The following is a 69,209-nucleotide window of genomic DNA, read 5'->3' on the forward strand; positions in this document are numbered from 1 at the left end:
AGCCGTTTGCCTGTTTCATGCCCTTTGCTAACACAACTGCAATGGGAATTAAACCTGTAGGGATATTACCATACATATGTGTAATTAGATGATTCTACAGATTTCAATACACTTCACAGGATTTTGACTGCTTCTGGATCCAATTCAGAAACTGATGTTTTATTGGTGTTTGTCATGCTTAACTTTTGTGCCTTTGCTTTTCTTAAATCCTCCATGCATTTAACATTTATCAGATGTGCATTTGTAATATATACAATTTAACATATGGTAAAAAGTTAAAATAATTGCACCGACATGTAAAGGAGATACTGGATGGTTTTGCTAGGGACCATTCAAGGTAGCTATATTGCTTTTTCCACTATCCAATCTCATAGGAAACATCAAAATCCAACAGAAAAATGTTGAGGTCAATATTATTGCATTTAGCTAATAGAATGAATATAATGCTAAAGAGCTACTGACATTGACCTATTGCTAAAGCAGAAATATTCCTGACATGGATAAGATTGGTATGCATATTGGAATACATCGTTATTTGCATTAGTTTTACATTGGAACATAAAGCTATGTTTATAAAAAGCGCTTCCAATATTTCAAAGCTGATAGATTTGTACATAGGCAAATAGCTCATGAAAAGTGAAGGTCTTGAGAGGAAAATAAAAGAAAAGAGAGGGAAAGAAAACAGACCAAAAGCTGCACTAGTAGCACTTTTACTTTCATTGAGGATACGTCTGAATCAAATGGACATTTTTTCTAGAGAAAGTTTGCAATAGCATTATTGTCGACTGGCAAGCTGATATGCAACTTAAAATTGGTTTGACTGGTTCAAATCCATTCATTGAATTTAAAGTATATGGTTCTTAACAACAACTAAAAATCTTAACACTTTCGTGTAGAACTTGCAAAACACTTTTGTCAAGCATAATGGCAATCACTTTTAATTATGTAGTTGCTCAAATTTAAGGCCACTACACAGTATCAGCCTACTTATTAAGACACAGAGAGAGAGAGATAACCCCAAAAAACTTCAAATGGATAATCAAACAAGCAATCTATCTCAATATTAAAAGACCCCTGCAACCGTACTCAAGGAATCTACAACAACTTCAAGGCATGCAACTGCTGTATCCTCAAAGAATAAAAAAAAATCGATTGGATAACGAAATTCCAAATTGAAGTAGCTTACAATGTAGTAGCTAACATTGCACTAATACGAAAAAGGAAAACAAAATTGAAAAACATTCAACAATCATCTTCACTGAAAGAAGAAAAGGAGAGGAACATAAAGGAAACAAAACCCAGAAGCCCACCATTGATCTTTCGCATGCTTAAAAGGTACGTTTAATCGAAACCCCAAACCAAAGAAACACTCAAATAAGTGTAAACACTTAGAACTACACGATCCATCATTAGTAACACCGGAAATATAAATAGAAATAGAAAGAAGGAAAGAACCTCATCTTTAGAAGCAGGCACAGCCTTGAAGCTCTTAAGAACGTGATCTTCAAGAACAAAGTATCGTTTCCTGGAATACTGTAACCCAATCCGATTAGAACGAATAAGATACAACCACCCTTCCATAATTTCATTATCTTGGGATACATCCATCTCTTAAAAAGCAAAAATCTCCAATTCTGAAGAAACCCAATTCTCAGTTGCGTCCAAGATAGTGTAACTACTTGTCTGTGTATATAAATGACTTATATAAAAGGATTCAAGAAAGAAAGAAAGAAAGGCGTGTGATAATGATCCTCTGATCCCCGTGAAGGGATGCAGAGGATGAAATGGGAGAATTTGAAAGGGGCAAAGAGATCAAATCCCAGGAATTGAAATTGGAGAAGCAATCATAGAAAATGAAAATGAATTGAACTTTTTTTACAAATTTCTCTTGTTTTTGCTTTTGGTTTTGGCTCTCTCCCTCTTTCTGTGTCGCTCTGGTTTCTGTACTTTGTTTTTGTTTAGTATTTGGTTCTCTCTGTTAAAGTAACTGAAATTGAATTGGTGGTGCGTAGAATGAGACAAAGATTGACAGGGGCGAATATTATTGGTGTAAATTTACCTTGTTGCCCTTCTAGGTTTCTTGTAATATTGTCTTTTGGTAATTTTTTAAAATAATTTATAATTTAATCCAAATTGAATTATTAATCTAATTTAGGGTAAAATTAGATGGGACTAGGGATTGGGGGTAGCTGGGTAAGGTTGGATTGGGAAGTGAGGGTGACATCATTCAAATTGCGCAAAATTATAATCATGCCAATTGGCTTTACTTGCAAGTTTAAAAAAGACCATTCTTTTTTAAATCTATTTTAATAGGATAATATATGAAAATCATGTTTTTAAATTTTTTTATATATATTATACAATAAATTATTAATTTTATGTATATTTTAGTAATAAATAAATTATATAATATGTATATATTTTTATATATCTTTTTATATAAAAATAATAATAATAATTAAATAGAATTTATTAAATATTTTAATTACGATTAATAATCAGCTATTGTTTATAATTATGAGTTATCAAATTGTGTTTAACTGTTAAATCAAAGTGTATCTTATCTAAATCAATTATTTTCTAAAAGGTGGCACGCAACTGATTTTTTTTTCTTAGCTCTTATTTGAGATTTCTTTGACCTAATTTTTTCCCCTCAATTTACAGTAAATTGTACAGTCTAATGGGATGACATGTATGTATCTGTAGTAATATATGAAATCAAAATATTCTTTAATATTTAAATTTTATTATAAATTGGATTTTTTTTTAAAAAAAAATGAGCTATAATTCGTTATACTTAACCTAATCCTGAAAATAAACTCAAATTTCATTAATTTTGCATGCAAATCATTTACGTAAAGCAGTATGCAGTACAAATCAGATTTATTCTTTTGGAATATCACGAATTATGAGACATAAAATTTACTTAAATTTTCTTGTTTTAAAGAAAAACATAAAATTTTTCATTTACATGTATAATAATAATAATAATAATAATAATAATAAATGGTTTAATTTTATCCTTATATTTAATTTTTTAAAAAACTAGAATAAAGATAGAAATTGAATAATTAAATGACCATTAAAATTAGAACCCATCAATAGATAGCACCACTGCGCCAGACTTGCACGTGATTCTCAACTAAGTGTAACAGCTTCAACGATAAGCCAATGGTATAACATAAAAAAATGTAGAATAGGGGTAATTTAGTAAAATCACTCGCTCAAGAGGAAGACCTGATAATCGACGACAGAGAAGTTTGAGTTGGAAATATTAAAACAATAAAAATACATTTTTAAAACTTTTAATACAATTATTTAATAAAAGAAAATAAATAAAAATGTATTAGAATTAACGTTGTTTTGAATTTTATTTGAGAAAGTGTTTAGCAGGTGCAAAACAACACCAGCTGGTCAAACATGTAATTATAAATTTTTAATGATATAATTTAAAAATTAATTTATGGAAAACCTAATAGTATTTAAAAAATAAATAAAAAAAATAAGGTCAGATATTAAAAGCACTCCGAAACTTAGAAAGTGCATCCTGATAGACTTGAGAGGTATAAGGTTCCACTCCCCCAACCCCTTATTAAAAAAAAAAAAAATCAGACATTAAAGAAAAAAGAAAAACAACATCCATAGGTTTTATGAGATGAGCTGTGCTAATATAATTGATAAAAAAAATAAAATTAAAAAATATTTATTATTTGGGGTTGAGGACAAAATGAGCTGTTTCCATAACCAGGAAAAGCAACGGGAAGAGAGTCCCTAACTTTCGGCTCAAAACCGTCCACGTGGGCGGCGACACTCGCCAAATCCTGCAATGTTCATCAAACTCAAAATTTCAAGGCAAAATTATTATACACTAATTTACGTCAAAATTAATATATATACGAATTTTTATTTTAAAAATTGGATATATTTTTATTAAAATAATATATTCTTAGTTTGATAAAGTTTAAACTTATTTTTGAAAATTAAAAATAAGAGTTAATTTTAATAATTTAAGGATTATATATTATAAGTATTTTAAATATAATTTATAAAAAAATACATGAAAAGACAGGGTTAAAATATAAAATATTTAATTACAAAAATTATAAGAATATTTCAGATTTTTTCTATATAAGTTATTAAATAAATATTTAGATTTTTTAGAAGAATATTTAAATATTACTAAATGAAAAAAGGGATTTTGAAATCATTTCATTAACAGTCATATACTATATTATATTATTAATTAAATTAAAAAAAAAAGAAAGAAAGATAAATGGTCATTTTTGGAAAACAAAACTCACCCATCCCATCATATTCTCAAACACTCAAATCATTGTTTAAATTCTTTTTCAGGCTTGTAATTTGATGAAAAAATTTCCATTAAGGAAGCCAATCATTGTAAGTTTCATATATATGAAGAATTCTTTCAAAAGAAAAAAAAACTACGATTATTTTAAAAAAAAATAATTCACATACAAAAAATAAAATTCTCAAAATAAATCTCATTTTTTTCAAATAAAATGTTTTAACAATTTAAAAAATAAAGAATATTTCATCTATGATTTTATTTTTGTTGGGTAATGGTTATAAAGGGAAATTATATTAACACAAAATATTTGAAAGATTTTCCCCCCAAATTTATGGGTTTTTCCTTTCTGGGTTTTGCCAATGAATATCAATGTTTTTTTCCTAATATGTATATATTTAAAAATTTACTATTCAATAATTTTATCATATTTTAGAAATAAAACTATTTAATCTTTCAATTTTACTTAGGTCTCATATCATTCTGTCCATTTTGTTTATTAATTTTAAAATTAAATTATTATTTAATTCTTAAATTATATTTTTAAATTTTAAAATCACTTACAATTTCATTCTTCATATTTATATTTTTATCTTTTTTTGCTTTCTTTTAATATTTTTTCTATATCTCTTTTTTTTTAAGAGAAGAAAGATATAAAATTATGAATAATAAGAATTATATAGTATTTTAATTCTGAAATTAATTGAAAAATAAATGAAACGGTTTAAAATACATAATAAAAATAAAATAGAGAAATTGAATAATATAATTTTTAAAATATAAAAATTAAACCGTTATTATTATTTTCGTATCATAATTTTTATCTATTTTATCTCTTCACACATATTACTAATTATATTTATTTTAAAAATATTAAATTTTATTAAATATTAAAAAATATTTTAAAAAACTTTTTAAAAATAAAATAAAATAGAATAGAATTATAATAGTCAATGCATATATTACTATAATATAAAAAAAAGAATAATAATTTTATAATAACTAAAAAAATATAAATAAAAATGATGAGAGAAAAAGAGAAATAAAATTCAGGGATTAAACTTTAATTTTTCTATATTTTTTCTCTTCACCTTGTGATTGTCAATCGACATTATGTATTAAATAAAGATGAATTATTGCAGCTAAAATTAGGCATGGAATGCAAAGTCAAAGCCGAAGCTGATGATGCTTTTTATTTTGGTTGTTAAAGATGCTGTGAGCTGGGAAATAACATCAGAAGGCATGCTTTCTGGCTATTATTTTTTCAATTTACCCACTCTCACAAAAATATAAATGAACGTTGTCAAAAAAATATAAATGAACGTTGTCAAAAAAAATTCTTTAAATTTTAATTTTTTTTATCATACATACGGTATTTAAATTTTTATTCATAAAATATATATATATATATATGTATCTTTGAATTATATATATATATATATATATAAGTGTACAAAGAAGTTATTCTATATAAATATATATTTGATAATCATTAAATTTAATATTCGTATTTAAATAAATAAATAAATATATATATATATATATATTATTTATATATTATTAATTATGTATAAATATTTACTATTTTTGAAACTAATATAAATATTTAATTTAATTATTATAAAATTTGCTTTTGTAAACACCAAATTAACTTATATTTTCAAATCATGCATGGTAAAGCGTGGATAGGGTGAGTAGTATTCGGTTCAAATCGAAAAAATTGATCGAATCGAATTGATTTAAAAATTTGATTCGATTTTTTATATATTTCGGTTCGGTTTGGTTTTTAATTTCAAAAATTTTAGTGATTTCGGTTCGGTTCGATTTTGATCAGAAAAAAACTGAAAAAACCGAACCGAACCGATTAGTAATAATAATATGTTTTTTCAATAATATAAAGAAATTAAATCACATTAAAATTAAAATATTTTAATTAAATTTTAAAATACTAAAAATAAAGTGTAAAAAATAAAAAAATTATTAAAATTCGAAACTGATCAAATCGAATCAGATCGGTTCGGTTTTTGACCAAAATTGATTCGGTTCGATTTTTATAAACACTAAAATTTCGGTTTTTGATTTATTCGGTTCGGTTTGATTTTGAACCGAACCGACTGAATGCTCACCCCTACGCGTGGATCGAAATAATTGAAAAAGTTAGGTGGGTGGATTATTGCATCCATTAATTGTTGAGTTTCAATCGTTAACCTCGATGAAAATTGAAAAGTAATTACTAATTTTTTAGAATTACGGTCTGATTCAGTTAATCGGTTCAAATTAAATCAAGATGAGTCAATTTTTTTCTTAAAAGAAAAAAAATCTTTCATTTCAACTGTACCATGAAAAGGTGTCCAGATACATCAAAAGTTATTTTTTAATTAATTTAAATTGTGTTTTATTAAATAAAATATTTAATCATGATTACTTTTTATTTAACAATATTTTACCAACCAACTAATTATAATAATAGACTTAACATATTTTTCAAAAAATTTATAATATATAACTATTATTTATTTAGGCAATTAAATTTTTTATTGAATCTCAATTAAACTTTTAATTTTTGATTTGTTTAATTTAATAATGAAATTTTTTAGTAGGAAATCAGAGAGTTGAACCTAAAATTTTCAAACGAATAATATACATTGAGCCACTAGATTAAGTTATTATGTCCTACAATTAATCAATTTATTAATTGCCTGTTAATAGAATCTAATTTTATTATTAATTTAATTAATTAAGGCATCATTCTCGATTAATATTGTAATAATAATGATAATAAGTATCTTGTACAAAAAGTAAAGTCATTTTCATAAATATCACCAAAGTATTCTTACGTAATCAATGAGTTCTCTGCTGTTTAGGAATCTCACTGGCTGCAATGTGACAAAAAATCAACAAATACTTCTAAAAATCAATTCAAGCAAAATATTGAGTGCAACCTCCAAGCTTACCTACCAATGACTAATTAATATTTGTTAAATCTTGTGAATTGCAACTTAGGATATATATATAAATTTCTAAAATTAGAAATTTTTATGCATTAACCTGAAAACCAAGGGTAAAGTAGATAAGTAATATTTAATTTAAATTAAAATAATTGATTTAATTGAATTAATTAAAAAATTTTAATTTAACTTTATAATTTTTTATTTTGATTTAATTTTAAATTTTAAAACTTTTAGTTATTTAATACAGTATTGATTTTAATTAGAAAAAATTTAACCAAATCAAATCGAATTGATTTGTTAAAATACTATATCATTTTGATAATATGGAAAATTTGGATCCAGTAAAATGTTTTAATTAAAATTTAAAATATTAAAAATTAAATATAAAAAATAAAAAATCTATTAAAAATTTTAACCAATCAAATCAAATTGAATTGAATTAATTTAATTTCAATTAATTTCTTTTAATTTAATTTAATTTTTATAAAAATTTAAATTTTCATAAAAACTTAAATTTTAATTTTTAATTTATTCAGTCATCGAATACCCACCCTTAGCTAATGCCATTTATAAAGGACTAGACTTGGATTATGTTTGTGTATTAATTGTTGACTTTTCTAACTCGTTATTTGATATGATTTATTTTAAAATATAATTTAAAAGAATTTTAATTATAAATAGATTTTAATTTTTTTAAAATGAAATATTTTTAAATTAAAGAATTAAATTCTTTCTTTTTAAATAAAATAATTATTAAAAAATAAATGGATTAAATTAATTTTTTTATAAAATTTGTGATTTTAAACTGAGGATCAAAGAAAATTATAACCAAATTTCTTGTGCATGGTAAACATAGAAACTTCAAAAGTCATAGCTTCTGCAATTCAATCCCTTGAAAGGAATAGAGGAATTGATTAGCTATGAGCATATGTCATCTATGTTTGATGAAATTTGTGATTTTTAAAACACAGGTAATGTTTGGAAGAACTCATTTTGCAAAGTTTTCCAGTGAGTTTTTATATTTTGACTTTATGTTATTTAATAAATTTATAAAATTTTAATTAATTTAAGAATATAAAAATTTTATTTAATTTCTGTTTATTTTAAAAAATCATTTAAAAAAATATTTTAAACATTTTATGATATTTAGAATACAAAAAAATGTTAAAGAAAAATATTTTATTAGTAAAATAAAACTCATTTTTAAGAAAAATAATCTTTTATTTTGAAAAAAAATTATTTTTTACAATTTAAAAATTTTATTTATACCATTATATATAAATTTACTAATTTTTTATTTTTAAGTTAAAACTAAATAATAAAAAATAAGTTACTTTATTAAAAATATTTTTCATTTTATAATTTCTAAATACAAGGTATTTTTCATAAATAAAAGGAGGATTAGTGGAAAAAATATAAAAAGAAAATTATTAACAATGAAATAAAAATATTAACCCACTAGATTCCTTAGTGCACAAATTAATTATTTTACTGTGAATGATAATGTCATTTATTTTTACTTTCTCATTTTTCTCTCTTAATAATTATTAAATATTAACTTATTAATTCTAAATTTATTTGATAATCTTAATTTACATATCATTTAAAAATTGTAATTAAGTTAAATTTCTCTCAAATAATATATAATGTGAAAATTTTTAATGTAAAATAAAATTTAAAATTTCAGTATTATCTTACCTAAAAATTTAATTCCTATATTTTGAATGTAAAACTGTAACACTAAGGCATGTTAGCTTGGCTTTTGGGCTTTGCCAAACATCGCTTGTTAAAGCTCAACTATTGCTTTCTTTTAATTATTTACCATCTCCTTTCTAGTCTCAATTATTGAATTGAAAATTAAATATTAAAGTGAAATTTTTGCACAAAAAATTCATGAATATAAATATTTAATTTATTGAGTAGTTTTATCCTTAAAATTTTGCATAAATATTATAGTAACTATTTAATCTAATTAAAAGTGTTAATATGAGGATGAATTTGTAATTAATAGTTGCATGAGAAAAAAAAATTTTTAATGAATAGGAAAATAAAAGTAGAAAGATGGGTTATTGAAAGAATGAAAATCATTTAATTACAACCAGCAAAATGTCTTTAGACCAAACAAAAACTTGATACATAGAACCTTTGCATAACAAAAAAAAAAAAAAAAAGCCTATATATTCTTTACTTAAACAAGAGATTTCTTTGCTTCATGGCTTTCTTTGTCTTGCACTGCTATGAGTGGTGTGCTATCCTTCTCCTTCATCTGAAACAAGATTTTCCAAATTTTCATTTCACAGAAAGATTAAGTGGGTGATTTTAATATGTGATTTGAATTTTGAATATATTTTTTTATGAATTGAATTATGACTCGATTTGAAAAAATTGTGTATTGCAATTCAAATTGTAAAAAAAAAATGGAATATCTGACTTTTGTTCATAATATATGTGAGATCTTGAAAGACACGTTGGAGTAATGGGTCTATTTCAACTGTTATCTTTTCTATGTGAGGGAGAGGAGTATACCTGAGGTCCCAATGAAAGGTCAACAGACTGTTTCTTCTTGTTCTCTTGGGTGCAGAAATAAGAGTACAAGCCCATACCAAAGATGGCAACAAGAATTCCAATGATATTTCTGACAGTGAAAGGATCATGCAAAAGTGTATAGCCAAAAGCAAGAACAAGGCAAGTCTTGAGGTGGCCAAGAACTTGATATGTAACTGGTGATGTCTTCCCTATCACCATGAATGTGCTGAAGTTCACAGCCACTGATATAAGGCATGAGAGGATGATGAAAGCCTGCAATTCAATATTATGAAGATGAAATTATTCATGTGTGTATAAATTGAGCAAGAAAGTGTGGGAGAGAGGGAGAGAGATATACCAAGACTATTGAAGAGTATTTGTAAGCAAAAACATTCTTTTTGGTGAGGAATTGATCAACCAAAGGGCCTGAGACAAAAAGAACAGCAGCCTGAAATGGAGCAGACTGATAAAGCAGCTGAGTTGAAGACACATTGAGCCTCTTTTGAATTGTATTTGTCAGCTGAATTTAGCATTTGAGTTAAGAATTAATGAACTTCTCTTATTTTGATTTCATCCATAAAAGAGAAAAAGGATACAATTTGGCCAACACATGTTGTTACAATTGCTAGCATAGAGAGAATTGTCCCAACAAAATTGAGTTGGAGATCTGTCACTGAGGCAATGCCAACTCCAACAAGCAAAAGGAAGAGAGAAAATTTAATCTTCTGGCTGCAAGAATTTAACCAAAAAACAAAAAAGAATTATAACAAGATTTTAGAAATTTTTATTAACTTCAATTTGGACAACCTAAGAAATTTGTGCTAACCTAAATTGTTTTTTCAGGAAAAGTGTTTCCAGTAGAACAGTGAAGGGTATGATTGCAAGTTTGGTCATCTGTAAAAATATATATAAAAAGCATCCAAAGAAAATTAATTATATATACAACACAAATAAAAAAATTTCAAATGAGTTAAAAAGATAACTGTGACTATGATACTGCTATACAAACCCTAAAATGTAGTTGCGAGATCACATACCTGATAGAATCCAATGGAATTGAATCCCAGGCTGAGGTTGAGCAGTCCAATAGAAACACCATTGAGAATGCCAAAGAGTATCACAGTCTTCATGTCAATGGACTTGGACTCAAACATGTTGAAACGATGAGCACAGTGAAGTGAGAAGAAAGTTACCATGAGGTGCCAACTAGTGAGAGTTGTAGCTGAAGAGCCCAAAAAAAAAAAAAAAAAACATTTTTAAAATTTACCAAAATAAAAGGAAATCTTCAAAGAGTGCAAGTAGTTGGTGAAAAAAAAAGGGAATAATTTTAAATCAAGTAGTTAATTTAATTACCAAAAGGAAAGCCAAGATTGCTCATCAAAGCTTTGTTGCATATGACAATGGAAACAGATGACGCCACTGAAAGAAACAGTGCACCAATAACACCCAACTGGAAGCTTGACATTTCTCCCATCTTCCACCAAAATTATACCAGCAAATAACTAAACAAAGAAAGAAAGAAAAAAAAAGAATGTTAGAAAGAAACCATGCATTTTTAGCTAGTACAAAGATAAAGTAAAATTTATTTAAATTTGAAAGGTTGCTTGAAAGTTTAGCTTTATGAAATTGTAAACATATTTATCTTATTGAAATATAAGATTGATAAGCTAAGGGTGGATTATTGGATTATGCTTCATTTATTATTATTATTATTATTATTATTTTATTTCCTGGGTCCATCTGCTATTTGTGAATTAGACCGTGTTTGGGGTAGGCTTTTTTTGAGGAAGAAAAAAATTAGATGGTTGAATAGATAAAAATTAATGATAACCATTGTAAACATTTTTTATGCTGAGGTGTGTAGCAACATGTGAACTAACTCTCTTTGGTTTTTGGATTATATTGAATTTTTTTATTTCCATTTTTTTTGGCAAGAATCCATTATGTAAAAAAAAAAATTAAATAAATAAATTTTTCTAAGATCATATATATAATTTTATTATTGTTTAAAATGAAATATTCTTAAGTTATTTAAAAATTTTTTTATGAAATACTTATTTAAAGAGAGTGAGTGTGCATTTATAAAATGGAAATAAAAATAAAGAAAACACAAACCTATACCTTCAAAGCTTCAAAGGGAGAAAATTAAGGATTCTTGGAGTTGGAAGGAGCCCTGATGAAAACAAAACCAAAGTGGTTTGTTTTACTTCTTTTTATATGTTTCTCAAAAAATATGCATACTCAAAGCTAGAGAGAGCTTTAGAATATACCTTTAGAAATTAATGGGCTATGCAAGGTGAAGGTAGGGCTCCTACAACTCCATGCAAAAACTAGAAACTGGCGAGGCAAGGCGAGCTAGCTAGCGTTGGTGGGTATATTCAAAATGAAAGTTTGAGCTTAAGACACAAAGGGGAAGGAGAGAGATGAAGTGATCGTGGCTTGTGAGAGAATGAAACTTTAGAAGCCTTATATGTTAATGGAAGGAGTGGGGGGGGGGGGGGGGGGGGAGTTTGGTGCCTAACTCTGATACATTAGTTTTTTGTTTGATTTTATATATGTCATAGTACATATGTGTATTTCTCACTTCCAGAAGGAAGTTGGTTGAGGCAACATTACAGTCAAAGTGGGTAAATAGTTTTCTATCAAATTATGAAACCTTCCATCATTTTCTTATAAACAATTGTGGTGTTTATTCATCAGTAACTTATCAAAAACCTCATTAGATTTTGACTCAACGTTCACATAGTCAATATCTCTACATACATACGTATATACGACGTAACAAATAAAAGTTAAAAATTTTTTTATATATAGTTGGGTGTGTGTATATACATATTATCAATCAATATGTAAAGTGGGGTTATTAATTTTTTATAATTAATCACCTTTTGTCATAATTTTCACTTTTTCTAATAATATTTGCAATATTTATAAAGATAGAAAGTTTAACAGCATGATTTTTTTTTTAAAAAAAAAGTAAATGTTTTAGTCTAATAAATACTTCATAATGATTTTTGCTATTAAAATTTTTACCAGCTTACCTATATCTATTTAGCGCTGTAAAGAGATGTCAAATGAGGCTTAGCACACAAGACAGGAAGGTGAGATTTAAATTTCTTTAAGTGTGGAGAGTGAGGTATCTGACAATGCAAGCAAAAAGCTTTGCCATTCTCAAACTCAATTAGTGTTTGGTGATAAGAAAACTTCAAAATCACTCCAATGCCTCTCTTTGTGGAACATCACAATCACCAACAAGCCAAATATTCATCTTCCTTGATTTTGACCTTTAATATGTTGCACCAAAACCATAGTGCAAGGCAATTTATATAATTTAAGCAATAATCATAATATTCAGGTGAGTCTATATAATCAATGTATCTAGGGAATTCATCAACATTGTATAAGTTAATTTGTATTATAGAAAGAAAAAGTTAATTTTTCCGACTTTCTCCAGTAAATGCACTAACTCCAAAGTAGAGCATTGGATCTTAGCGGTGATAAACGGAGGATATTTTGACAGTATATATTTTGATGGTATATGTTAAGATTATGATAAGATATGTGTATACAGAATTTAAAAGAATTGTATAAATTTTTTTATATGATCCGATCAAATAGTAAAAAGTGTAATCTACAAATTATAAAGATCATAATAACACCTCTGACCCTTTTAAAGTACATAATGGACAAGCAAACTTTTTTAAGACTCGATATTAAATGCAAGTTCAACCGATTATAAGTAATTAGGGAGACTCACCTCAATATATATTGGTGAACCGAACACGACGACCTGATGAGATTAAAATAGAATGTTGAATTCTTATACATTGATCGTCTCCTTAATACATTGTCGGATCATAAACTTGCAAGATAATATTTTTATCCAGTTTGATGGGACATGATACAAAGAATATCAATGGTATATATACCATTAATTTATCTTAAAAAAGAGGTTCTTTTGGATTCTCCAACTCTCTCTCACACACAATCACACCTATTTTAAGATGCATTCTTTTTTTTTTTTCTTTTCAAAATTTCATCTCTCACTTCTGTTCTCTATTTTCATTTTTCTTTGCATCTTTTTATATTAAAGCATCTCTAAAAATTGTATAACTTAACGTCGGAGGATATCTACCATGACATCTCAATAAACTCATGATCATTTTCTCATATTTTATCGGTCCCTTTAGATCGAGTATGAAGTGATCCATATGAAATTTCAAAATATTCACTTCTCATCTCATCAAATCAATCATAGATCATTAACTTATTCATTGAATCAAATCACAATACATGTGTCCACATTTAGTAAATATACTCTATCTCAGTTCATTATTATTATTATTATTATTATTATTATTTCACCTTTAATAAGGTATTCCACATTTGAGGAAAATATACCTCACTAGTTTCCAATAAAGAGATTCTCTTGTTTTCTAGCATTTCTTTTTTATTTGGGAGTACACCTCCTTTTGTGCTACCATTCATCCGCTTTTCTCTACCCCATTCAAATAGAAGGAAGCTTTCACTTCCTTCTACCTAGAGAATGGATTTCCCTCCTCCACCTGTTTTCTTTTCTTTTGTATTTCATAATAAATTTGGTGGAAGATATTGAGTTTTTTTTTTTTTGGAAATTTACTGTTCTTTTGTTATTTATTCTATTTTCTTTGATATTTTAATCTGCATGCAAGTGGTGAAGGGCTTCAATGTTTGATCTTATTCTTTTGTATTTCATAATAAATTTGGTGGAAGATATTGAGTTTTTTTTTTTGAAATTTACTGTTCTTTTGTTATTTATTCTATTTTCTTTGATATTTTAATCTGCATGCAAGTGGTGAAGGGCTTCAATGTTTGATCTTATTCTCTAGGAGCCACCTGAATGCAATGGAAAGATTTAGTTGGTTTTCTTACGTTAATTTGGTGCAGAATAGGGCTCTCGATGCTCCCTCTCTACCGATTGCTGCCAGTAGTTGGAATATCGAATTCTGCATTATTGGGGAATATAATTCTTGGAGATGTTTTCGGTATTTCTTTTTTAGACCACTTAGTTTGTTAAAGATCAACAGTCAAAGAACCCTGCTCACCACCCATAACTCCATTGGCTCAAACCCTCTAACCCGTATGAGGTGCTTTTTCACTTTTTTTTTTGGCTCTCCCCAGATGATTGATGCTGATGTTGAGAAACACTTTAGGCTTGATATCTGGTAACATCGGAATTGTTGCAAGAAAGAGATGCCGGGTTGCCTGGTCATGGATTACATCCTGTTGGGTCCCCTGGAATGCTAAGGTTTCTTAGAAAGAATTATAATTTTACAGAGTTAGGCTTGCTAGTTTCGAGTTTTTAGATTTTATTTCTTTGAGTTAAATGGATTAAGGTACGCTTATTTTCTAAGGTTTTGGTATAGATGTAATCTTTTATTCAATAAATAACCATCATTTTTTGTAAAAATAAAAAATTCTACATCTATTTCTAAAAGTTCATAATTATAGCCTCCCAACAATATACTTTATAGCACAAATGCGTAGATCTCGATTTTTTTATGCGGATCTCATCATATATTTATGTCTTAAATTTATAATATACATAATTTTAATAAAAATTGACTGGAATTTAATATCTATTTTGTTTGAAAATTTTATTAATCTTACTTATCTTTATAATTTAATACATGGAATTTAAAGAGTTGTAGTCTTATTTAAATGGAATAGTGCATTTAAAATCATTATTGTTGGTGTCTTTTTATTCTTTGGGACTACAAATATGATGTATTAAAAATATGTATATTTGCTAATGGAGAAACGTTAGCGACGGTTACTTAAAAGAGGTAACTGTTATTAGCATTTCTCTTGCTAATCAACTTTAGTACGGTCACTTAAAAGAGGTGACTATTATTTGTTAAGTGACTGTTATCCGTACACAAAAACATTGAAGGTGATACTGGCGTGGAAACAGAGTTCGCCCCTTCCATCTTGGCTCTTTCCAAGATTTCCCGAACATAACTTTGTTGAGAAAGAAACAATCTTGTAGAGGATCTATTAACTTTCACATCCAGAAAATAGTGTAAGTCCTCCAAATCTTTAATAGAAAACCTTGTGCTAAGTTTATCAATAAACTATTCCACTTCTTTAGAATCTTTTCCATGACAATAAAATCATCGACATAAACCACAACATAAATAAGAGTACTACCGATTGTGAGTGAACAAAACCAACAGATACAAGTAAAGTTCTCAGCTCATACCAGACATGTTGTGCCTGCTTAAGACTACAGGGTGACTTGTCCAAACGACAAACATAATTAGGAATTCTGTCATCAATAAAACTAGAAGATTGTTCCATAAACACTGATTCAGTTAGTTTCCTATGCAGAAACGCATAATTCACATCAACCTGTCTCATTTTCCATTCATGAGTCACAACAATAGACAAAATACTTCGAATTGTAGAGTGTTTAGCCACAGGAAAGAAAAGTTTGATCAAAATCCAAACCTGGTCTTTGAGTAAAACCCTGATCTACCAATCGCGCTTTGTACCTAATTGGATTTCTAGCAGAGTCATTTTTCACATGAAATAAACATTTGCAGCTTACCACATTAGAAGCAACAGATGGCTGAACAAGAGTCCATGTCTGTTGTTTCATTAGCGCGGAATACTCCTCTTCCGTAGCATTACGCCATCTAGGATCCTTCAGCGCTTGTGTAACTGTCTTTGGTACCCAAGGCTTAAGTGACATGGTAACAACAGTAGAAAGACAAAGGCAGGCAATTTATTGGATTATAAATGTTGTTTTTGCTTCAGGTAACCATGGAGTGTGTTGGTCGAACAGATTCAGCCACAATTTCAAATTCAGGGTCAAGGTTAGGCTCAGGTTCAGAACAAATTATGGAACTAGGAGCAGAAAAAGAGTTCATACCTGAAGTTGCAGGGGATAATGCCGTTGATATATGTGAAGAAGATTGCATTGAAGACAGCCTTGCCGTTGGAGAGGAAACTTCAGATGGTGTGGAGCGTCCAACCTGCAGATTAGACAATTTCGGTAAAAGAAAATGAGTTGGTGTCCAGGTATCAACGGTCGAATCTGTAGGACATTCAGAAGTAGTATCCAAAGACGAAAAAGGAAAACTTGTCTCTAGGAAATCAACATGTCGTGGAAGATATATTTTAGAGGTTTTTGGGTCATAACACTTATAGGCACTCTGATTTGATGAATACCCAACAAAGACACACGACACAGACCTTTGTTGCAATTTGTTTGTATTATAAGGACGAATACAAGGGTAACACAAACACCCAAAAATACGAAGCTTTGCATAATTAGGTGCACGACCATCGAGACAATAGAATGGAGACTCATTTTTATAAGATTGGCGTGGGAATTCTGTTAATTAAATATGCTGCAGTTTGAAAAGTATAAGACCAGAAAGACAACGGTAAATTGGCAAGGTGAAGCATAGTTAATCCGGTTTCTACAATATGCCTATGACAGTGTTCTGTTGTGGCGTTGTGTTCTGGAGTACATGGTGGAGTTAGAAAGTTTGAAATCCTATTATCTTGCAGAAAAGTTTTTAGATGGATGAATTCTCCACCATTATCAGAATAAAGTGAACCAATTTTCCTGTGAAAATAGTTTTCAACAAGCCTTTTATAAGTAGAAAATATTGTAGAAACGTCAGACTTTCTTTTCACAGGAAACAACCAAACATACTATGTAAAATGATCAACAAAAATTAAGTAATATCGAAAATCATCAATTGACGAGACAGGTGCTGGATCCCAAACATCTGAATAAATCGATTCAAGAGGAGCTAAACTTTTCATTGATTATTCATGAAACGGGACTTTGTGTATTTCATTGCACTTACAAGAGTCATAAAAGAATTTATTATCAATTCACGAAGAAACTGACAAATTAAGATATAGAAAAATCAAATGCAGAATCGGTGTGGAGGGGTGACCAAAACATCTATGCAAAACTAGATGTGATGTAACCATGGTATGAGAAACAGAAGGTTTAAGGGATCTAGATACTGACATTTTCGGTGGCCACTCATACATACCATCAGTCGGTTTTTCCTCCGCTAAAAGGGCTCCATGCATATATCCAGTAAATAAAAATGGATTAAAGTCAACCTCAACTTTGTTAGATAAACAGATGTAACGATTAGCCATAGAAAGAACAGAGGTGGTGGCTTTCATCTTTTGAAGAAATTCAGTAATGGTCTTTGCGCCTTTCTTCGTTGTAAAGAGTGATTCTCACAAACTCATTATGCGAGCTTGTGACGGTTTGGCATAGGTGTCCAAACTTCATACAACGTCTTTGCACCAACGACATAAGGGATTATGTCTGACCACAAGGGTATTGTAAAATTAGTTTAGATTTTAAAAAGATTTTATGGTCATTAAAAATTTTATGGTCGTTGAAGATTTCATGATAATTAGAAATTTTATGGTTGTTGAATATTTTATGGTAATTAAAGATTTTATAGTTATTAAATATTTTATTTATGAGATTTAAATATAATATTAAATATGATCGTTATGATTTTATTTCAAGATTCTTATAACCATATATAGTGGTCAAAGTTTTCCACAATAAATAGCCTTCGTCTTTACAAAGATATCAACTCCCATTTTTCTACTTTATTTTTTCTTTTTTGTGTGTTATCTGCTGGGTTATAAATTAGAGATAAATTCTTGTTGTCCTGATCCTGAGAATTAAATCCCAGAAGAACCTGTTTAATCCTGGGGGATCACAAAATAAATCCTTAAGGACAGTGTCCAACACGACTCAGGTTTCATTGTTTTACCCAATATTTCCAACAATCTTAAGGATTTACCTTTATACAAATGGAACCAAATGTTGTCACTGCCTTTGTTTCTGTACTGCCTACTTCCAATGACATTATAACTACTACTACTTCTGCTGTTCTTCCTGCCGCCACGCTTCTTACTGCTGCAAATGGTGGGTCTCTTCTGTCTGCTGTTCCATACGCTAAACCTTTTCCTGACATCTCGAAGATTGAGATTTTTCGGGGTCAGAATTTTAAAAGATGGCAAGAGAGAAGTTTTTCAATACTTGATATGCATGGTGTTGCTTCAGCACTCACAGAATCAAGACTTGTACCTGCTGTTGATCCAAAGTTGCATGAAATCTTGGTCTATTCTAATAAGGTATGTAGGCATACAATTATCAGTACTCTTTTTAACAATTTCTTTGATAACTACTATTCCTACAAGGAAGCCAAGGAAATATGAGATTCAATGAAATATAGGATTCAATGAACCTGAAATATACTGCTGAGAATGTTGGCTACAAGAGCAAATCTTGTACAAAAAAAAGTGCACAAATCAAATAACAGGTATGAAAATAAGAAATCTGATTTCAAACTCAAGAAAGGATATTGTCTTGTATGTGGTAAGCTGGGTTATGATGCACTCCAGTATAGGAAAAGAGTGATAAATGACAATCCTCCTAAAACAAAAGTGAATTTAGTTGAAGGAGATGACACTATTGCTGCGGTCATTTCTCAAACTTTTCTTGTAGTTAATGTGCAAGAATGGGTAGTAGACTCTGGTGCTACTAGGCATATCTGTGCAAACAGAAATGCATTCACCTCTTACACTACTAGGCATATCTGGCAAGACCTTGGCACTTAATGAGGTACTTCATATACCCAATATAAGAGCTAATTTAATTTCTGTAACACTATTGAGAAATGATGGGATTAAGGAGTCCTTTGGGTCAGACAAAATTATACTGACTAAAAATGATATTTTTATTGGAAAATGTTATTGTAATTAGAGACTCTTTATTCTCAATATTTTTGCAATAACAAATGGAAATACATCATCTTGTGCTGTCTTGCTTGATTCTTTTGATTTATGGCATGCTAGATTAGGACATGTTAGTGCTTCTTATATTAAAAAAAAATGCAATATATTAGTATAATATCTAGTACTGGTAATACATGTTTAAATAAATGTGAGATTTGTGTAGAATCTAAGTCAACAAAAAAATCATGTTCAACTACACATAGAGAATCTGAATTGCTTAGTTTAATACACACAGACTTAGGAGATTTAAAACAAACTATTACTAGAGGTAGTAAAAAATATTATGTAACTTTTATTGATGACTATTCCAGATATACTAAAGTATATTTGCTTAGAAATAAAGATGAAGCATTTGATATATTCCAATTGTATAAAGTGAGAGTAGAAAATCAATTAAATAAAAAAAAATCAGATAGAGGTGGAGAATATATTTCTTAATGACTTTTGTGAAAAAAAAGAAGGAATAACTTATGAATTTACTTTACCCTATTCACTTGAATCCAATGTAGTAGTGGAAAGAAAAATTAGAATATTAAAAGAAATGATAAATGCTTTATTAATAAGTTATTCCTCGCCTAATAACCTTTGGAGAAATCTTTATTATATGCTTGTCATCTATAAAATAGGATACCCTATAAGAAAACCGCTAAAACACCCTATGAACTTTGGAAAGGTTATACACCTAACTTAAAATATTTAAAAGTGTGGAGGTGTCTTGCTAAAACAATTCTTCCTGATCCTAAGAAATGAAAAATAGGTTCAAAAACTTTTGATTGCATGTTTATAAGTTACGCTGAAACCTATAAACTCAAGTTTATAAGTTTGCTTTAGCTTCTATACATAAACTTGTTTTAGCTTCCTGAGACAGAATTTCTTCTATTAAAGTATTAATTGCTTTAGGTTTTATGCATAATCTTGTTATTCATCAAATGGATGTTAAAAACAGTTTTAAATGGAGACTTGGAAGAAGAAATTTATATGGTTCAACCTAATGATTGTATTGTTTCTAGTCAAGAAAATAAAGTCTGCAAACTTCTTAGATCATTATATGGTTTAAAACAAGCTCCCAAACAGTGGCATAAGAAATTTGATCAAGTTTTGTTGAATGATGGTTTTATCTTTGTTGAAGTTGATAAGTGTGTATATATAAAATGTATAAATGATTGATAAGTGCGTATATACAAAACGTATAAATGATGAATATGTGATTATTTGTTTATATGTGGATGATATGCTTACTTTTAGTACAAATTATGATATAGTTGTAAAACAAAAACTTTCATTGCCTCTAAATTTGATATGAAAGATGTGGGAGAGGCAAATGTGATTTTGGGAGTTAGAGTCATAAGGAAGAATAATAGTCCAATGCTATTACAAGAGCATTATGTTGAGAAGCTTCTAAGGAAGTTTGGACATTTAAATGTCAAACCAGTAAGTACCCTTATGATCATAACTGTCAATTAAAGAAAATTAGAGTCTGAATATGCATAGATCAAAGGGAGTCTGTTGCATTTAGTGAATTTTTTATCAACACCATCTATATCAATGCGTTGTGATTGTCAAGCGGCAATAGCCATTGCAAAGAATAAAACTTTCAATGGTAAAAATAAACATATTCGTCTGAGACATAATGTTGTTAAGTAGCTGCTGAAAGATGGAACTATTTCCATTGATTATGTGAAGTCAGAACTGAATTTGGCCAATTCTCTGACTAAACCTTTAGAGAGAAAACTAATAGATGAAACATCGAGAGGAATGGGACTTGAGCCAATTTGAAATTAACAGTGATGGTAACCCAACCTTTGTGATTAGAGATCCCATGAAAATGGTTCATATGGGTAATAACAAGTCACCTGTTAGTTCTAATAGCACTATTTATTGTTGTCCCTTTCTATGGTGTGAGAAGTGCTAGACCGCATTAATGAGAGGATGAGATGAAATCTCTTAATGATATTCATATCCCTTATGGGTGGTGTATAAATTGCAGTATATACTTGATGATATCACCTATATAAGTGTGGAGTGGGGCCGCTTCTATGAGATTGTGGCATAATCTCTAGAGCACTTATGAACTACCAGGCGCGTGCATGGCCTATTAGCGCAAAACGGCGTTGACAACAAGATCTGTGGAGTGTTATGAGATTGATGAGAAATTAACATACAAAAAAGAGTTTTGGTTCATAGAAACAAAAGTTTTACCAATTACTCTATATGTTAAGTCTTATTAATTTAGGTCTGGTTCATAGTCTAAAAGACACCATATTCGAAACATACACTCTAAATTTCTAAATCCAGCAATGAAAATCTTTTGAAATCTGTGGGGGATTGTTGTAAAATTAGTTTAGATTTCAAAAAGATTTTATGGTCATTAAAGATTTTATGGTCGTTGGAGATTTCATGGTAATTAGAGATTTTATGGTCGTTGAATATTTTATGGTAATTAAAGATTTTATGGTCATTAAATATTTTATTTATGAGATTTAAATATAATATTAAATATGACCGTTATGATTTTATTTCAAGATTCTTATAACCATATATAGTGGTCAAGTTTTCCACAATAAATAGCCTTCGTCTTTACAAAGATATCAACTCTCATTTTTCTACTTTATTCTTTCTTTTCTGTATGTTATAAATCAGACATAAATTTTTGTTGTCCTCATCCTGAGAATTAAATCCAAGAAGAACCTGTTTAATCCTGGGGGATCACAATATTTCCAACCTACAAGAGCAGTGCGAATCAGCTGATCTTTTCGAAACCAGTATGGGACAGAGAGAAGATCAGCTGTGAGTGGTTGTTCCACGAATTTCAGAAAATCGTATCCAACTAACAGTGAATACCTTTGAGTATGCCAAGACATATAGTTCATAGAAGTGAGTTTGATTGGGGCTTGGGCAGAGGCATTAATGGAAACAAGTTGATTTTCGGCTGAAAGTTTAATATTGCTGGTGGGTGTGGGTGAAAGAACAGACATAGTGTGTGTGGAAGATGTTGTATCATCAGCCACGAGGAATCCTAGGATCTGTGAAATTGATAAGAAGAAGAGAGGAATTCGCAACAACTGTTTTACAAAAATAGAAAATATATTCTTATCCTTATCTATTCTCTACTAGTTACAAAATGGCTGCTTTTTAAGATACAACAAAAGAGGGATGGGGAACATAAAGCTAAATTGTGTACAATGTCAGGAATTGACAAAGAGAAGACAAAAGCGTAAGAAGAAAACCATTTTTTTTTTCTTGTTATGGATACAAGTAAGAAAAGCCACTTTTGGCTTCATACAATGACCAATCTCAGATATGAATTATTTTTCCTCTTAACTCACTTAAAGAAGAAACAGTATCCCACCTTTTTTATATACCACTGTTTCCTCTTCTTAATTACTCCACAAATCGCGTATCAACAACATAAAACCAAGAAGAAAATTACAAGGTATTCTTAAAGAAACAAAGAATTATCAGAATTTTGAGCACTGCATTGGCAGACCTGTTTCATGGTCAACACTCACAATTTCTGTGACATTATTGCATCTGAGTACATCTTGTCCTAACTTTGCTCCAGCTGCTTTAAGACCCTTAAGCGAAATGGGCTGATTAAACAGGTTCAGTGATGGCAATTTTGATGCTGGAGGCAACTTACCATTGGGCAAAAAGTTTCTGAAATCTTCCTTCAATAAAGGAACCTCAAAATCTGCCTTGTCATGCCTAACAACATTATCCTTTGCACTAATGTGGGCCCCTGGTTCCATATGGTTTGTTGAAAAGCTTGCCTGGTTTGGAAAGTTTGGATAGAGACTAACATAGCCTCTAAGGTACATCATGTCAATAAGGAATTTTTTCCAGGAAGCTTGCCATCCATTTGTTCTAGACTTTGGAATTTGAACTGGGTTTGCCTTGGCATCTTCAGTGAACCTCATGTTCATGTAAACATAGAATTCTCTCCATTGTTTAGGGAAGAACACTGCACCCCAACTGCAGGGTAGCTGGTGGAGATACGGCGTGTGAGGATGGATTCTCTTGAAGAACTCTGTGGGATTCCACTTAGGCCTCTCTTTCACCACCTCAACCAACTTCGGTGTGTACAGGGAGATGGAGGAGAGCTCTGGGAATGAAACTTGAGGATCATATTTGTATGCTAAGAGAGCATACTTAATCCATAGATAATAGTATGGAGAGACTTCAATATCGTCTTCGAGTAGCAGTCCATAATCATCATCAGATGCAGGATACCAACTTTCGCTAACCGCTCGGATTAGGCCTCCTTGGATGATTCTTCTTCTAAGTGTTTTAGGACCATGAGGCCAATTAAATGAATTTACGAGTCTTATAGTTTCTGCATCCACTTTACTGTCCATGTTGAAGCTGATAGGTATTTCATCCCCAAGATAGTATGCATTGCTGATGGAATTCAGAAGCCTTGTTAAAGAATGAGCTCGGTTTTGGGTGATTATGTTAACAGAAATGCGCATTTTATTCCAATCTGCACAGGTAATTAAGTTGATCATATGGTTAGCCATTACATAATCAAAAATAAATAAAAGGAGGTAACGGAATTTGTTATGAAATGAACCAACTTTGAGTCAGCTTTAAGGAAAAAAGAAAATAAATTTATTTATTAAGAAGAATTCTTGTTTCATAAGCACTAATCTCTTCATGTTTCATTTAAGATGGAACAGTTAGTATGTAGTTCTTACTTGGCAAAGCTGTTGATCTTAGGTCTGCCATCCAAAGAACCTTGGGTATAGAAGGCCTTGGCAGGAGAATCATTGTTGTACCATTGTTACTAGTCTCTGTCGCCATTTTCAAAGCTTTCTTCACATTAGGATCAATGTCAGCCACTGTGATTACCACACTGGGATTATGCATTTTGATCAATCCTTTCATGCTAGAGTACACAGCTTGCACCACTGGCACTTCAGAGTTCGATATTCCTGACAGCGCACCAACATCCAAATCGAATATCTTAAACCTTCTCTCCTTGCAGACCAATTTAGGCCATTTTAGAGCAGTTGCAGCATCTTCACAAGGGCAAAACTTGCCTCCTGAAACAGCAATATAGGCCTTTTTGCCAACAGTAGACCTGAATTTTTCAAGAAGTGGTGCAAGAGCTTGAACTTCATCAACCGAGTGAGTGTAAAAAAGTGCATCTATTTTCTGAGAGTACATTGCAGCCCATTGAGTCACATAACCAGTAGAAAGTGCCTTCCACCATTGGTCGTCTCGGACTTGAACAATGTCTTTGAAAATTACAGTGGTCTCAGAAACATAAGCAAGCCTGTGCTCACTATCACCCCATGTTTCCTTGTCATTCAGGTCAACAGGAAGAACAAATGAGCCTGCATTTCTATATTTCTGAAGCTGATAGCTGCATAGATTTGAGTGAAACTCTAACATCAGAACTCAGAAGCTCAATCAGGAATCAGATACAATTTATTGCAATTATTTATCAGAAGAACTTTTTATATTCCACTGTCAAAATAGATAGTCATATTGATTCCATCATGGCACTGGCACATACATTTAGTCAGGATCTTGATACAATTATAGCTATCATTTTTTTGTCATCTTGATAATGGTCATCAACAAAAGCATTTCAAATGCTAACTGGGTTAGCTCATAACTGATCTGGTTGGAAAGGATGCAATTAAGTAGTTTAGATACCAGCAATAATGCTCTCTCTTTATGGATTAAGAAAAAAATAAAAAAATAAAAAAAAAATAAAAAGGAAACTGTAGCATTTAATGTCAGGTAATAAACAATTAAGATTCTTTCTAAATGGCCTTCTGAAAGATGTATTATTCTAAATGCATATATGCTAATCAATATCATCTAATGGAGCACTCTCCATTGAAGATATACTTGAAATTTTGCTGAATAATTTGCAGACTTGCACGTAGTGAGTGCTACAGGGAATCTCAAAAAGGAAGAGCCATTTCAACCAAGTTTTTTGCTTTATCCAGGAAACTAAGCATGCTTATTGTGTGTAGAAGTAAATAATCTGGAAGGGACAAATTAGTGGATACAAAAATCTTTGTAGTGGAAACAGGATGCAGAGTGCCCATCTTGAGATGAGAAAATATTATATTAATATTATTCATGTTGCCTGGCTAAGTATAATAATAAACAGAAGTTTACCACATTTTTTTAGAAAAAAGGAGGTCAGGCTAAGAAGATTCCTGCATTAAACTTATAGCATCAAATAAAAAATCATTTTGAGTATAATTTCATTAATTCTCACAATCAAACAAAATAATGCAATCAGAATTGATCATTGAGTTGTATATAGAAAATCTAGTTGGGGAAAAAAATACAGATGAGTCCTACATATATCATCAAGTTTCATGAAAATTATCATAGATAAAAGTACTATATACCATTTAATTTTCTTTGACTTGTTTAAATCTTAAATACTATATACCATTTAATTTTCTTTGACTTGTTTAAATCTTATAGTAAGACTAGAAAATGGAAGTTATCTATACATACCTTAAATGCAGATCTTCTCCAGTCATGAAGGTCATTGGTGCCTCGACGAAAAGTGTCTTAACAAGTTCTGCAGATAGAAACCATGAACTAGAAAGGAAATCCACCTGCACAATTTTATCAATTGTTATATCATAAGCAGGGTCAGGCAGGTATAGACCTGCCTCCTTTGATCGAAATTTTCGGTAGCTTGGGAAGGTGAAGTCCTTTTGCCTGAAAGGCAAAATCCTTCCTATGCTGCCCAAAACTGAGTTCTGATACTTTTCAGTGCCTGCTACGTGTGATAAAATCTGTAGCATTTTCCTGCCAGGAATCATATCATCATCAAGAATATACACAAGATCAGCTTCAGTTTGTAAAGCCATTTGGAATCTTCCATAGTACTTGAAATCATAGCTTGAACTAATGAAGCTGATTCTTGAATCATTATAGCTATCTACAATTCTCTTGAGTGAAAGCTCATTTGGACTCCCAAATGCAAGCACCCAGACATGGTGGAAAGGAAGTGTCTGTTGAAGCAAATTATCAAGCTGTGAACAAAGTGTCTTTCTCTTGAAATGATTCAAAATTACTGTGATCTTCGGTTTATTTGGACCACGCAAATCCCACTTAGAATTCATTGCCATTAGCTCAGAGAGAGTTTCTGTACCAATAGTCTTGCTCTGAAAACCCAATATCTCATCATACAGCTCTCTCTTCAACTTGATCATTTGAGCATCATTAGACTTCTTCTGCTGGAAATCAATCTTTTCATGCTCACAAACTTCTGATGGAGTGATGGGTTGGATTTCTGCTCCGACAAGAGACACAGCTTCTTGGTATCTACCAAGAACATGTGGTGGAACTATGAATTGTTTCCAATGTTGTGCAATTCTTGTAGCCCATGCAAAGTCTGGTTTTGTTCTCAAATCTACAGCAGGACTCATGTAGTACAATAAGAAAGTAGCATAAACAGCAAAGGCAAATTGCAGACAAGTGAGAGCAGTAACAAGCCGAGATGAGACACTCTTGTTAACCTTCAACTTGCTTCTTCCTCCAACATATTCACTGAGCATTCCTTCCAAGTAATCCCCACTTTTCAGAGAAGAATTCCGGATTAAACCCATTTCAAGAAGTCAATTAGAAATAGAAAGAACGTAACACCTGAAAGAGAACAAATATCAAACACATCATATTCAAATAAAAGAATAGATTTCTATTCATTAACTAAACCATAAAATCAAATTTTCAAAGGAAATTTTAAGCCAGACACTGACCAAACTCAAAACTATGATAACTCTTATCTTTTTTGTGATACCAATCATATACTTTTTTTTAGTATCACAATCTTTCTTTAAGCACCAAACACTCTGCCACCAACCAAACAGTTTCAAAACAGAAAAATCATCTTTGTGAAATTAAAGCTAGAAAGAACTGCAGCCAAAATGTGAGGAAATGAACCCAAGAACGAAAGTAATTAATAAAAAAAGAAAAGTTGGCGAATTTTTTGTTGAAAGTTTGAGGAGCAATGGATCTTGTGCCTATGTATTTATATAAAACAAAAGCTAGTAAAAAGTGCAAGAGAAGCACCCCATGAGAAATGTACACAAGCTCACATGGGCCAAACGTTTTAGTATTAATAAAGTAATCTTTGCACAAATCAGCATTTGTTCATTAAAGGCGTTCTCTTTACTCCTTCTCAACCTCTCTGCCCTTAAAGCTACCCTTTTAAGCCGGCTTTGATGCCGCAGAAAAGGGCTACCCTTGCGTTTTTGGCACTGCCCTCTTCTTCTAGTTTGTAAATTTTTTAACAAGATCATGAACCAATTGGAAAAAAAAAAAAAAAAGAAAACAGATTGTAATTTTTTTTAACAGAATAAATCATGATTCTTTTGAGAAACCCACATCCCAAAAGATATGAATTGCACAAATGGAAAACATCTTTATCCCAAACTTCAAAGTCAAGTCCCTATGTTAGGAGTATCAATTATAAGAGAATTTGTATTGCTGGTTCTGGTCAAACTATAATACAAGTATTAGATTTAACAGTCAAGTTTTAACATTATTAAAACTTTTAGGTTAAAATCAATGATCAACTACATTCTATACATATTCTCAATGTAATTTTTTTTTTCTTTATATTAAACCCATATTAAAAAAATATAAAATTACTTTTTCATCCTTGAGTTATTATCAAAATTGACACGTATATCTCTTTATTTTTAAAGTACAACAACCCTTATGATTTGTTTCTATCAAATAAAGTTCCTTTTTTTATAACTTTTCATTAGTTTTATGAGAAATTACTAAAATATTCTTAAACATATACTACTTTTCCATTTTTGGATTAATATAAAACTAACATTTATATCACTCGATTTTATCAATATAAATATTTTAGTTCCTATATTTTGATTTTATTAAATTTATAAAAAAATTTCTATTTTTGAATATGAAGGAAGGGATTACTTTAGTTTGATGAAATCAAAATATAGATATTAAACTGATGAGTTTCAAAAAGAGAGAGACATATTTACTCAGATGAAAAAAATAATTTACCTAAAAGAAAAAAAAAAAAGAAAATAATGAGAAGTTAATAATGCTTACCTTGTTTGCAAAGAAATTGAGGCAAAGAGAGTAATCAAATTTGCAGACTTTTCTTCTTGAGCAAATGATGCAAAAGGCTTAAAAGAAAACCTCAATTTCACACCAAAACTATGGATGAAAGGCTTACAAGAAGCTGGCAATGAGTTACAAAGGAAGAAAACAAGTACCATAAAGATCAAAAGTTTGAGTAGAAGAGAAAATATCAGTAGGAATAAATATGGGTGTATTGGCAATGTTGACTTTGCATGTAGATACGTAGATGAACATGGAAGCAAAGTTCGTTAATGGAGTTTTGCCAAACTTGCGCAAGTTGCATAGACATGGCAAAGGAATCAATTAGCTCAGACTTGCTGAACGGAGAATTCAAATATGAGTTTGGTCATTTTCTTTGAGGATGGAAAAAAAAAATGAATTAGGACTGGGTTTGTTTTATAAAAAATATTTCTCAGACAAATATTTTTCATATTTTATCGTATTTGAAGCACTCGAACAAAAAATATTTTACTTGTAAAAAAAAAATTATTTTTCACATTATAAGATTTTTATTAAAATTTCTATATGTATATTATATATTTGTTAAGATATTTTATTTTTTAAATTAAAATTAAATAATAAAAAATAAGTTATATTATTTTCATAGAATTCCGTGATAATCAAGTCTATTTTTATTATTCAGGTGAGTTTCCATTTTTCTTTTTGCCGAAGGTGAGTTTCCATTAGAGGTGTAAAAGATGATAGTTCAGGGAAAACTGTGCTTGATAAACCTGGTGAATCCTTAATTGAGGCATGTTTGCTTCAATGTTTTGCTCACATATTTTTAAATTTTAAATTTACGCTTCATTTACTTATGTAAAATAATTTATATTTAAAAAATATTTTCTGTGAAAAATATATTTTTATAAAAATCAACAAAATAACTTACTTTGCATTATTTAATTTTAATTTAAAAATAAAATACATTAACAATTTATATAAAGAGACTTTAATAATATTTTTAAAATATAAAAAAATGACTTTTTTAATTGATTTAATTTTTCATTTTATTAGAAATTTTTTTTATTAATTAAATTTTTTAAATAATTAAAATATTAAAAAATATAAAAAAATATTTTTCGTAAAATAAATAAAACATTAATGTAAAAATAATATACTCATATCAAATTAATTACCTTGAATGTTTTCTTTTAATTATTTTCTACGAACAAACAAAATCTCATTCATAAAAATTTTTTTACTTAAAATATATTTTAAAATAATAAAATTTAATTGAATTTTTTTATTTCAAATAAATTAATAATAAATTCAAATATATTCATCTTCTCCACCATCCCTATTATTTCTAAAATAAACATAAATATTTATTATTATAAATAATAATTATTTTATAACATTAAAAATACTTTTTTAAATCCATTATTAATACTTTTATCAATATTTTTTTAAATTGATCGGAAATTGAATGATTAAAATATGATATTTCTTTAAAATTTAAAATTTATATAAATTTTTATTATTAAAAAATATAAATTAAAACAGATTCTCTCTTTTCAAAAATTAATAAAAAATAATATAATAAATTTCATAATATTAATCATAAATGCATTAAATATTAATATCCAATATTAAATTAAAGTAACAAAATGTTATTAATTAAAAAACACAATTAAATTTAAAGTAAAATAATTAAAAATAAGGATAAATGGAAAGAAAAAAATAAGTTATCAAGAAATAATTAAGTAATTTTGATATTAATTAGCTAAAATTTAATTTAATTGAGTTTGTTTAAATAATTTTATTATTTAAATGAAAGAATTTAATTTTAATTAAATAAAATAATCTTTATATTGAACTAATTAATTTACAATTTTCAATAAAATAATTTAATTATTATATTTTATATTTTAAACAATAAATTTTATTATCATTCAAGATATTATATATACCTATTTTTAAAATAAACATGATCTCTTTACTCTTATTTTTTATTTATTTTGCGAAAAATAATGGTGTTTAAAAATATTTTCTATAAATAAATATTTTTGATGAAAAATATTTTTTAATAAAATAATTTATTTTTAATTATTTAATTTTAATTTTAAAATTAAAAATATTAATATATTTTTATATATAGAGATATTATAAGATTTTTAAAATATAAAAAATAACTTTTTTCAAATAAAAATTTATTAGATACTTGTCAAATGAATTAGGTTTAAACAATTTTTTATAAAAAACAATTTAAAGGAAAAAGCCTTTTTATTTTTTGTTAATGTAATGTTACATCACATATTAAAATCATTATTTTAATTTTTCAGTTTTATGAAGTGAAATGAACAATTCATAATTTTTTTAATTTTAAAATTGAATTTTAATAAAAATTAATTTAAAAGGAAAGAAAGACTTTTAATTTATTTTTAAAAATATATATAATGTTACATCACACATTAAAATCATTATTTTAATTTTTCAGTTTTATAAGACAAAAATAAATTTTTATTTTAAGTGAATTATCATAAAAGAAAAACTTGATTAAAAAAATTTAAGTATAAAAAAATTATGAGATTTAAATTTATATAATTTTTTTATAAATAATTTAAATAATAAAAATTTACAATGAATTAATTAATTATATTTAATCTTTACCTTAATAATATAAAAATATAATAAGCATTTTAATTAATTTTTTATTACCCTCTTATATATAAATTAATATTTGATTGAATAATTTTTATTTTATTTTGAAATGCAATATATTATAAAATTTTATTTTTTTTAGTATATCAAATTATATTACTGTTTATTAGTATTATTATAAATAATTTCAGTACTTAAGATATTTTTTTTTCTAGCTTTTGTGCATTTTTTAAAGGCAGCCATAATTAAAAGAACATATTTTCTATTTAACGTGCAAAAGGGTGTGGATTGATAATACTAATTCTCACATTCCTATACACACATGTCTTTAATATCATTACTAGAATCATTAATCCCATGATTGAAACTTGTAATTATCTCAAATCAATGCATTAATTAATTTTTTTAATTAAAAAAATGTCAAACTTTAACACAATTGGGTTTGTAAGAAAATCTTGAAGACCAAACGCACTTAGATGCTTTGACTCAGGCCAGGTGGTGATGTTTGACACAAAGCCTTCATCTAGTGGAATCCACATAAGAGTAGATATAAATATTATGATTTTATATTACCTAACAAATTAAGAAAATGGGGTTTTGAGATCAAAATCCTCCATGTGCATCTCCTCTTGCATGTATTAAAATTTTTCTTTTTATTTTATAAAATTAGATTTTCATTTGTTAATTTGATATTTCTCTCTTCTTTCTTCATCTTCAGTTTGGTCAATGAATGAAGGTAGTCTCGTCTTCTTATGTGTGCTGTAAGTGGCTTCATACCTAATAGGTCTTCTGCAGGCATCCGATCACATGGTTTTAAATATAATTAATTAATAATTCAATCAATTAATAAAATGACCGTAAAAATTTAATTTTATAAAATATAAAAATATTTTTATTGAAAATTTTGAAATAAAGACAATATTAATTTTTTTTTTTTTACAAATATGAGAATCTGATAATAATTATCCCCTACATATGTATATATTCAAAGGTTTTAAACCCTATTTGTTGTATTTCAAAGTCTCCTCAGAGCTTGCTTTTAACCAAATAGGGTTTTTTATACAATTTTTTGGCCTTATTTTTTATTATAATACTGAAAATTAAATAAATATGTTATATATTTTTTGGAATGTATATTAAAAAATTAAAAAAATTCTTTATTATTTTAGATTACAAATTATATTCCTAGTGTCATAAGTCAATTAAATTGAAAAAAAAAAAATCCTAGTTGGTAATTGCGGAATAAATTATGAAATAAAGAATTGGCTGTTTGAACCTTCTATATAATAGAATATTACAAAAATTTAGTCAAATCTTAAAATATTCGAAGTAAATTTTTTAATTATTTTAAACTTTCGCACTTTACCTAATATTTAATAATTATTTTAGACAATTAAGAAAATAAAGTGAATTTTTAATAATAAAAAAGACAAAAAAAGGCCCAATTTCATTCTTTGATTTTAATTTGATAGTTAATTTTCAATTTTTTTACAAGGAAAACTGGTTTGGGAATAAAAGCTATTTTCATGGTGGATCAAATACCGGTGATAGATAATGAAAATGTTTTTTTTTTTATTTGGAATTTTTGAGTTTTTCTTTTATATTTATTCAAGAGATTTTTTTAAAATTATATTATAACACAGTAATTAAATATCAACACATGGCATAATTATAAGAATTTAACAGATAAGAAAATATAATTATTTGAAAAAAAAAACTACTTAGCAGTTTTTTATTTGGGTTATTTTTAAAATTTTATTTTTTTTTTAATTTTTAAATTCATTTTTGAATGAGTTAGATCTGATAAAAAATAATAAATTTATGAATTTAATTATAAATATTGAAAGTTGTTAAGGCTTGTTCTTATCTAAAATTAAGCTTATAATATTAATTTATTTCATTTCTTAGATTATGTTGAATTCTCTTTTTCAAGATGAGAGATGAGACTCAAGACTCAAATAAAACAGAAAACATACGAGGGAGGCTAAAAAAAAGGACCACCCTAGACCCAAATAAAAAAGGAATACAAAATTGAAGCCCAAGCAAAGGGAAAAGAAACCCTAGCGTCGCTTGTGGTGGAAAAGAGGTCCTGCCACCACTTGAAATCATTATGCACCGATCACCATCTGAGGCAACCAAGGTTTTCCCCGACTATTAAAGGAGCCATAAAACCAAGGATTGTCCAACCTCAGCAAACTGGACAAGCCTTCAGAAGCCTGAAACCAAGAAGAAAACAAACAAGGGAACCGTTTTAGAGCTAATGGATTCCAATGAGACAAAGATACGAGCTATTCCAAAAGCCTTGGAACTAACGAGAAAATTCTATCACACTCTTAACAATGTGGAAGGGATAATCATCGAGCCTGATTCATCTAATGCTTTATCTTGGGACTCAAGTAACTCAAGTAACTCAAGTGGTCCATTGAAGCTGGAAAATCTTATTAAAAAAGTTATAAACCTCTAATTAATTCTTCCAAATATCAGCTTTGCATACTCTCATAGGGAATCAAATGGTTTGGCTGCAAAGTTAGGGAGATCTAAGCAAGCATGATTTTGTAGCTTTTTTTTTTTTTTTTTTTTTTCTAACTTTTGATGTGCTTTTGAGGGTTTCTTCGTCACCTTTGATTGCTATTTTATAGGTGGGTGTAAGGGGTTGAACCTACTGGTCCTGCATGCTCCCATTACTGGTTTTACCATCTTTTTTACCTTTTAACAAAATTTTGGCTTATAAAAGAAAGGAACTGTTTTAGAAACAATAAAGGATATGACACTGTCGTATTATGAGACAACCGTCCGGAACACAAGATGAAGTAAAGCCTATGGGTTGTGCAGTGTCAAAACCATCAAATCAACTCTTAAGCTGAGAAACAACTTATCTAAGCTATATTGAAGCGCAATAAATGGTCCTGCCTCTCAATCTTTAGATCCATCTATTTGAAAGACATATAGAGTACAAAGAAATCCTCTTTATGTTTGACATCGACGGTCACCTACAAACGCACTAAAGAAACACTCAATAATAAAGAAAAACATAAAGTAGCCAAGAAAACCCTCTGCATATATGTAGCATCGTTACTTCTAAAAGAAAAAAGAAAAAAAAACCCAAAGCTGTTTACATCCTAACTCCACGAGGAAGAGAGAACCCACATGGAGTTGGAAAGTGAGGCCTGAAGGGCAGAGAGACGGATAGACACAAGAAAGACGCCTTAGAAAGAAAGACGCTCACAGAAGAGTAGAGAAAAAAAGAAATTTTCTATCCAAAATTAGAGAGAAAGCCATATGGTGCAATTATTGTACGCTCAATTTTTTTTTATTAGGGAATTAGAATATATAAGCTCAAATCTAAATTTATTAGATAAATAATATACCTTTAATTAGCTAGTTGAATAAGACATGCTATTGAAAGCTGGTTTTCACGCTCCTTGTTCAATTTGCGACATAGTCTCACAACTCACAAATCATATACAATTGCTAAATTATGATCGAACCCATCATAACTAAATCAGATACAAGTCCAAAATAATTAACTCAAATTATTTATTTCGTATTAATTATTATATACAATTTGGAATTGTTGTAATCCATCGATGTGGAATGTCTCTCGCATCCAAGCAGACAGGTGAATCTCATCACTCTCCCCTACTAAATTTGGGACGCCCTCGTCGTATCTGATTGCTAAATTTGAAACGTGCTCATCCCTGAATTGAAACAGAGTGATTCTAATACCAATTGAAACAGTCCGGTCTAAACTGATCCAAATAACTTTTAGACTTACTTTCCACTTGACCCAAAATAATTAACTCAAGTTATTTAATAGTTTCGTACTAACTATTATATACAATTTAGAATTACCGTAATCTGTCAATATGGGACGTATCCTGCATCCAAGCAGGTAGGTGAATCTCAGCTGCTTATGCTCAATGTTATATAATAATAAATCTTACAATTGTTTAATTAAATAGTGTATTAAAATTTATGTAGAGTTAAATGAAAGTATGAAAATAATTGAAGTAATTACGTATATCAGCGCAAAAAGAAGTTGAACTTATAGTAATTGTACCCATAATATAATCATAGAAATTCTATGAAGCATCTGTTTAATACTCAACATCTTATTGATTAAAATATATATATATAATAATTAATGATTAAATAAAAAAAATTAATAATAATCAACATCTTATTGATTAAAATATATATATATATATAATAATTAATGATTAAATAATAAAAAAATTAATAATAATCAACATTATAAAAATTAATGATTAATTAATAAAAAAATTAATAATGCAATCATAGATAGATGTCTCAGATTCTACTCTCCAATCTTCAATTCCTATTTTGAAAAAAATAAAAAAAATTAATAATGAATACAATAAACACTTTTCATTTAGTAAAATTTAGAGCCTTAAACAACTATTTAAAAAATTAATATTTGCTAACGTTTCTCATTTAATCACATATATGTTATTTTTAAATTTAATGAAAAATTATATTCTAGTACCCCAATATCATTTGCCACGAAGACATATTTACGAATAAAAACGTTAATGGCTAAATATTCTCATTCAATCAAATTTTTTTTATAAAGAAAGATTTTATTAAAAAGTCAGGAAGAGATGAGTATGGCAAAGAATAAGCAAAACCCAAATACAACGTCCCATACTCCTAGACCTAACCATAGACATGCTAAAAGAAAATCTGGAGATTTTATCAGACAACAAAAAGACAGCAAGCTGACAACCCACTAAAGATGAGAAACAAATTAGAAAACTTGAAACAAGCAAGAACTAGAAGTTCAAAAAGCTAAAGCTAAATCCAGCAAAAAGTTACTTCCAAGCTAAAGATAGACATCAAGCTTTGAACACCAAGAATTAGGTCTAGCAACAACGAAAGTAAGGCTTCTTCAAAGGTCTACAGATCAGCTGCATGTAGGCACTAAAACTCATAAAAGGAGAGGACATCCAACATCAAGAAAAGCACCAAGTGAAACGCTTGGTTTCTCTTTTTGAGCTTGGAAGCATGCACTCATTAAAGGCAAAGAAATCAACAACATTAGAATCCTAGATTTCTTTTTGTAGATCCATCCACATCCACTTAAGCCAAAATTCTAGACTTTTCCAAAAATACAAGGAACCATAAGCCGGACTTGGATTGCTCCGGATCTCGATAGCCTCAGGAAAGAAACAAAATCAGCCCCAAATAAGGAAAGGAAGAGTCCAAACCCTTAAGCCAAAACAACTCGATGCAGAAAAGAAAACATAAGAATCTGAAAACAGGTCCATTCAGAGTCATATCTAGCAAGGAAGAGAGCCAAACATCTTTGAAAAAATGTTAACACCCTAAGAGGAAAACTACCACCAAGATTATCCATGTTATTCATAACTTAATTAAAAACTCCAATAAACAGAATTGCAACCACTACTGAACCTGGTTCAAAAAATTGTCCAAAACATATAGAATTCCCCTAATGAACCATTAGCATCAATATCCACCCAATTGAAATCTGACATTCCCCAAACAAATCTAAACAGAGAAAAAGAAACTGAAGACATGCTGCCTTTCGCCTCAAGAATGAAAATCATGACAGTGTTGTGCTTAGTAATCAAGCTGTTGGCAGCTGAAATATTTTGTCACTCTGATACGTTTTTTAATTGAGTGAAGTTAAAAGAAAATTTTTGTGTGTAAGATAAATAATATATCCATATTAGGTATGGGCATGTGTTGACTTTGTAAGACTTACTTTTACCTATAAAAAAGATGTATTGCAGCTGAAAATCAAGAGAAAAAGAGAGTTTTTTTGTAAATAATTATTAGAAATTGTATTTCTCAATTTCTGTTTTCAAGTTTGATATTTATTTTTCTCTCTATCTTCTTTCTTTTTTATCAAGATAATCTCATGTTTTTAGATGTATTTATTAATTTTATATTACAACTGTTCTCATCTTTGGATGTTGCATATTCTACAGAAACCTTAGTTTCTAATTTGTATTCGTGATACTCTATTTTATGAGTTGTTTCTGTCTGGTTTTAGATATCTATTTTCTATTTTTGGATATCTAACTTTTAGTTCTAAAACATCTATTTTCTGTTCTAAATTGAACATGTTATCAGAACTTCTAAGTTTTCTATTTTTATTTCAATGATGGTTTCAAAGTATCATTTTGATTTTTTAACATGGTATGTTTCAATTCTTTTGTTACTGTTTTTCAAATTTTTTATTTTCGTCCATTTTCATTTATTTTCTAACTTGAAAAGTTATAAAAGATTAATTTTTTTCATCTACTTTTAAACGTTGAGATACTTTAAAAGTTTTGTTCTTTATATACTTTCAAAGTTTTAGGAGGTTTGAAAGGTTGGCTTTTTTTTATCTATTTTCAAAATTCAAGAGTTTTTGAAAGGTTTGTTATTTATCTACTTTTAAAGTTTCAAGAAATTTGAAAGGCTGGTTTCTTTATCTCTTTTATTTTGGGAGCATCTGAAATTTGTGAGAAGACCTGCATATCTATAAACTGATCTAAAATTTATTAGACCTGCATGTCTCTAAACTGACGTTTAAAACCTTATAGCTTTAAACTGATATTTTAGACCATCATGTCTTTAAACTAATGTTTTAGACCAGCATATCTCTAAACTACTGAAAAAAAAATCTTATTTGAAGGGACCAGTATATCCATAAAAGACTTAAAAATTTTCTGAAGGGACCAGTAAGTCCATAAAAGACTGAAAATTTCTTGAAGGGACCAACATGTCCATAAAAGACTAAAAGTTATTTGAAAGGACCAGCATGTTCATAAAAGACTGAAAATTTCTTGAAAGGACCAGTGATAGGCGGTTGTCGAAGCCGTCAAAAATAAACCTATTAAACAATCAACAATAAACTTGTAGATAGTGGCAATAGGGTCGAACCATAGGGAATTGACACCAATGATTTTCCTAATAATGACTAGGTCAAGTAAATAACAAGTAATTAAAAGAGGGGGGTTTTGATTTGATGATTAAATAGCAAAAGAAAGCAATAATTTAAATAGATGAGAATTTCAATGAGAAAGAGATTCTAGTTGAAGTGTGAGTCTAATTCAGCTTGTTCAGAATTGATCATTGATTATTAAAGACTCCTATTTGATTTCAATAAATTAGTTTTGGTTGTGGAAGACGCTTCTCACAATCCAAATTTCTCCTTAGTTCTAGTTTGATTAGGAAACGCTCGCTAATCAAACACTAATCAACAAGTTGCCAAGGAACGTCCTTGGGGCATTGTAGCATCGAACAACTGTTGATTGCATTAAGACTTAGAGAAACCCAATTCTATCCTTGCCAACCGCGTGGTCAAGTTTAGATCATACAAACTGATTAAAAGTGTATTTGAACAATCTAAGCAATTACGGACCTAAACCATTCAAACAATATTACTTAAGCAATTTAAAAGCAATGGGCCCTTATTGATTCTAAAAGCAAAGTAATATTTATAAAAAAGATTAGATTGCATAAATATTGAAACAAACAAGAGTTCAACAATGGAGTATTAAACCTCCCAATTCATCACAAATCTGAATATTCTCAACTTCAATTAGAAAAGAAGGAAATTAGCCACTCATGGTGGACTAAATACACAAAAGATGAAAAAGAAAAGAAAAGGGAAGAGCTGCAGAATTTCTGGCGAGGGGAAGAGGAAGCTCCAATGCTGATCAGATGATCCCCTGCTGGTTTTGGAGGTTCTCCTTTTATAGCTTGAAGAATTCTCTCCATCTAGGGTTTTGGAATCCCTCTTTGATTTGGTGTTTGACTCCTCAATGGATGTAGATTTGGATTGCAATTGGATTTCCTTGGATGAGAGACTCTTTCGTGGCTCTTGGTTTTGTGTTGGAGGTGATTGGATTGGATTTGGACTTCTAAAAATTCGGATTTCTGTTTTCTGTCCATTTTCCCGCTCTGCTGTAAGTTTCTGCTGTCAAAGTGATTTGCCCGGTGATTTGAGCGAGCAGTGGGCAAATCACTGGGCAAATCACTGCCTCTGTGAGTCAGTCCTCTATGTCTCTGCGAGTGATTTGGCCAGTGATCTTCGAGTGTCTGGGGCAAATCACTTGGCAAATCACTGCTGCCTGTTGCCTCCGGGTTTCTGCTTTAGCTTGATCTGGGCAGTGATTGGAGCAGATATCTGGTGATCTTGGGCAAATCACTGGGCAAATCATCCTTTTGTGAATTTTCTGCACTTTTTCTTCCATTTTTCAATTTCTTCTTTTTTTGTAAAAATAAGATAAAAACTATAAATTAAACTGAAAAATGTGTAAATAAGCAATAATAATTATGATAAAAATGTGGCTAAATTATGCTTGATCAAATACCCCCACACCTAGCTTTTTGCTTGTCCTCAAGCAACAAATAACTTAGCCAATCAAGCCCCCTTTTTCCTTAGAGCCTAAGTACCACTTAATCAGCCCCCCCCCTAGACTCCTAATCTGAATTATCACAGTATAGAGTACATGCACTAAGGTCATCCTCTCCTTTCCTTGTTTCCTTTCACCTACCATGGTCAAGAGAAAGGTTTTTGAAACAATCATGCTTATTACTTTATGTTAGTTTTAATGCAACCCCTAGGAGTGACTTGCCCCTTTTCTTTTTCTCCTTTTAATTTTCATTTTTATTTTCAGCAGCACTTATTCTTATCCTTGCCTGAAAAAGTCACTAACCTTTTTACGCGATTGTGTACATGGGTGATACACCCCCGGTTACTCAGTTAGTCACTTGTTCAAGTGGCTACTAGCTCTGCTCATAGTCTAGACCATCGAAACTTATTTGCTTGGAAAAGTCACTGACCTTTTTACGCGATTGTGTACATGGGTGATACACCCCCGGTTACTCAGTCAGTTACTTCTCCAAGTGGCTATTAGGCTCAGTTCATAGTCTTAGACCATTGGAACAAGTTTGTGATTTGTGCTGGTTTTTCATGATAGTTTGGGCAAATCAACTCATAGGGAGTTACACTAGCTTTGTGTTTGCATGTATTTGTATTTTTATTTCCCTTGACCTTAGCACATTTAAGGATTCAATTTAAGAGAAAAACTCCCTAAGTGAAGGTAACATACTGTGAATGATTCAATTTAGGCTTAAAGGGGTGGCAAATTAATGGGGTCATGAGATAAGGGTACTCTTTCAACCTTGTTATCTATGTTGAGTAAAGCAATTAGCTACAAAATTCTGTGTGTGTGCTAGGAGTGTAAAAAAAAATTCTGGTGTGTGCAAAAAGGGGTAAAAAAAAATAATGCAAAAAGAAAAAAGAAACAAAAAGAAATCAAAAAGATGGTGTGATCAGTGAATAAATACTCTCCAGTACCCCCACACCTATCCCATATATTGTCCTCAATGTGTGAATAAACATATAGAAAAATGAAGGAGAAAAGGGAAAGGTACTCCCTGGCCAGTGAGTGATTTGACCAGTGACTTGAGCAAGTACTGGGCAAATCACTGGGCAAATTGATATCTGTCACGGTGCTGGGGCAGAAAATGGTCCACCAGCAGGTCCAACAAGTGCTCCATCCTTTGCATTCGATCTTCAATCCTTCTGAGACGAGCCTCTACTGTCTGGTTGGGGGCTTCGTCTTCAGGTGGCTGAGGAGCATCCTGCTGGGCGGCTGCTGGAGGTGGCTCATTTGCTGGTTCCTGCCCTATTGCTTGTGTTGTCTCATCTGCAGGGGCTGCTGTAGTGGCTGGCTGCTGGGTGGTGATGCTTATGGTGGCTTTCTTCCTTCTGAAAACACGCTCATGGCGTGGCGTTACTGGACCTGCAGGTGTAATGGAAAAAACATCCCCCACCTGACAAAGCAACCCCATATCATCCAATGTGCGTAGGTCCAAGGGGGTTGTTTTGGGGGTGGGGGAAAGGTCAGTATATGCTGGGTGCAATAATTTGAGATTCACTGCAATGGCAGTGATCAAGGGGCCAAAAATCAGTGGCCTGTTATACTGAATGATGCTAGATAGTTGGGTGGCAACCCAGTATCCTAGATGTATTTTCCTATGTGTGTGCATACACCAAAGAATATATAACTCAGTTCTGGTCAGGATGTTGGAGGCATCCTTCCTCCCAGAAAATGTGTAAGCCAGGAATCTGTGGAGGTATTTCAGGCTGGGGTTCTTGAGGTAAAGGTCCTTGGACCTTGTTGGTGAGTAGGAGTCTGGTGGATTGTCACTTAATTCCAAGTACACAAAGCTTGGATCAAACTCAGCAGGGAAGTCCCAGGTGGACTGAGGGCATTCACTGCCTATGGCTATGCCGAATTCCTGCAGGGATAAGCGAAATCGCTTCCCCAATAATCTAAACCCAATAGTGCCAGGTGTGTGTATGTTGTGCATAGCAGGTTTATCAAAATAGAATGTGGTGAAGAACTCCTGTGTGAGTTCCAGGAAGGAGGGCATGCGTAGGAAGAAAAAGGTATCCCAGCCAATAGAAGAGATGAGAGAACGTACCTGGGAATGGAGTCTCAGTGCTCCAAGGGTGGCATGGTTGATATACTTACCAGGGTGATATGGTAGAGATGAAATTTTAAGCAGCCTGGTGCGCTCAGAAATTTTGTTGAATGTCAGTGCTTTGACGATGTGATCTGGGTATGCTGGCCTGGGCAAATCGCTGGGCAAATTGCTGGGCATATCACTGAGTGTGTCGCTAGGCACATCGCTAGGCACATCACTTGGTAAGTCCACGGGCGCATTGGTGGGCACATCGCTGGGCATAGCGCTGGTGAAATTAGTAGGCGCATCGCTAGGCACATCGCTGGGCATAGCGCTTGGCAAGTCCGTGGGCGCATCAGTGGGCACATCGCTGGGCATAGCGCTGGTGAAATCAGTAGGCGTACCACTTCCTTTGAGTCCTGCGGGATGTATGGCAATGGTGGGTTCCAGCTCTGATCTTGGTGGCGACTGAGTTCTTGGCCGTTTCTGGCTGTGGCCGGAAGGAGTGGTGGCTTTGGGTAGCTTTTTGCCCGCAGGGTCTGCCGTCGGGGTTATTGTGGAAGGTGGTGGCGGCGTTCTTTGCCGTTTCTTTTGCCGGCGATATATCTGGACGGCCGGTGAATCGGTGCGTCCTGTTCCTGTGCTTGTGGCCGGTGGTGTCTCAGTGTTGATGGTGGCCGGTGGAGGTGCGTCCCACGCTTCATCGTCACTGTCAGAGGGGATGGGTTTCGGCAGCCCTAGTTTCTTCCACATGAACGGTCCGCCGGTGGCCTTCATCTTAATTCGGACCATGGTGGTCTTGAGTTTGCCGGTGGGTGAGTGGTGATCGGAGAGGAGAGAGCTTAAAGGAGTAGAAGAGATAAAAACAGTAGTTTAGCGTAAGAATTAAAAATAAAAGAAAAGACTACTTAAAGTAATTAGGGTATGTGATCTACCCTGATCATTTATTGCTGGCCCTCTGGATTCTTGACAGGGTGATTTGACCAGTGATTTGGGTAAGCAGTGGGCAAATCACTTGGCCAGATCGCTTCTCCTTTGTAGTTGCTGGGCTGGTACTGTTCACGCCCTTTTCTGCTGATGCTTGATTTTGCGATTGGACCGGTGATCTTGGTCAAATTATCTGGGCAATTGGGCAAATCACTGCCCCGATCGCTTGTGACTATGGTACATTCAGTCGATTTGCCCGGCGATTTGGGCAAGCAGTGGGCAAATCACTGCCTCTGGGCTGTCTCCCAGTAGCGCCCTGTTTTCTGTCTTGGGCTGGACTTCAGTGTCTTGCTCAGCAGTCTTGGGAAGGGGGATCCAAGGGAACCTCCTCCACAACATGGACAGTAAAACCTTCATAGAATCTCTTCAAACGATGCCCATTAACTTTGAAAACTTTGCTTGTCTGTGGGCTCCTAATGTCAACAGCTCCGTGTGGATAAACATGCTCAACCAAAAATGGCCCAATCCACCTAGACCGAAGCTTTCCAGGGAATAATTTGAACCTGGAATCAAAGAGCAAAACCTTATCACCAACCTGGAAGTGTTTTCTGGAGATGTTCTTGTCATGGAATGCTTTGGTCCTTGCTTTATAATCCCATGAAGCTTCATATGCATCACGCCTAATCTCCTCAAGTTCTTGAATCTGTAATTTTCTGTGAACTCCAGCCTCTTTTTCATCAAGATTACAGCTCTTCACAGCCCAATAGGCTTTATGTTCAAGTTCCACCGGTAGATGGCAGGCTTTCCCATAAATCAGCCTATATGGAGACATCCCAATTGGGGTTTTATATGCTGTCCTATATGCCCATAAGGCATCATTGAGGCATGTACTCCAGTCCTTGCGATTTGGGCAGACTGTTTTCTCCAAGATGGACTTGATCTCCCTATTTGATACTTCAGCCAGCCCATTTGTTTGAGGATGATAAGCAGTAGATGTTCTATGGATGACATGGTGCTTCTTGAGGAGAGTTTCTACTACCTTGTTGCAAAAGTGGGTGCCTCGGTCACTGATTATGGCTTTGGGCAGTCCAAATCTTGAGAAAATGTGGGATTTTACAAAATCACCCACTGTTTTTGCATCATCAGCTCTTGTTGCTTTGGTCTCAATCCACTTGGACACATAATCCACAGCAAGTAGTATGTAGGTGTTGCCAAAGGAAGGTGGGAATGGTCCCATGAAGTCAATGCCCCATATGTCAAAGATTTCACACACCATAATGGGTGCTTGTGGCATTTCACTTCTTTTGCCAAGGTTTCCTGTTTGTTGGCACCTTGCACATGACCTACAAAATAAATAAGCATCTCTAAATATGTTAGGCCAAAATAATCCACTTTCAAGGACTTTCAAGGCTGTCTTGCGTGGCCCAAAGTGACCTCCACAGCTGTAGGAGTGGCAGAAAGTTAGGACAGATGTGATCTCATGGTTTGGGATGCATCTCCTTATGACTTGGTCTGCACAATGCTTCCATAGGTAAGGCTCATCCCACACATAATACCTTGCCTCTTTCTTGATCTTGTCTCTTATGTGTTTGGGCAAATCAGTGGGCAAATCACCTATGGCAAGGAAATTAACAATATCAGCATACCATGGTTCCTCTTCTTGGACAGCAAAGAGGTGCTCATCAGGGAAGGTCTCATTGATGGGGCATGTCTCCATCTCGGTCAGAATTCTGCTTAGGTGATCTGCCACGAGGTTCTCCTTGCCTTTCTTGTCACGGATCTCTAGGTCAAACTCTTGTAATAGCAATATCCATCTCACCAGCCTTGGTTTGGACTCCTTTTTCTTGATTAAATACCTTAGTGCAGCGTGATCTGAGTATACAATCACCTTTGTACCAAGTAGGTAGGGTCTAAACTTCTCCAATGCAAACACAACAGCTAGCAACTCTTTTTCTGTGGTGGAATAATTGCATTGTGTAGCATCTAGGGTGCGTGAGGCATAGTGAATGACATGAGGAGAGTTACCTATGCGATGTCCCAATACTGCACCTATAGCAAAGTTGCTGGCATCACACATGATCTCAAATGGAAGGGTCCAATCAGGTGGCTGGATGACTGGGGCAGAAATTAGGAGTGATTTGATCAAATCAAAGGCTGATTTGCAGCTGTCATCAAAGTTGAAGGGTACATCCTGCTGTAACAATCTGCAAAGAGGCTGAGTTATTTTAGAGAAATCCTTGATAAACCTCCTGTAAAAACCAGCATGTCCAAGGAATGATCGAATCTCCCTAATGCTGGTTGGGTAGGGCAGATTTTTGATGGTGTCAATTTTGGCTTTGTCCACCTCAATCCCTTTTGCTGAAACAATATGGCCTAAGATTAAGCCATGGCTGACCATGAAGTGGCACTTCTCATAGTTGAGAACCAAGTTTGTCTCCAAACACCTTTGAAGTATCTTCTCCAAGTTGGCTAGGCATTCATGGAATGAGTTGCCATACACCGTAAAGTCATCCATGAAGACTTCAATGATCTTCTCCACATAGTCAGAAAAAATGCTCATCATGCACCTTTGGAAGGTGGCTGGTGCATTGCAAAGACCGAAGGGCATCCTCCTAAATGCGAATGTGCCAAATGGGCATGTGAAAGTTGTCTTCTCTTGGTCTTCTGGTGCAACGGGGATTTGATAAAATCCAGAATATCCATCAAGGAGGCAGTAATGGCTTTTTCCAGCAAGTCTCTCAAGCATTTGGTCCATGAAGGGCAAGGGAAAGTGGTCCTTCCTTGTGGCTGTGTTGAGCTTCCTGTAGTCCATGCAAACTCTCCACCCATTTTGTACACGAGTGGGTACTAGATCTCCTTCAGAATTAGGGACAATGGTAATCCCGGTCTTCTTTGGTACCACATGGATGGGACTCACCCATTTACTGTCAGAAATGGGGTAGATTACCCCAATGTCTAGGAGCTTCACAATCTCCTTCTTTACAACCTCCATCATAGGTGGATTCAGCCTTCTTTGTGCCTCACGAACAGGTTTGCACTCATCCTCCATAAGTATCCGATGCATGCATGTTGAGGGTGAGATACCCTTTATGTCCTCCAATGTCCACCCAATTGCTTTTTTGTGTTTCCTCAAGACATCCAGTAGCTTTTCCTCTTCTTCTTGGCTGAGCTGGTTGGAAATAATTACTGGAAGTGTATTTCCAGCTCCCAAGTAGGCATATTTGAGGTGGCTAGGCAAGGGTTTCAGATCCGGTGCATTTTCTGTCTGCTGGTTTACTGTCTGCATACTGTCTGATTTGAGCTATGATTTGAGCAGATTTTCTGATGTACTGGGCAAATCACCCATACCCAGCAAGTTACAGCAGTCTGCTGTTTTGTCTGCTTCAAAGATGTTGCTGTCCACTTCTTCTCTCCTGCAAAGACCTTCATAAAGTAAGTTTTCCTGATCAAAATCAAAAACTACTTGACTTAAATTATCAATAATATCAAGGCCATAAACAGGAGAAACATCATTGGGGAATTTCATAACATCATAAACATTAAATTTGATAACTTCCCCTTCAAACTCCATAGTCAATGTGCCATCATGCACATCAATTTTTGTTCTTGCTGTGCTCAAGAATGGTCTTCCAAGTAAGATATCAGAGGTGGTATTGCTCTTGTCTTCCTCCATGTCAATAACATAAAAATCTGCTGGAAAGACTAATTGGTCCACTTGCACCAACACATCTTCTAGCACTCCTTTGGGATAGACAATGGATCGGTCAGCTAATTGGATCACAATGCTGGTGCCCTTGAGTGTACCTGCATTCAACAAGTTAAAAATAGACAAAGGCATGACATTGATTGAAGCTCCAAGGTCACACATGGCCTTCTTTATTCCCACATTGCCTATTTTGCATGAAACCGCAAACATCCCTCTATCCTTGCATTTGGTTGGAAGTTTCCTTTGGATTACAGCTGAAACACACTCCCCCACACTTACCTTTTCACGTTCAGCAAGTTTCCTTCGGTTGGTGCATAGCTCTTTGAGAAACTTGGCATACCTTGGAATTTGCTTTACAGCATCAAGTAGGGGAATGTTGATTTCCACCTTGCGAAGTGTCTCCAATATCTCTTTTTCCTCTTTCTCCTTTTGGGACTTTGCAAATCTCTTTGGGAAGGGAGGTGGTACCTTGAATTTCTCCATAGGTTGCTGTTTCTGCCTTTGGCTTGATTCTGCCTGGTCTGTTGATTTGGGCAAATCACTTTCTGCCTTCTCTGGAGAATTGGGCAAACCACTGCTGGACAGCTTAGTTTGCCCAGCGATCGGGTCAGTTCCTATCAGGGAACTGAGCAAATCACTGCTCTGATCACTTTCTGGCAGAATTTCTTCCATGGTCTGTTTTTGCAATTTTTCAGCCCTATTGTCTTGCAACTCCTTTCCACTCCTCAATGTGATGGCACTAGCATTTTGCCTTGGATTTATCTCAGTTTGGGAAGGTAGCTTTCCTTGTGATTCAATTTTGTTCAAGGATGAAGCCATTTTCCCCATTTGTTTCTCAAGATTCTGCACGGTATTTGCCAAATTTTTCACAATCTCTTCAAGAGATGCATTGGAATTCTGAGGTACAGCTTGAGCTTGGTTTCTTTGCTGGTAGCTTGGATATTGCTGTCCCTTTGCATAACTGAAATTTGGATGGTCCCTCCAACCTGGATTGTAAGTATTTGCATAGGGATCATACCTTCTTTGCCCATTGAAGCCTCCAACAGCATTGACTTGCTGGTCCTCCTCTTGAAGGGAAGGACATCGATCGGTTGGGTGGTTGTTGGCACATATTCCACATGTCTTGGGCTGCTGAATCTGCTGGACTTGTTGGGTTTGACTCACAACAAGGCTTCGGACAGCATTGGTGAGTTCAGAAAGTTGGGATGATAAAATGGAATTACTCACCTCATTTACATTCCTTGTTGGCTGCTCTTGATCTCCAAATTGTTGAGAAGCTGCAGCCATGGAGGAAATTAAGTCCCTCATCTCTCGAGGTGATTTTTTTTCAATTGTTCCTCCATAGGCTGCGTCAATAAATTTTCTCTCTGAGGGTAGCAAACCTCCATAGAAGTACTCAATGAGAGATTGGTCAGAAATATCATGCCGAGGGCAGCTTGTGCACAACTTTTTGAACCTCTCCCAGTACTCATACAAGCCTTCAGAGTGCTTTTGCTTTATGCCACTTATTTCTCGACGGATGCCTATGGCTTTTGAGGTTGGAAAGAATTTTCTCAAGAATGCTCTTACCATATCAGCCCATGATGTGATGGATCCGGGTGGCAAGTAGAATAGCCATTCTTTGGCATAGTCTTCAAGGGAAAAAGGGAAGGCTCTAAGCTTGATATCATCTTCTGGAATGCCTTGAGGTCTCATAGTTGAGCACACAACGTGGAATGCCTTCAAATGCTTGTGAGGATCTTCATTTTCTAGGCCTCTGAATTTAGGAAGGAGACGAATCAGACCTGTCCTTAGCTCGAATGGTGCTGTCAATAGGGGATATTCGATGCATAAGGGTGCTTGATCCCCTGTTGGTTCAGCTAACTCTCCAAGAGTTCTCTCCCGTGGCTGTGGTTCTTGGATGGGCACGTTTCTTGCTTGATTTTCAGCTTCTACATGTGCAGCAGGTGGTGCCGCCATTGTTGGATTTTCTGCCATAACCAGAAGTTCAGTTTCTGGTGCAAATTCAATGGTAGCTGGTGCGGTGATGGAAGTTTCTGCTGGTGCAGAAATTTCTTCAGCAGGGGCAGTAGGTGGTCTGTGAGATGGTGTTGTTGATGAAGATGGTCTTGAGGCTTAGTTCCTCAAATTTGCTTGCTTCCTTAAGCTCTTGGCAGTTTTCTCAATCTCAGGGTCGTAAAGAAGAGTGTCTTTACGGCCAGACCTGGTCATAAAGGGAAAATACGTTAGTTTAAATCAAATCCCCGGCAACGGCGCCAATTTTTGATAGGCGGTTGTCGAAGCCGTCAAAAATAAACCTATTAAACAATCAACAATAAACTTGTAGATAGTGGCAATAGGGTCGAACCACAGGGAATTGACACCAATGATTTTCCTAATAATGACTAGGTCAAGTAAATAACAAGTAATTAAAAGAGGGGGGTTTTGATTTGATGATTAAATAGCAAAAGAAAGCAATAATTTAAATAGATGAGAATTTCAATGAGAAAGAGATTCTAGTTGAAGTGTGAGTCTAATTCAGCTTGTTCAGAATTGATCATTGATTATTAAAGACTCCTATTTGATTTCAATAAATTAGTTTTGGTTGTGGAAGACGCTTCTCACAATCCAAATTTCTCCTTAGTTCTAGTTTGATTAGGAAACGTTCGCTAATCAAACACTAATCAACAAGTTGCCAAGGAACGTCCTTGGGGCATTGTAGCATCGAACAACTGTTGATTGCATTAAGACTTAGAGAAACCCAATTCTATCCTTGCCAACCGCGTGGTCAAGTTTAGATCATACAAACTGATTAAAAGTGTATTTGAACAATCTAAGCAATTACGGACCTAAACCATTCAAACAATATTACTTAAGCAATTTAAAAGCAATGGGCCCTTATTGATTCTAAAAGCAAAGTAATATTTATAAAAAAGATCAGATTGCATAAATATTGAAACAAACAAGAGTTCAACAACGGAGTATTAAACCTCCCAATTCATCACAAATCTGAATATTCTCAACTTCAACTAGAAAAGAAGGAAATTAGCCACTCATGGTGGACTAAATACACAAAAGATGAAAAAGAAAAGAAAAGGGAAGAGCTGCAGAATTTCTGGCGAGGGGAAGAGGAAGCTCCAATGCTGATCAGATGATCCCCTGCTGGTTTTGGAGGTTCTCCTTTTATAGCTTGAAGAATTCTCTCCATCTAGGGTTTTGGAATCCCTCTTTGATTTGGTGTTTGACTCCTCTATGGATGTAGATTTGGATTGCAATTGGATTTCCTTGGATGAGAGACTCTTTCGTGGCTCTTGGTTTTGTGTTGGAGGTGATTGGATTGGATTTGGACTTCTAAAAATTTGGATTTCTGTTTTCTGTCCATTTTCCCGCTCTGCTGTAAGTTTCTGCTGTCAAAGTGATTTGCCCGGTGATTTGAGCGAGCAGTGGGCAAATCACTGGGCAAATCACTGCCTCTGTGAGTCAGTCCTCTATGTCTCTGCGAGTGATTTGGCCAGTGATCTTCGAGTGTCTGGGGCAAATCACTTGGCAAATCACTGCTGCCTGTTGCCTCCGGGTTTCTGCTTTAGCTTGATCTGGGCAGTGATTGGAGCAGATATCTGGTGATCTTGGGCAAATCACTGGGCAAATCATCCTTTTGTGAATTTTCTGCACTTTTTCTTCCATTTTTCAATTTCTTCTTTTTCTGTAAAAACAAGATAAAAACTATAAATTAAACTGAAAAATGTGTAAATAAGCAATAATAATTATGATAAAAATGTGGCTAAATTATGCTTGATCAACCAGCATGTCCATAAAAGGCTGAAAGTTATTTGAAGGGACCAACATGTCCATAAAAGGCTGAAAATTTCTTGAAGGGTACTCTATAAACTGCAGAAATCTTTGTTGATGGACCTGATACATGTCCATAAACGGCTAAAAAAATTATTGAAGGGACCCTACGCATATCCATAAACTGCTAAAATTTAAAACTTTATTGTTGAAATGCTCTTAGCCATTTCTTTTTAGGGTAAACTACAATTTAGTCCCTCTAGTTTAATGAAATACAATCTTCCGTCCCTCTGTTTTAAAAAATCGTCAATTTAGTCACTGGAATTTTTAAAAACTATGCCATTGGTCCTTCCCGTTAGATTTTCAGTTAAATCACCGTTAATTTTAGTTAAAAGACTAAAATACCCATATCAGCTTCTTCTCCAATACTTTCGACGATTTTGTACATTTTCTTTCTTTCTCTCTCTCTAGAAAGAAAAAAAAATTATTTTTCCCTTTTTATTCTGTGATTTTTAACGCATCACATCTTTGCTATGGTGTTGAAAATATGAGTTTTGCATATTCCGCTTATTAACTTGCAGGTACTTTTTGTTCTTAACCTTACAGTGGTGTTTGAATTGGGTTGGATCAGGCAGAGGGTTTGATGTTAACCGATTATCAGCAGAGGAAGCAAAAGAAGGAGTAGCAATGTCATCACCAAACAGTGTTGTGTCGTCATTTCAGATGGATTTTGGGATTAGAAGCAGAAGCTATAAAAGAGAAATGGAAGCCATTGATGCCGAGAGAGCGAGTTCTTGTTCGTTTCAGATTCAGAAAATCCTCACAATAGCCCTAATGCCACACTTGCAATTCTTATTCAGATATTTTCCCTCCCATCCGTCGCTGGTATCGGGTGAGCAACTGGTGACCGACTGAAGAAGAAGAAGATAATGGGTTTTGGGTTTTTGGGGTGTGGGTGTAAAGAAGAAGAAGAAGAAGAAGGGTTTTTGGGGTGTGGGTGAAGAAGAAGAAGAAGAAGAAGAAGAAGAAGAAGAAGAAGAAGAAGAAGATAATGGGTTTTTGGGGTGTGGGTGTAAAGACGAAGAAGGGTTTTTGGGGTGTGGGTGTAAAGAAGAAGAGAATGATATTAATAATGGGTATTTTAGTCTTTTAACTACGACTAACGGTGACTTTAACTGAAAATCTAACGGGAGGGACCAATGGCATAGTTTTTAAAAATCACAGTGACTAAATTGATGATTTTTTAAAACAGATGGATGAAAGATTACATTTCACTAAACTAGAGGGACTAAATTATAATTTACCCTTCTTTTTATGATTTGTTGTTTGAGGAGAAGTAGCGAAAATCTGTTGAGATTATTATGTATTTTTCTCAGTTTTATTACTGGTTTTAAATATCTAATTTTAATTCTAAATATCTAATTCCAGTATTTAGATATCTACTCTCTTTTTTAATTTCTTAAAAGTGATGAATTTTTTGCTGCAATTAAGGAGGAAATCCAAAATTGACAGCAAAATTTTCAAGGAGTATTGGCAGTTAAAATATTTTGCTACAATAAGTTTGCTCAGTTGAGTTTTTTTATTGAGTGAAATTTAAAAAAGTTTTTGTGTATAAGAAAAGTAATGTACCCATCTCTAAGTCTATATTTCAATTATTTTCATCTTTGTTTTGATGTTGCATATACAGAAATTTTAGTTTTTGGTTTGTATTCGCAGTACTTTGTTTGCTTAGCTGTTTCCATCTGGTTTTAAATATCTATATTCTATTTTAGTTTCTGGTTCTAGACATCTATTTTCTATTCTAAATCCAACATGTTATCAGAATTTCTAAACTTTGTGTTTTTATTTTAACGATGGTTTCAAAGCCTCCTTTTGATTTTCCAACACAAGCCACTCAAAAGAGATTATTACCATTACCTCCCAAACCTCTAATATTCCACAACAGAAAGAGGGCATAAGAACAAAAAAAAGAGCCGAAAATATAACTCTCCCAAAATTAAGCGGATCCAAGCAAGAAGACGATCACTCAAAAGAAGACAGAATCCTTCAAGGACCACCAAGATGCCCAAAAAAGACGAAATCTAATGCTTTAACTTCATATTGCACCTTCACACAAGCGAATTTCCTTCGAGATTTTGTCGGCAAGATCAGCTACAATAAGAGATTCATTACCTTCGAAAACTATACCCAAAGACTTTCCGAAATTGACCGTATGCAAAGCTTCAGATGTGGGGGAACACATGAACGCTTTGAGGATTTTGCAAAATGGGCTTTATTGCTTCTTGTTATATCACTATCAGAGGCCACAAAGGGTCCAACAGAAGCACCACGAGCCTTTGAAGCCTTTAAAGCTTTTTTCTTCCCTCCTGATCCTAATTTTAGATACAGATCACTAAGGTCAACAATTGGCCTGAACTTGGATCTTTTCTTAAGAATTCTAGTAGCCTTATATGAGGATAAGGGCACATTGCTTTCTAAACTTGAACTTGACCCATCGTTATCCTTAGAACCATCTGATTTTTCAGGAATAGATGAAGGCACAGCATGAGAGGAGGACAAGTCATTACTCCTTTCCAACTGTTTTGCCGCATCAAAAGAAGAATTAAGAGGAGAAGCACATCCCAAGAACTTTTCATGGAAGCCAACACTCGTGTTTGCCAGCTCATGATGAGTATCAGCATTTGAAAGGTCATTTTGGAAGCTGTCATATGCAGAAACAAAATTGACAGCATTCTCAGGTCCATTCAAAACATTCACATGAGAAATATCATCTGAGTTACCTTGCTACTTGAAGACTGATCACAAACCGAGAGTGTATTCTCCTTTGATGGATAAGAGGTTGGTATAGAGCCACTAGAAGACCCATAATTTTTTTTATAAAAGACAAAACATCACCAACTTCCTCACGTACAGAGATGTGAAACGATATTCACCCATTTCAACTGCAAAAATTCTATTATTAAAATTCTCAAGATTATCAATAATGACCAAGATTCTAGCAACATCCATGTTTTGCTTTGAAATTGTAGAACTATCAATAGCAACCAAAATTCCAATATTTTCACTAAACCGTTTAAAGAAATGCGATGACAAAGCTTGTAAGGGAACACCGTACAATCTAAGCCAAGCCAGATGCTTATTCTGTGCAAAAGAAGAATTGTAAGGGTGAATATTGATGAACTAACTGCTCAACCATTCCGCATCATTACAAAGAAAGCCATCCATAACATCCGAGCTTTCAAAATTAAACAGCACTTTGTCACCCCCTAAAAGAATTAACTTTTATAGAAAAAACACCCTCCTTAATTAGCAAAATGTTCATGTATATAGTACAAAGAGTTCACATTGATGGCAGTTGCAATAGCAGTCCTAGAGAGCCATTCTTCATTCACAGATTGAATATCTTCTAGTACCTCATAAGAGCCAAGAGATTTGTATGAAATAGACTGATCAGTCCCGGGGCAAATATCAAACATCTCATTTTTTATGTTATTTCTCACAATAGGGGGTGAACGAAAAGGCTCTTCCTGATAAGAGTTCTTGGCATTCCTATCAACAGACCATCTTTTACCTTGCAAAATCACATCCTTAGAGAAATGTAATATAGCAGCTCTGAGCTTATACGATCCAATCCAAAAGAAATTGAGAGTTCTAATGAGATTGTGCATGATGGCTACTGAGTCAACACGAACAAAGGCAAAACGTTTGCCTGATTTGGTTAATTTTCTTGGGACAAAAAGATCAGCCACCCTTACAAACTTGGAAATAATTTCCCTAAGGAAAACTGCATCACACGTTGCGGGAAAGTTTTCCAAGTAAAAGGTTGGTAAACTTCTGGGTCAGAGGGAACATCGGCTAGAGGATGGAGCATCACGATGGTTAGGTTAGATAGGAGAGGGTTGGGGAGGATATGAAGGGGTGTTAAATTGAGAGGCCATACTGATAAATACTTCACTAAGCAGTTGATACTTACTGCTTAATGCAGGTTTTTTTTTTTTTTTTTTTTTTATCAATGGTGGCTCTTCTTCTTTACCTATTGTTCTCTTTTAGTGGCAGAAGGTTATAGCCTCCATTCTCATTGAATCATTGAATAATGACTGAAATAAATATAATAATTCTATTATAGTAAAAAATGAAGTTGTATACCCTTGATAAAAGAATAACAAAAACTAAATAAAATAATAATTTGTACATCTTATATATAAAAATAACTTTCCAACTTCATCTATTTCAAGAAAAATATTTTTAAAAACAATTTTAATTTTGTATTTTTTATATCCAAAACATTTGAAAAAATTAATTGATAAAATATATTTTTCAAACTAAAAAAATAGATTTTTTGTTTTAAAAATAACTTAAATATAGTATAGTAAATATTTTATAAATAAAAAAAATTTAAAATTGCAATTTTCCAAATAATGATGTATTAATAATTTTGCATCAGTGATGTATCATTAACGAAGTGGCTTGTGGGTTCATTGAAATAGATAACACAAAAGAGTTGCTTTGAAAACTCTTACCTACCAATAGCTCAGTACAATGGGCTGATAGAGATGGAAGTTTTGATAGATCCAAATCAATTTATTTTATAATTATTAAAATTTTTTAAATATTATTTAATATATTAATTAATATTTTAATAATTATAATTTATTTTTAAAGTGTAATTAATATTAAGTGAAATTTTGTAAAATAAATCATTAAATTAATTTTAATTTTAATTTTTATTAATTAAAGTTTCAAAATTATATATAATCAATGCGAACTCAATTGAATTAAAATTATAAAATTAATAATTACTAGTGAAAGTTTGTAACATAATCACATATTTAGATTTATACATGGAGAGAGAAAAGAAAAACAGGTTATTTTCTTTTTTTTTCTTAAAATAATACAATCTCGTATTTTATTATTATTAATAAATTAAAATTTATTAATACTAAAATTATTTCCAGACCCGTGAAATTTTTAATTTTAAATTTTAATTTCAATTGAAACTAATTGAAAAAAAAAATTCATGTTATTAACTTAGATTTTCTCATCATTACCTTTTTTTTTTGGGTGATGGAAAGCAATAAAACATCCAATTTCTAGCTAAAGAAAATGGTCAAGCTTCCAATTTCAATGTCATTTTTTTTTTCTAGTTTACATCAAATTAACCCAAAAAAAAAAATCAGAAAGAGGGAGCTAAAAAAAACCCACTTTGAGAACATTTGGTCAAGTAAAATTAGTCCATTTCAAAGTGCTTTCATCTTCAATATCTCAAATCTCTTCACCTTGAGATTTCACATTTTGGAGAGTATCCTAATTGTTCCATCTCCCAAGTGACCTTTGAAGCAACTATTTCATGCTGTGGAAAATACTCCTAAAAATTCAAAAAAAAAAAATCATAATTAATATTTAAATCCTTCTTTGAAAAAAGAAAAAAAAATGGAAATAAAGAAAGTGGCTTTCACCTCCATTTTCTTGACCAACTCTTTTGGATTAGGGGCAGAAACTATGATATGGCGAGCATTTGGACTAATGAAACCTTCCTCTACTGCTTTGTCAATAAATGACAATAAGGAGTTGTAGTAACCATCCACATTCAACAATCCCACCTGAAAATACAATATTTCCTTTAGCTATTTTATGATACAATTGATTTCGATCGGACTTCAAATTCGAAACTTCTTAATTACACAGACAATTTTCTTAAACTATTTTAGATATTAATAACTTCTCTTTACTTCTAGTTGGTGATTTGTAGAGTGTAAAATCCAAAATGTGAGTGCATTACAATTAGAATCAATACCATATAAAATACATGAAAAAAGGAAAGGAAAAGTTGGTTTACAGGCTTGTCATGGATACCAAGTTGAGCCCAAGTTATTACTTCAAGCAGCTCCTCAAGGGTTCCATAGCCACCTTCAAAGACATAAAAAAAAAAAATCAGTCAATTATGCTTCGTGATGATCCTAATAATCAGGGTTGGATCCCGTGTGCAAATTTTCAGTAAAGCATTAATGGGTATGATTTGGTTTGAGCCATGAAGCTTCAATCAATGTTCCAGTATGTACTAAGCCCATACTTGATTTCCTATAGATAGGTGAGCCTATTTTAGTACCAAAAACTAGGACTATTTAAGGACCAACAGGACTAAACAAGGGTAAGTGGCTGACTTTTCCTTTGGAAAAAAAAAAAATTTAAAATTAAAGGTAGAAAAACAGGGTTTGTGTCTGCAATGGGAAACCAATAACTGTAATCATTTAGAGACTGTAGCTGGGAAAAGGACCATTTTGGATTTGAAGAAGAGTTCACAATTATTTTTTGTAGCTTGTTCATCACATGGACTGCTTGCTAACCACAGAGAGGAAAACAAAAAGCCTAATTTTCAGTGTCAGCTGCTGAAGATAATAGTAATGGAGAAATAGAGTCGGTGAGTATAGGTTTTCAATATTGGGTTGCTCTCTAAATAGGTCTTTGCTGGATATAAATTCAAGAAAATTTACCATTATTTCACTATAAAAAATAAGCTATAAGTTTTTGTTAATAAATAATTTATTGTCAATATTCTAACTAGTCGATAAATGATTTTATTGCTGTTTTATTTTTTGTTACAGTATTTTAGTCAACTTTTGTTTTTTTTAGTAAAAAAAGCATTAAATTTTGGAGGCGAAGAATAGACCAGGTAAGGCAATGAATGCATCAGAATGTCTAGCCATTTCTGCTTTTCTTTGGTGCATATCAGCAACTGGCTTCACTTCACCTACTGTTTCTCCGGTTATCTGAAAATCAAAAATAAATAAAAAAAAAAGAATCCAAGTCAATACAAAAACAAAATCCACGAAAGAAAAACACTAATTTTGAGAGTTATCCACAGAGAAGCAATGATGGTGTAGCAGTGGTGGTGGGACCAAAACCAAAGTCATAAAGCATAAAAAGAAAAGAAAGAAAAGGAAAATACAAGGAAAATATACAATCATGTATGTTTAATTTTATATATAATGCTTTTTTTTGACAATTAAAAGATTAAAATTAAAAGAAAATAAAAGAAGAAAAGATAATTAGAAAAGGGGCAAAATGGTGAAAAACCCAGTGGTACCAAGTGGATTGATAGACAAGTTGAAGAAATATTCAAGCCCATGGAAAAAAATAAAATAAAAAAAAAAACAAATAAAGTCTCAAATAGAGCAAGAATAGCCTCAAATGAGACAAGTATGAAATCCCATTTTTAAAGATAACAAAGGAGAGGTAGAAATTCATGTAAATAGCCACCATATGAGATTAAAAAATAATCATAGAATTTTTTAAAAAAAATAAAGAAAAAAAAACACATTTAAGAGGCAGGAAATAAATTTTATTTTTTAACTTTTATATGAAAAAAAAAAAAAAAGGAAAAGGCCCTACAACATTATAGTAAGAGGAGAAAATACCTCTCTAGGCATGAGTGTCTTGGGAATAACTCTGCAGGCAAATATAACCAAAAATTAGTTTCAAGAAGCATGAAGAAATTATATATGGAAACTAAAGGAAAAAAAAAAAAAGAATAAGGTTTAGATGCTTTACCCAATCACATGGCGGCCACCATTATAAACAGCTTGAGAAATCAACCCCATTAAACCAATACTCCCTCCTCCATAAACCAGATCAATATTTCTGGCTACCTGTTAAAGAATTTAAAAAAAAAAACAAAAAGTCAAAAGAAGACTATTAAAAAAAAAATCAAACCAGTCTTTGATGAAGTACCCATTGAAGTACATTTTAGTTATTGTATTTTAATAAAACCCAAATGATAATTAATGAAAATAAAGTAATTATTTATTTTTTCAATATTGATTAAGTAAAGAATTTTTAAATTATCTCAAATTGACTACTGTGTAAAATGTGGCTCAAAGCTTGAAAACAAAGTAAGCTACATGAAACCAAAGCAGACAAAATTGATGACAAATTTATTTCATCAAACATTACTTGAAATTCTTGAAAAAGCATAAAGGAAGAAATGAACAAATCTTTTTATTGTGGTTTCTAATCAAGAATTGAAAAGGTAAATAGAAGAAAGCACTAGAAAACAAAACCAGAAACAGAGCAAAAACAGGGGAACCAAAACAGAGTCCGAATCAGAAATCAAAACAGATAAAAACAAGTTTAAGAAGCTGAAAAAAGAAAGAAAAAAAAAACGGGAAAGTGAAAGAAATTTCTAAAGTTGAAATCACAAAGGAAAGTAAAAACAGAGAAGAAGAAGAAGACATTATACCAATTCTTTTCCAAGCTCAATAGCAGCATCTTTATAGGTACTCTTTTTTCCAGGACTGCTACCACAAAAAACACAAATTCTCTTGAATTTGGAGAGTCTCAAATCCTTATCAATCTCCATAGATGTGAGAGTGTGAAGAAAAAGAAAGGGAAGAGAAGAAGGAGAAAGTGACCCACAAAAAAGGTTTTGGTGAAGGATGGAGAAGAGAGTTCATGCATATATAACGGTAGAACAGAGGCGTACATTAGCATGCGTAAAATTCCATACTCTATAGTCCATTTCGTTTTGAGGATCTTGTGGAGAATATTGCTGTGTTACTTTGCTATTCTTCTACTTAGCTCACCGTCCAATCATATCTGCCTCCATTTTACCCTCATTTATTCCATGCCCACCTCAGCTCTACCCTTTTTTTTTTTTTTTTTTTTTCATATGTATATTTACTTATTTATTTATTTTCTTTTTTGACATCATATTTCTTTTTAATATCATTTTTTTCACCCTCACTCCTAAATAAAAATTTCATAGAAAACTCCACCGAAATCCTTTTGATAAATACAATTCATCTTATTCTTTTATTACTAATTCTCAATAATAAGAATTTAAAACAAAGAATAGATATAGCAAATAAAAAAAATAAAATAATTAAAAAAAATTCTATTAAAATAAAAGAAATAACTAAACAAATTTCTGGATTATCATACAAATTAATTGACGAATATAATCAAAGAGAAAAGAATATAATAAAAAAAACAAAGAAAATAACGTGTTATATTTTAATAATTAGCTCTTGTGATTCCACTTAAATAAAATAGTCATAAATTCATTTTATTCAAAGAAAATAAGTCATGTTTATTTATGAAAAAAAAAACATTTCTTTGTTTTTTTTTTAAATTTTTTTCATTCTTTACAAATTAATTTTTATTTATATGAAAAACAAAGAAAATACAAAAAAAAAATGAGTTCATTTATTAATAATAAAATAAAATTTCAATTTTACAATTAAAATTTGTCTATATCTTTCATAATTAAAATAAATAATTATAAAATATTATATAAGCATATTTTACTACAAGTTTTAATATGTATTCTTCATTTATTTTTTAATAACATAATTAATTTTTTTATTCTAAAAATGAAAGTTATAATACAATTTTGTTTAAAAAAACTCAATTGTTTTCCATCTAAAAAATATTTAGTGATAACCGCCTGATTTTCCTAACTCAGGAATAAGGACGGATCCAAAAGAAGGCCACAAGTCCAAAACCCGTGAAACTATACGCTCGAAAGACGGCCCAATTTCACAAGCCTGGAATCAGCAACCCAAGGCAATTCGAATCAGATACGAGCACAGACCCAATAGGGAAGCAGGCCCAGTCACTCACCAATTCGCACGCGTGACAGGGAAAATTAAATGGCCGCCTGGCGTCGAGAGGGGTTTGACACGTCCGTACATACGAACCTGAGTGACATAAACAGGTAGCATAATAGCAGGAACATGGATAGGTAAAAAGGTGGGGGTCTTATCTTTAAAGGGATCTGCTTCTTCCTTCCCTTGGGGGGACTCCATTTTTTATTTTCTCTCTGCAACTCTCATCTAAATGTACTATTTTTATTCATAAAATCTTATTTGAACGTCGGAAGGTTTCCACCGGAGTATCCTGATAGACTTCTGACCGTTTTTCTTTATTTTGCAGGTCCTTTCATCAAATAAAATATTGAGAGACCCATTTGATAAACTCATATAATGGACCAAGAAAAAAGTCAGATCTATCATGGAACAGGAAGATAAAAGATTTATCACTTAGAAAAATGAATTTTGTTATTATTCTAAATAATATAACATATAGAATTTTTAAAATTTCCATATGGCTCCCTTATATACAATATAGCAACACAATGAATCTTATTCTGTGTTGAAAATAATAATAATAAAAAGAAAATGAATCTTGTTGTAATTAATAGGGCGGTGGTAAAGAGACAATTCATTTCGTGGTCGAATAAGCTATCGTCCTATTAATTCTCATTGCTGAGTTCTCTTATTATCTTTTCTACCAACGTTCACTCAATAAAATGTCAACGGATAAGTCCCATCTAGTATTAATTTCTAATTAAAGGTCTCCAAATAAAGAGTTGATATCATTTATTTAATTTTATAAATTTAAATTTATATTTAAAATTATAATATTGTAAATTTAAGAATACACGTAAGATATTTCCACACTAGAATATAAGATAGGAGTTGCAGACAGTGGAATCACATGAGGGAGTTATTATGTCTCATGATCTGTCTTAGTTGGATCCTCAGTCACTTCCCTTCACTAGACATACTTGTTCTATGCTTGGGAAACATTTATTTATTATATAACACAAACTAACTTCTTCTATCTCCTATTGTTCTCAACCTCAAACAAATCCCTACCTAATTTATTAGATAATTCAATTCATAAAGTTATTAAATTGGGATTTAATCACTCAAAGAATAAACTTAAAGTAATCTTAATTATAAATAAAAAAAACCATGGTGCCCCATCCACCCACCCAAAGTGCTTAATTTTTTGTTCAATAGGATTATTTTTGCATGTTAAATGTATTTTATTTAATTTAAAAAAGCCTAATTAATTAATTTATTACATTAATTCTAAAAAATATATTAAAACATTTTTTTATTAGCTCAGTAAAGAATTAAATATAAGGATTAATTCTTTATATTTAAATAATAATTTTTTTATTATTATTGTAAATGTCTCTGTAACACCTCTTATCCGTCTATAAAATAGCTCAGTAAAGAATACCACATACTATATTATATGCAATTACATATGTGGAGTTACGTTAACTTTACATATGTGGAGTTACGTTAACTTTTACATTATAATTTGTTCTTTACTTTGTTTAAACGCATGTTAATTCACAAACAATTTTAAATAGAAAAACTGCAAGAGTCTCCCATATTTATTAGCAATTATCCCTATAGACAATAATCTAAGCTAGCACTTCTTCTAAAACTAATTACTCTAATTTCGGAATGGTACAATTTAAATCTAATCGTTGCTCTATTTCTATTTATAGGGTTTGGAATGTGACAGTCTCAATAATGTAATATGTACTATAATGCAAGGATAGTACAATGAGTTATTATTGAGGCGGCTAAAATTTGTTTGCATGCAAAATATTTGGTTAATAATATTACTAGTATATATTTGTTGTTATGCTTGAGATGACATAGAGATGTTAAAGCAAGGTGGGGTTCAGTCATCTGCTTATCTCCATCTTTTTTGTGTAATGTTTTTCTCTTTTCATAAGAACAAAGGGTAAAATGAAAACCCAAATTTAGCTTACCATCTAGTTAATTTATTATTTTATGAATTTAAATTGCGATTTAGTCTAAAAAATTATTCATTTTATGTTTGGGGATAATGAATGGGATAAAATGGTGATGGGTGACACTTGAAGCTACTAAAAATAAAAAAAATGGACACATAAATGTGCCACTTTTAGGAGGTTGTTTTGTGAAGAAAAACTCTCTTAGTGGGCAATGGAGGCATTATATTTCTCCACAATTCCCAGTGAAACTATAATAGAAACCATAGCCAAATTGGCTTCTCCAAAATTAGAAATGATAGCTTTTCCTTCCCCACTTCCTATCTCTTTTCCATTGTGCAACACATTTTCTATAGTAACTTACTAATAATATTGACCCAAAATCATAATAATGCAATGAAGATGAGGAATTCAATTACCAATAGTATTGATCCAAACTCATAATAATGCTATAAAAGATGAGGAATTCAAAGCTTATTTTCAAAAGAATGGTGTTGCATAAAATATATAATTAGTCAAGCCCACAAAAGAGAAAATAAGAAAATTAGTCAAATTTGGTTTGCTTAAAAAAAAAAAAGAGTTATTTATGTAATTATAAAATAGAAGGATAATTAGGAAGCATGCATATGCATATAGTTACCCCATTTCTTGGAGTTCCCATGAAAATGGTTTAAATAATTATTTAATGAATTAATTAAAATATTATTTGAGTTTCCACTTTGAAATAGTGGAAGTCCTACTCAGACAAAACTTGAAATTCCTCTTCCCACTATCCTTGTTTATGGCAAATTGGCTTAGCAATTGTGGGCATGCATGTCCTTGATTATTATTGACCACTTAGAAAACATCTACTACACTTTGAATCACTTCTTGTCCCCTACTCATAGCAGCACCTATTCCAAGCTCATCATTCTCTTCTTCAGACCAATTTCTACCTGATTCAACAATTTCTAACTTTTCTATATTGCTCAATTATGGCAAGCCCTAGCTTTTATCCAACCTTTTTTTTAGAGGGAAAGATTCAAAATTGTAAACTGGGTGTGTTCAATAATTAATTTGATTGATGAATGTATTGTTTTTTTCATATAATTTACATTGATCATGGTTGAGATCATGATCTCAAAATTTTAAAAACAATTTTAATACTATCCAGTTGAAAATTTATTAATTTGATGATTCAAAAATTTTATAATTCATATCAAATATTATATTTTGTTGCGTTTTTTTATACAAAAATTAAAATATCTGTTATTAAAATCATTTTAGTTCTATTAGATAAAACGATGCATCTTGATGAGAAGCACGTTTTTTTTCTTCTCCGTCACTATTATAGTAGGACATTATAAGTTGATAGAGTAGAAATTTGAATGATGTGTCACTGACACATAACCATGCAATTTCTTGAATTATCATGAATCATCAAAATAAGAGTGGATATCAATATTTTATCTAAATATTTTTGATATCAAATTAATTTGATATTTACTTTAAAATTGCTCACAATAAAAAATGCTAAAAAGTAATTTTTACTACTAAAAATATATGATTTGTCACTGTAAATTTATGATAACGATTACTGAATATTATTGTTATAAAATTATAATTTTAATTAAAAATTTTACAATAAAACTATAGTTGTTTGCTGTTTAAAAAATTATTATTAACACCGTTAAAAATAATCTTTTAATAATATTTAAATTTTTATTTTTTTATATATTATTAACGATAATTATTTATATATTATTGTGAATGTTAGTTTTTATTAAAAAAATTTAATGTTATTGTAAAATTTTAATATTTGTTAAGGTGACTCTTATGTGATGACTGCTCAAACTATTTAATTAAAAAATTCAATGAAATTCTAATTACTTAAAATTCATTTATCTCTATAAATATATCTTAATAATTCATTTAAAAATGAAATGAATTTTTTTTTCTCAAAGAAATAAAATAAATGAGAGAGAGAGAGAGAGAGAGAGAGAGGTGGATTGCAATTGCATCCTTAGGAAGGGACACCCAAATGAGGTGATAAGGTTGGACATCTCTATCACCGTTTATGAAATGAGGGTCTCTTTCTCTTTGCTAGTCCTATCCTTTTGATGCTGACCTTCTTCTTAGGACCACTCTCTCCTGCAACTTGCATCACATTAAATCTCTAAATTATTACTATTTTGAATTCAAAATTTTTGGTATTAATAAATTAAAATATAATAATTTTAAATTTTCATAATTTTTATTATTATAAAAAAATATTATTTAATTAATACTTAATTATTTATTCGTTTGGAGAAGGAATATTCAAGATTCTATATACGTATAGCTACTTGTTTAGCTTCCACATTGTAAGCTCCTTTGGGATATTCCTATCAAAGTAGCTGCCGCCGTGGCTTTTTTTTTTTTTTTTTTTTTTTTATAGAAATTGCTAGTAATTTGTGTTCCCATTAAATTTCCACCCATTTTTCCAAAAATGTTTTTCTTTTCTCACCGACATTCCAAAATACCTTCAGAATCTTTTATCATTAATTCTTGATGAATCTTTTATCACCAAATTTAAGAAATGGAAAATTTATTGTTTGGTCCTTTTAGTTTTGTGAAACTAGTTATTTAGTTTCTCTATTTTAAAAGACAGTGAATAGTTATTGTCTTTTCAAAATGTCAACCATTTATTCTCTATTTTTCAAACCGTAAACTCTTTAATTTCTTTGTAATTTCAAAACATAATTATTTATTCTTATAATTTCAAAATCACAGTTATTAAATCTCTATAATTAAAAATAAATAATTGTTCAGCTTCTATAATTTTAAAATAATCTATGTAATTTATGGGATGAACTAAATAGTTAATAGTTTGAAAATTGAGGATTAATTAATGTATTTTTAAAATTAAAGTAACTAAATAATTAATTTCATTAAAATATAATGATTAAATAATATTTTTTTCTTTTAAAAATAAAATTAACACTAAATTAAAATTAGCAAATGAATATCCATTTAATATATTATCTTTTTATTTTGGTAATAAAAATAAAAATAAAGGTGATTACTAATTTTTTAATTGAATAATTAAGTGAACTATGGAAATTCTATTATTTTAACAGAAATTTGTTTGATTTAGTATCATTATTAGTTAATATTTTATAAAACGTTTGATTTTCGATTACTTGTTAAATTTAAAATAAACAAGTTTTTATTAGTTTAGTTATTAATTATGATTTCAGTAATAATATATTATTTACCATTATTATTTTTATAATTAGTAATAAGGTAAATTACACTCTAATACTTAAATTTTAGTATAATTAACAGATCGATTTTTATATTTTTAAAATAAAACATTTAAATTCTTTTATAATTAGTCCGTCTAAATTAAATCTCTCTCCATCCATTTTTGTTGTTAAAAATATAGAAATATATTTATTACTCTTTTTAAATAAATAAATTACACTTGAATTTCTAAATTTTAGTATAATTAATATATCATTTTCTATATTTTTAAAATCATATACTTAAATCTCTTTATAATCGATCTACCTTTATCTATTATAATTTAAATATTTTGATAATTTATTTTCTATTTTAAAAAAAACTTATATTTCATTAATTTTTATTATAATATCTCATTAATTAATTTTTAATAATTTTTCTTCAATTTTTATTTATTAAAATTTTTTAATAATTATAATTTTAAAACTGATGATCTGATATCCAATAGAATAGGATTTTACAAGAGTTTTGGTATTTAAAAATAAATTTGAACTTTCTGGGGAGGGGACTCCCCTTTTATCCATTTCGCTATGCTTGTTGGTGACGTGTAAATGCCTCTCCATGATTGGGACACGCGTCTCTGACATACAGATTCGGGCGTACGAGGGTATCAGCCGCCTGCTCCATGCGTAACGGCCTCTTATTCTCCCCGTGCGTACGCTCGAGCGGATCTGCTAGGCTGTCTGAGTATGGCTCTGGATACTAGGCTGGGCCGAGAGTCGGGCCGAACGCTGAGCCTGAGAGGAGAGAGCCTGCTGGTCGCGGATTCAGCCGATCTGAGTGAAGAAGCTTTATTGAGCCCGGCCTTGAAGGTTGAATGAGTCAGGCTTGTTGTGCATATCAGTTATGGGTCTTTGGCTGTGGTCAAGCCCCTGATCCGGGGTGAAGAAATATCATCAAAAACATTCAAAAAATATTTACAACTTTAGCAGTATCAAATAACTTTTAATGGAAAAAAGCGAAATGAACTTCAAACTTCATTCAAATTTGGATATAAAATGCAATTCCTGAAATAATTTTATTTTATTTTTTTTTCTAAAAATTTCAAAATTTTTGCGATACTTTTGTATTTGAACAATTTAAATTTATTTTAAAACGGTATATACTTTTTAATTAGTCTAATTTTTAAAATTATCACTAGATCTTATATATATTTATTTATTTATTATTTTATTAATATATTTTTTTGTTTTGAAAAACATTAAGATATCTATTTTTATTTGCATATACCATTTTCAATGGTTACGTAAAGCCATAGGGTATAGAAATTTGGATATAATCTTTTTTTTTTTTTTTATTTTGGATATAATCAAAGCACGTATTTGTATCCAACGAGTGTCGGCATGTGGCCCCTTCAATCAAGTTTAACTAACATTATCAACTAATCAATCACTTCTTTAATTTTTTTTTAAAAAAATCACTTCCTTGATAGTTTAATAAAAAAAACCAAGTGATTGACAATTTTTTTAAAATAAATAAATAAATTAATATTTTCTTTAATAAAAAATCTAATTTTTATGACTAAAAGAGTTTAATCCCATAGTTTAAAAATTAATTGTTAATTATATATTTTAAATCTCTAAATACAAATATTGCATCGATCGTGGTTGAGAGGATTCAACAATTGCTCAAAGGAAGAAGAATAAATAAAGGGGAAATGGATCAGTAGTGGTTTTCAAGGTTTTGAAAAACAAAGAAGAGTTACGATCTTGAACAAAAGCGACCACCGACCTTCATTACATCATTAATAAGGATGAATGTTACGTTATTTTCTAATACCAGGTCTCTTTCTGTTAATCTCAACATCAATGCATTGTTCCACACCATTACAGTCAAATATGAGGAAAATTTTCTAAATTATTTAATTAATTAAAAATAAATATTAAATATTTAGAATAATTCCAACTTATTCACGTAATTGAAACACCAGTACCATTCATTTTCTTATCTTTTGCATGTGATCCTATAGCTTATATCACATGTGTGACAACTGCAATTATATATATATACTGAAATTGAGAATAACGTTATTAAATTTTTTCTAATTTACAAAAATAGAAAATGAGAGAAAAATTCGGCGATCATTTTGGAGCAAAAGAGAGACAAGAGAACATGAGATGTTATCCTTAATACTTGCAAGAATTGTCTCGTCCTTCATCTTTAGACAGATAAATTAAATTGAACAGAAGAGACATTGTTGTCCTTGATCTCTTCTTGACTTAATGTCCAAAAATCTAAAAGTCCAACAGTCAATGCCCCATCAAGAATTATTATCACCATCTCTTCATTGCTCTATCATTATCAATAATCTCTGTATTAAAATTTTTAATATTAATTTCATCATCTCCATGTGAATGAAAATGAACTCTCCTTCCTCTTCTTCATTCTTCACATGCCTTGTGCCAGTCTCCCACTCCCCTTTCTAATTGTATACCAAAATTATTTATATGTACAATTTGCTTATTATCTTTCAAGCATTCCAATAAATATAAGGATTAATTAAAAAAATTTATAAATAATTATTGTTAATAATACATTAAAATATATAATAGTGAAAATTATAGGCATTTATATTAAATTCTAATTAAGTTTTTTTTATTAATTTAAGTTTTCTTATATTAAAAATAGATTTCTTTAAAAATATAAATAGAGGATATAATTGTAAAACTATTGTTAATATAAAATATTTTTATAAAAAAAATTAAGGGTACAATTATAAAAAAAATTATATAGTTTGAGATTTTTATAGATATTATTCCTCATAAAAATTATTAATAAATATTTAATTAATTAATTTTAACGTGGTATTTCTGATTTTTTGAAAAATAATAATATGTCAATAATTGTTAAAATTTTTACTCTTCATTACTGTTTACTCTTTGCTCTTTGCGACATTTTAATTGTTGCATTCTTATGAATTGTTTGCAAATAATTCAAATATTTTTTAATTTAGTTTAATTTTAAATTATTGTAAATTTTTATTAGACTCTAAAACTGATATTTCTGTTAAATAGATTTATCGTCATACCATTCTAACTGTTATATTTTGACTATAAAATCTATTAGATATTATTGTTTCTTTGTTTGAAATAATATTCATTTTATTTGATAAAATTTTATTAATATAAACAGTAAATTTGCTTAAAATATATATATATATATAAATTTCATTGAAGTTTAATTTCTTTTGTTTTCAATATATTAGCTTTTGAATTGAATAGAGAAAAAATGTATGTAAATGTTTAACTTCTAACTGATTAAGAATTTACTTTGAAAAAAAAAAACAGATTAAGAATTATATAATTTTAATTTATCCGTTAATTGAACCAATAATTGTTGCCTAGAAATGATTACGTTTGAGATCTAAATGCAACTGGCGATTAATTAAAGCAAAACCTATTGACCACTTTTCATATCATTCAAACTCTTTTTTTCCTAAAAAAAAAATTAATAATAATCATAATCATAAATATATTAACCCTAAACTTGATTAGTTACGCAGTCAAGATTCTATATTAATCATATTTCCTAAAGTTGATTTTGCAGCTGCTTCAAGCTGTAGGGAAAAAAAAAAGCATTTTTATTTTTACCAATATGATTTTCAATTATTTTCATTCTAAATTTGAATTATTACACTATTTGTTTAGTATCTTAATAGTATTATAATTAAAAATTTCATCCTTTTATTGCTTGAGAAAATTATTGCTTTTAAATTATATTTATATTTCTTTTTTACATTATAATAACATATAAATTAATTATTATAATTTTATTTTATTTTCAGAATAATTTTTTATTAATTATTATTTTTTAAATAAATATTTAAAATATCTCTTAATATTTAATAAAAATTAATATTTTTAATATAAATATAATTAAAAAATTATTTTTTAAATACATATGAAAAAAAATTATGAGTCAATCTCTAAAAACTTGAGATGAGTCAATTATGATAATTAGCCTTTATGTTGGACCTTGGTAAACTTATCACATGGTAGCCTAAGAGAAATTCAAAATAACTCTTTTGTGTTCCCAACAAAATTAATATGTTGAATTAAATAATAATAATAATAATAATAATAATTATGGAAGAAATTATAATTAATTAATTAATTAAATTAAATTAAATTAGTTTGTCTGAAAAGCTATAGTAGTTGCACAATCAAATCATGTGTGTATGCTTGGAATAAAAGACACATCAATCTGACTTAGTAC

The 69,209-nt window shown here is 31.0% G+C and overlaps 4 protein-coding genes across 8 annotated transcripts in view; all 4 read right to left on the reverse strand.

Annotated features, from left to right (window-relative positions):
- LOC110625710 (protein ENHANCED DISEASE RESISTANCE 2) overlaps positions 1-1,985 on the reverse strand; it is an 8,472-nt gene extending 6,487 nt beyond the window's left edge. Inside the window, exon 1 of one of the 3 annotated variants that reach the window (XR_006352540.1) lies at positions 1,456-1,985. Coding sequence is in view for 1 of the 3 variants with exons in the window: in XM_043961802.1 (XP_043817737.1) it covers positions 1,456-1,608 (153 nt within the window). In the remaining 2 variants the exon portion in view is untranslated. The remainder of the gene's footprint in view (positions 1-1,455) is intronic. The other 2 variants (XM_043961802.1, XM_043961803.1) reach the window with 2 other exon arrangements.
- Positions 1,986-9,293: 7,308 nt separating this feature from the next.
- Positions 9,294-12,255, reverse strand: LOC110626748 (UDP-xylose transporter 1). 2 transcript variants are annotated; one of them, XM_021772817.2, is made up of 9 exons: positions 12,054-12,255; positions 11,905-11,956; positions 11,137-11,285; positions 10,821-11,005; positions 10,610-10,677; positions 10,380-10,512; positions 10,142-10,303; positions 9,784-10,056; positions 9,294-9,523 (listed from the first exon to the last, which is right to left on the reverse strand). In XM_021772817.2, exons 3-9 carry the CDS (start codon positions 11,255-11,257, stop codon positions 9,446-9,448), a joined length of 1,020 nt encoding a protein of 339 aa, XP_021628509.1. In that variant the 5' UTR covers positions 11,258-11,285; positions 11,905-11,956; positions 12,054-12,255; the 3' UTR covers positions 9,294-9,445. The 2 variants fall into 2 exon arrangements, with proteins under 2 accessions (XP_021628509.1, XP_043817739.1); XM_043961804.1 differs by lacking the exon at positions 12,054-12,255 and having other exon boundaries at positions 11,905-12,047.
- Positions 12,256-22,832: 10,577 nt separating this feature from the next.
- LOC110626162 lies at positions 22,833-28,847 on the reverse strand. Of its 2 annotated transcripts, none has more exons than XM_021771935.2 (4): positions 28,687-28,847; positions 26,104-27,243; positions 24,312-24,982; positions 22,833-24,097 (listed from the first exon to the last, which is right to left on the reverse strand). In XM_021771935.2, exons 2-4 carry the CDS (start codon positions 27,204-27,206, stop codon positions 23,076-23,078), a joined length of 2,796 nt encoding a protein of 931 aa, XP_021627627.1. In that variant the 5' UTR covers positions 27,207-27,243; positions 28,687-28,847; the 3' UTR covers positions 22,833-23,075. The 2 variants fall into 2 exon arrangements, with proteins under 2 accessions (XP_021627627.1, XP_021627626.1); XM_021771934.2 differs by lacking the exon at positions 28,687-28,847 and adding an exon at positions 27,357-27,958.
- Positions 28,848-55,268: 26,421 nt separating this feature from the next.
- Positions 55,269-58,714, reverse strand: LOC110625962 (cytokinin riboside 5'-monophosphate phosphoribohydrolase LOG1). The gene is made up of 7 exons (XM_021771674.2): positions 58,410-58,714; positions 57,722-57,819; positions 57,589-57,619; positions 56,841-56,940; positions 56,010-56,080; positions 55,630-55,773; positions 55,269-55,538 (listed from the first exon to the last, which is right to left on the reverse strand). The coding sequence occupies exons 1-7, from the start codon at positions 58,527-58,529 to the stop codon at positions 55,446-55,448; spliced, it is 657 nt and encodes a 218-aa protein (XP_021627366.1). The 5' UTR covers positions 58,530-58,714; the 3' UTR covers positions 55,269-55,445.
- Between the last annotated feature and the right edge of the window lie 10,495 nt (positions 58,715-69,209).

Source organism: Manihot esculenta, chromosome 11 (genome assembly GCF_001659605.2).
Source record: "Manihot esculenta cultivar AM560-2 chromosome 11, M.esculenta_v8, whole genome shotgun sequence".
NCBI classification, from domain to species: Eukaryota; Viridiplantae; Streptophyta; class Magnoliopsida; order Malpighiales; family Euphorbiaceae; genus Manihot; species Manihot esculenta.

Excerpts from the sequence above, each read along its gene's own strand:
- LOC110626748 (XM_021772817.2), bottom strand. The coding sequence starts at position 11,257 with ATGGGAGAAATGTCAAGCTTCCAGTTGGGTGTTATTGGTGCACTGTTT. Across the intron at positions 11,006-11,136 it reads CAATCTTGGCTTTCCTTTTG|CTACAACTCTCACTAGTTGG; the intron begins GTAATTAAATTA and ends TGGGCTCTTCAG. Across the intron at positions 9,524-9,783 it reads ACCTTTCATTGGGACCTCAG|ATGAAGGAGAAGGATAGCAC; the intron begins GTATACTCCTCT and ends ATCTTGTTTCAG.
- LOC110626162 (XM_021771935.2), bottom strand. The coding sequence starts at position 27,206 with ATGGGTTTAATCCGGAATTCTTCTCTGAAAAGTGGGGATTACTTGGAA. Across the intron at positions 24,983-26,103 it reads GGAGAAGATCTGCATTTAAG|CTATCAGCTTCAGAAATATA; the intron begins GTATGTATAGAT and ends AAATCTATGCAG. Across the intron at positions 24,098-24,311 it reads AAGATCAACAGCTTTGCCAA|ATTGGAATAAAATGCGCATT; the intron begins GTAAGAACTACA and ends TTACCTGTGCAG.
- LOC110625962 (XM_021771674.2), bottom strand. The coding sequence starts at position 58,529 with ATGGAGATTGATAAGGATTTGAGACTCTCCAAATTCAAGAGAATTTGT. Across the intron at positions 55,774-56,009 it reads TTGGTATCCATGACAAGCCT|GTGGGATTGTTGAATGTGGA; the intron begins GTAAACCAACTT and ends TTGTATTTTCAG. Across the intron at positions 55,539-55,629 it reads AGTTGGTCAAGAAAATGGAG|GAGTATTTTCCACAGCATGA; the intron begins GTGAAAGCCACT and ends TTGAATTTTTAG.